This window comes from Lactuca sativa, chromosome 8 (assembly GCF_002870075.4).
Source record: "Lactuca sativa cultivar Salinas chromosome 8, Lsat_Salinas_v11, whole genome shotgun sequence".
NCBI lineage: Eukaryota > Viridiplantae > Streptophyta > Magnoliopsida > Asterales > Asteraceae > Lactuca > Lactuca sativa.
This window is the reverse complement of record NC_056630.2, coordinates 98814991-98887079: the sequence shown is the minus strand read 5'-3', so window position 1 is coordinate 98887079 and position 72089 is coordinate 98814991. Positions and strand designations below refer to the sequence as shown.

The 72089-nt window shown below is 36.8% G+C and overlaps 3 protein-coding genes across 6 annotated transcripts; 1 reads left to right on the top strand and 2 right to left on the bottom strand.

The window, feature by feature from the left end:
• Positions 1-40631: 40631 nt before the first annotated feature.
• On the top strand, positions 40632-42472 carry LOC111906930 (cytochrome P450 CYP94D108). The gene has a single exon (XM_023902716.3). It carries the CDS (start codon positions 40644-40646, stop codon positions 42207-42209), a length of 1566 nt encoding a protein of 521 aa, XP_023758484.1. The 5' UTR covers positions 40632-40643; the 3' UTR covers positions 42210-42472.
• A 7715-nt stretch (positions 42473-50187) lies between these two features.
• On the bottom strand, positions 50188-52098 carry LOC111906931 (uncharacterized). The gene is made up of 3 exons (XM_023902718.2): positions 51942-52098; positions 50780-51234; positions 50188-50669 (listed from the first exon to the last, which is right to left on the bottom strand). The coding sequence occupies exons 2-3, from the start codon at positions 51210-51212 to the stop codon at positions 50362-50364; spliced, it is 741 nt and encodes a 246-aa protein (XP_023758486.1). The 5' UTR covers positions 51213-51234; positions 51942-52098; the 3' UTR covers positions 50188-50361.
• Positions 52099-52423: 325 nt separating this feature from the next.
• Positions 52424-57407, bottom strand: LOC111906932 (autophagy-related protein 11). Of its 4 annotated transcripts, none has more exons than XM_023902719.3 (6): positions 57252-57407; positions 55616-56690; positions 53622-55056; positions 53316-53533; positions 53013-53226; positions 52424-52926 (listed from the first exon to the last, which is right to left on the bottom strand). In XM_023902719.3, the coding sequence occupies exons 2-6, from the start codon at positions 56572-56574 to the stop codon at positions 52594-52596; spliced, it is 3159 nt and encodes a 1052-aa protein (XP_023758487.1). In that variant the 5' UTR covers positions 56575-56690; positions 57252-57407; the 3' UTR covers positions 52424-52593. The 4 variants fall into 4 exon arrangements, with proteins under 4 accessions (XP_023758487.1, XP_023758489.1, XP_042753435.1 ...); XM_023902721.3 differs by lacking the exon at positions 57252-57407 and adding an exon at positions 57086-57218; XM_042897501.2 differs by lacking the exon at positions 57252-57407 and adding an exon at positions 56974-57092.
• Positions 57408-72089: the final 14682 nt, after the last annotated feature.

Sequence of the window (72089 nt, the reverse complement as noted above, 5' to 3'; positions counted from 1 at the left end):
TAAAATATTTAATTTCCTTATATGATAATTAATTAATTATTTTAATTATTTTGGTAATTATCTTTCAAAGAAATCTTGAATAAAATCAAATATAGATAATTAGGACATTAATTGTTAATTGGAATTATTAGTTATTTGATCCTCCATGTTTTAAATGTTTAAAACTTGCCCTCAAGTGTTGAAATTTATATTTGTGATTAAATGTTTTGATTTAGACAACTTAAATTTCAAACCCTAGATTTTAAAAGGTTTAAAATACAACCCTATACTAATATGATATTACTAGAATAAGATATATATATATATATATATATATATATATATATATATATATATATACACACACACACACACACACACACACATATATATATATATATATATATATATATATATATATATGTGTGTGTGTGTATAACTAAATGCTAGTCTTACTATTAGTAGGCCTCATTCACGAAGTCGATCTATAAGGTGGGTATAAGGTTGCGGCCTATAAAATGGCGCTTAATGGGTGTACACTCACACCCACCGCTTGCTTGATTGGTGGAGGGTCGTTAGCCGAACGAGTAGGATAGGGTACGTTTAAGTTGGCGACTCGACAAGTCCATATCCTGGTCTCGGCGAGTCTGCCAGTCTGGAAGAAACCCTAATTTCAAAGGGTTGCACCCTATTTAAACATCGTTTTGTGCCTCATAACGGCCCCCATTGCGTCCAGAACACCCCCTCTCGAAGCCCTAACCCTTCTTTTATTAATTTGAGTGATTTTGGTGCAATTCCTTGAAGTTTTGGAGAGAAGAAGAAGGTAGATCAAGAGGAGAGGAAGAAGATCCAGAATCTTTGTGCCATTTCAGAGCTTCTAGAGGTATTAGACTCGAAACCCTCTTTGTTCCTTCATTATTATCTCATTAAGAGCTTATGATAGTCATTTTAAGGCCTCTTCTAGTCTTTATATTTTAGTAATGAGCTTATAGTGTTAAGGGACTTCAGATCTAGGCATGATTGGGCTCTAGGAGCTCGGATCTACTTCCTTTATGGAGCCATATTGCATGAAAGACCTAGATCTACTCTTTTAGTGCATTTTGAGCCCTAAAACCTTCACTGGTGTTTATTTACACGTAAAGTTGGAAACTTTACGTGATAATCAAGCCCTAAGAACCCAGATCCATGAATGGAATGCACTGGATTCAAGCAAAATCGAGTATATAGTAATTGCATGCATGCGACTCGGCGAGTCGTTCTTCGGACTCGGCGAGTCGAGTCACGAGTCCCTAATTTTTCCTCTTTTGAGTTATGCCGAGTGGGATCAGTGAGCTATAAGTGGACTCAGTGAATCAGAAGCCAAACTCAGTAATGGAGGGACTCGGCGAGTCAATGCCTTGACTCGGCGAGTCCAAGGCAACCTTCTTGCCTCAAGAACAGACTCGACGAGTTGTTCATACAACTCGGCGAGTCACAGACCAGAGTGTTCATCGGATGAAGATGAACTCGACGTGTTGTTCATACAACTCGGCGAGTCGAATGAAGGACTATTGGATATCTGTATGGAAGGAGAACTCGTCGAGTCATGCCTAACTCGACGAGTAGGGACGGGAGTGAGGACAATCGACTGGATAAGGACTCGACGAGTTAGCGAGCCAACTTGGCAAGTCGGGTCAACTAGAAGTTGACTTTGACTTTGACTTTTGACTTGGTTAGGGGTAAAATGGTCATTTTACCCTTAGGGCGGTTAGCAGTGTTTGATTGAGTGTTTTGTGGGAATTGAAGCTGGAGGATTTCCGGAGCAGTAGCAGACAGACAGACAGTTCCCACGCAGATCAGCAGCTACTTCGAGGTGAGTTACCTTCCAGTAGCGGTGGGTCTACGACCACAATGCTGGCCCACCAGTAGGAGTTGTATGTTAGATGATTGTCTTCATGATATCATCTAGGTTTGCTACTTCCTGATATGTTGTATGCTAGCATGATATACAATAGTAGTAGAGATCGGTTGTCAGGACCGAAGGGTAGGTCAGGCACCCCAGATTTGTCTGATAGTACGTGATTATATGTTTATATGTTGGCTTGATGTGATATATGAGATAGTGGTAGCAGGAGGGGAATAGTCCCCAAGTTCGGTTGTTAGGACCAATGGGTAGGTCAGCACCCCAGAATGGCTTGACATGGGTAGGTCCGCACCCCAGAATGGCTTGACACGGGTAGGACGGCACCCCAGAATGGCCGCACGGGTATGTCGGCACCCCAGAATGGTCGTACCGGGTGAGTCGGGCACCCCAGAATTGCCTGGCAGTATGTATGTCATGTGATTGTTTGGTATGTGGTACGTTGGGGGAACTCACTAAGCTTTGTGCTTACGGTTTATAGTTTTGGTTTCAGGTACCTCTTTGGCGAAGGGGAAGGAGCTGGCACGGTAGCGGCACATCATACACACATCTTGTTTTCCGCACTATGATATTGTTCTGGGATTTGTACTCTGTCACTATGGTTGATTTCATATTTTGGCTTTCAGACACATAACATGTTTTAAGAAATGATAGGATCGAATGTTGTTTATTTTCAAATGTTTCGTAAAGTGTTTAATTTAAAATGAAATTTTTGGCCCGTATTTTGAGGTGTTACAAGTTTGTATCACAGCCCTGGTTTGAGGGATTCGGACACACCCTTGGGGGTGTCTGGACTCAAATCGAGGGACTAAAAGATTTTAAAAAAGGAAAATGTTTTCTACAAGTTAAGTTAAAAGTTTTGAAGAAGAACAAAGTGTGTGATGTGCGCGACCGGCCGAGCTCAAGTAAGTATTCCCCAAAGTACCCATACAATGTTATATTATGTTTATCAGATTCAGTAGCACAGCATGCTATAATAGGACTAAGGATCTAGGAATGATGCCTTATGTGCCTGCTTTATGTGCTTCAACTTATGAGAATTGCATGCTAGTATTGAGTAGACAACAGTAGGATAGCGTAATTAGGTTATACATGGTAGTATGAGCTTAACATTATATGCTAGTTTAGCTTCTCATTTTGAGGACAGATTTGCTTGAGTAGTTTTCCCCCCGTCCGAGTGTTGCTTGCTTTGCACTATGTGGGACTCTGCGTGATGGAAGTTAGCCATTAGGTGAATACGTCACATTACATGTGATCAGGGTTGAATAATCTCAGAGTACCAGATTTGGTCCTATTGCGCAGCTCTTGTTTGAGTCTAACCGTTGTAGGGATGGGTATGTTACTCGAAGGATTATTTGAGCCTCATCACATGTAGTAGTATTCAGGTGATGGCTAACTGGCATTACAAGGAGGCCTTCAGTGGCTGAGGACCGGTTTGGGTGGAGTTAGAGATTTTCCCTAGGGCAAGCCTAGAATGGGAATAGCAGAGGTTCAGTAGCAAAAAAGGGACCTGGTGGAGTCAAGGTTGTCCTTGAGGAAGTACGGATAGATGTGGAAAGTAGTATGGGCCCGTACTACTAAAAGAAAAGGATCCGTACCCGAATTAAGGAAGGCTGAGGCAAGACCAGGGAACTTGTAATAGATGTGATCCCTTAGAGATATCAGTATCACTAATGGTTGCCTGTGTATAGTGCAAAATGGTGGTACTACGTCAGAGGTCAGCAGGTGGCAGTTCTGGAGAGGGATCGGGTTCGGGATCAGGTTCCGAGCCAGTAGATGAGAGGCTACGTGATTTCATTGCACCAGAGATCACCAGAGGCATCCTTAAGTCGACCCCCATCATTTTCGGGTCGATCAAGGAAGGGATAGTCGAGCTGATGGAGGACCGCCTCAGGGCGTTCAAGAGCGATATGGCATCTAGCCAGTCAGGGTCTCGAACACTGTCCTTTAAGGACTTCAGGGGCAGTGGTGCGCTGGATTTTTACAGGGCGAAGGACCCCATAGCTGCCAGGCGATGGATTGCAGACATTGAGTCTGCACAGTTGACAAGCTTCTGCCCTGAGGGGTCGAAGGTGAGGTATGCAGCAGGGTGTTTACGAGACCGAGCTAGAGATTGGTTGGGGTCCGTCGGTGACTCGTTGGGAGCCTCGGCTGTTAAGGCTATGACCTGGTCGGACTTTGTGACCAGGTTCAAGGCAGAGTTTGCGCCGGCTATTGAGCTTCAGCAGCTGGCTAGGGAGTTCCTAGATATAAGGCAGACGACGGAGATTGTGGCGGAAATCACCGCCAAGTTCTGGGAGAGGGCGTTTTTGGTGCCCCAGTACACGGGTGATGAGGATATGAGGAGGACCCGCTGTCATGACATGCTACGAGCTGATATTCGGGAGCATGTCAGTTTTTTAGCTTGCCCTACCGTGGACTCTATGATTGTCAGGGCAAGGGAGAGGGAGATAGATCTGGAGCACATCCATAAGAGGAAGGCAGGGGAGGGGCAGGTTACGGGAGGGGCTTCGGGGAAGAAGCCCAAGGGACCAGGCCGAAAGGCCATTCGGGACCTAGCCGCTATAGGAAATGCGGCAGGCCACATGAGGGGTCATGCAGATTGGGATCTTCGGGCTGCTATAAGTGCGGCAAGGCGGGGCACTGAACTCCGCGCCTTATCCCTCTTCTACTCGACGAGTTGGTCCTTCAACTCGCCGAGTCCAAGGCCAAATGCAAAATATTAAAAGATTTAATAAAAAATACACGTACCAAGAACCAGGTGCTACACCAGGACTGATTTGATTTGTTCCATCAGTCAGTCCTCATAAATTGGAAATCGGGAAACAACAAATTGATAGAGAGAATAATTAATAATCCTTGTCTCAGTCCATATGATATCTAGAATGGAGGAATATATGATCCCTTATCTAATGGACAAGTCATTGACAAAGGTCAGAGTTCATCGACAAGGTTGGAGTTCGACAACAGCTTTTGAGAGCTACGATTGCCAGTTAGGTTTGAAGTCATACATAATAATAGTTTTAGACTTATCCAAGTGGGAGACTGTTGGATTAGTGTCTAAGTCCATAACTATAATTGGTAAGACTTGACTCAACTCGGCATGGTCCATTTGGGTTGCATGGCATCGGGACAATTGGATAGACCGTTTGTAAGAAGAGGACATTTGTGACATATTAATATATTATAAGTTCTAATATATTAATATAAAATTATGTTATTTAATTAGTATTGATGAAGAATAAATTTGGACTTAATTTATTGATCAAAAGAGACTAATTAAATATATGGGGATTGATTGTGTAAATCATTCTTTCTTATATATGTGGGCTTATGTCCAAGATTCCTTATGTTGGGTTTAACCCATGTGGTGGTCCATGGATACTCCATGGAGGTTAAAACCCATGGAGCAAAAGGAATGGGTAAATTCATGGGTTACATGGTGTAACCCTAATGTGCACACTATATAAGGACCCATTTAGCTCAAGCAATTGACACAAGTAATACACATATGAGGGCTAGTCAGTTTGAGCTTGGATTGTCTTCTTCTCATGGTTATTCCAAGTGTTCATGATGTTGTGTGAACCATTTGAGGTGTCACACTTGGGGCACTAGGCTCTCAAGCTTCATGGAGTCAAGCAACAACAACAAGATATGTATTCTATTTATTTTATTACCCAAGTATATGATATTTGTATGCTAGTATAGGGTAATATCTTGGAAACTTCATATTTGCATGTATAATAGAGAAAACATAGATCCAAGGTATTTAGGGTTGTATGTGCACCATAGGATGTTGTAGTATACTAAAACCCAACATGATGGAGGCTGAGGGTGGGAATCCGGATCGTGGTGACGAAAAATCCCTAAATCGCAACATTACAAAGCATAGGACTTATACCTGGCATCCGGATGTTAGATTTAAGGAATCCGGAAAATGGGTTGCGATGCAACACTAATTGTTATATTTGTATTATCTTTTTTTAGTAAAACGCGAAAGAATAGTTCGTTTTGTGCTCACTGAATGGCTGCGTATATTTAGTATTATGTTTTAATTTAATATAATGTTTTATTTTACTACTATGTTTTATTTCATTTTTAAGTTTTGATTTAATGTTATTTCTTAATTTTATTTTAAATAATTTAATGTAATGTTTTAATTTAATGTTTTTTAAACTTCATATTTATTTTGATGTTATGTTTTAATTTAATGTTATTTTTTAGTTTTATTTTAAATAATAAATTCACATGGAAAACAATCCTTTGAAATGAAAAAAATTTGAAGAGGTATAGTAAATTCTTTGTGGAGTTTATGTGACAGAAAAAACAAGATGATAGCTTTCCATCATTCCTTACGGTATGAGATTTGGGAAAGGAAACCTCTAATAAGGAAAACAAGTTCACCATTTTGTGTGACAAGGAATTCAGTTAAGTGAAGTCCAAATTAGATGGTCTACTAACCTAGAGTATAATTATCTATGCAAGATTAAGGTTTTAGTTTAGTTTAACGTATTTTTAAGTTTGTCAAAATATTTATGTTGGGGTATGAAGTCTTGTCCAAGATGGAGCACTTAGATCATAATGGAGCAATTGGGTTCATGGAGCATTTGACAAAGGAATGGATCGTCTGAGAAAGGAATGGATCGTCTGACAAAGGAACTGATCAAGTGTCAAAGGAACGGATCATGCAGAAAGGGGTTTGGAGCACCTAGAAGAGGTTTGGAGCACTCGGGAGTGATATAGAGCAACAAAGGGATCTTGTTGTGCCATATGTTAAAGGAATGGCCCAAGAAGGATGCTTTAGCTCCATGACATTCCTTTTTGCGCCATAATGCTCCCTCTTGCGCCATGAGGATCCTTCTTGTGCCATGAGGTATGCTCTTGCACCATGCATGGATTTGTTGACCAATGCATGTTCCTGTTGCACCATGGAGGTGTTGTTGCTCCAATCTTGATGTTCTTGTGCCATAATTGAATCCACTTGTGCCATCCATATTCCTGTTACGCCATGATGGTGCAAGATGGACCATTTTTGTCCTTGATGAGCCAAGTATGCTATGAAGTCCTCTATGATGCTAAAGATGTAAGAATGTTACAGAAGAAATTAGATGGCAAAATATGATTGGTTGTCACCATTTGTGGGCCTATGGGCCAATAGGCTGGGCCCATATGGGTTTTAGGTTTGATCCATCAAGTATAAATAGGCTCATACCCCCATCATTGTAAATTGCTAGATTTCAATGAGAGCTTAAAGTGAGATACGATTTTAAGTGCTTATAATAGTTCCAGAAAGTTAAATCCTCTCTCTCTCTCTCTCTCTCTCTCTCGTTCTCTCATGGACGTAGGTCATCTTGACCGAACCACGTTAAATATTGTGTTCCTTTTATTTACGTTTTCAGAAGTTTTGCTAGTTCACCGAAGTTTGTTTTGATATTTGTTTGAAGTGCTTAACTTGTTTGTTGTCACCCAACAAAATGGTATCAGAGATATGGCTAAAGAAGGGAGAGTTAAGATCGACAAGTTCAATGGAAATGATTTCGGTTTTTTAGAAGATGCAACTTGAAGACTACCTCTACCAGAAGATTTTACATGAACCTTTGACAGAAGATAAGTCGTTCCTTATGAAACAGGGGGATTGGGAGTTGTTAGTGTTGGATTAGGTGCCTAAGCCCATAACTATAATTGGTATATACTTGAATTAATAAGCAACACATTCCTTTTGGGTTGCATTCACTCTTCCAACTTAACAAGATGACTTTTGGAGAGAAGTTGAATTTATTTTTTGGAATAATAAATTGATATGAATGGTTTATTAATATGTTATGACAATAATATGTTAATTAGAAACCATGTTATTTAATTAATATTTAATCAAAAATTAATTTGGAAATAATTTTGGGATTAAAGGAACTAGTTAAAAGTAGAGGGGTTGTTTTGCAATTATTTGATAGTTGTGAAATAGGGCTCTTGGACTCCTTAGATAGGAGGGGATGAAAAATTATAGGGAGGCCCTATAAGTTTTCGTCCAAGGCTTTTAGAAGACGAGTCCATGGTATGCTTAGACCTTAAGAAGGAAATTAGGATTTCCACTTACAAACCTTGTCTTTCGGACTAAGCAACCACAAGTATATAAAGAGCCTAACCCTTGGGATTTTTGGTGACTTGCTCCTAACCCCAGCATAGCCGAAATTGTGGTGTTATCTCCTCCTCTCTCCTCTCATCCTCTTCCAAAGAGTGTTTGTAAGCCATTAGAGGTCTCACACTTGAGGCACTTGCTTTCAAGAGTTCAAGATCCACAAGGATTAATTGTTATTACTACATAACAATTGAGGTATGTATCTAAACCCTAGTATTATGATAATTTTGATTGTTATAGATATTAGGGTTTCTCTTTTGTATTCAAGTTTTCATGTTCAACTCGTGAAAACCTAGATCCAAAGAAAATAGGGTTGCATGAACACATAGGATTTGTAGTTATGCTCAAAACTCATCACTGGTATCAGAGTCAGGTTGTTTTTTAGTTGAATTTGATGCAATTGTGAATTGTTCAAAGGAGAAAGGAGCAGAATCGTCATTCTATTCATAGAACTCGACGAGTTCATATTGGAAGTTGACGAGTTGGCATCAACTCAACGAGTGCACTGCCAAGACTCAACGAGTTGAGCTGTCAGATCCCAGATTTTTTGCTTTGACAAATCATTCATGGATTGATTAGGATAATTACCTTAAATTCGTTTTAATGGCTTAAAATTGGAAATTTTAATCAGTAATCGTGTATCCTTATCATGAATCCATGATTGGGTTAGATTTTTAGATAAAGATAAAATTAATTGTTAATTTGATTATTAAAAATTTAAACTAGTATTTTTGAAAAGTTTTAAGAATACACCCTTTGGTTTTATAATTTAAAATTTAATTAAATAGTTTAATTTTGAAATCTTAAATTTTAGAACCTTGGTATTTTAAAAGTTTAAAATACACCCTTATATATATATATATATATATATATATATATATATATATATATATATATATATATATATATATATATATAAACACACACACACACATATATATATATATATATATATATATATATATATTGTAAGATTAAAAGTTAATATTTATATATATGTATAAGAAAAGGTTAGTCTTACCGTTAGTTGGACTCATTCACGAAGTTGGTCTATAAAGGGGGTTTAAGGAAGCGGCCTATAAAATGACCGACATTGGGTATCTACTCTTACCCACGATTTTCTTGACTAGTAAAGGGTCGTTAGCCGAACGGGTCTGATAGAAAACTTAACTCTCATTAATAAGTATAATGAAATATATAAAGTAACTAAATGTTTCTATAAAATTCTCAATCTTGATTACTTTAGGAAAATGTGAATTTTATGCTAATCCATGAAATTGCACATTGCACTTTATAAAAGTCATTAGTGGAGCGTGTGTGGTTAACCGGCATAATAATATGTACTAATAAAGGGTGACAATGAGTAGCTCGTAAATTATCATTGATTAATGGAGTGTGTGTGGTTAACCGGCACATTAATTAGGTGATAAATGACATCGAGAGTACCAAGCTAATTTTCATGGTTCTTCACACCTTGTTTGTGATCCTCGATATCCCAGTCACAAATGGAAAGGGCATAATCAAGATTAAACATGCCATTGAATAGTTCAATGAATCTCCAAAATTTCTAGGAATTTCATTTAAAACCTAATTCGTCTAAATTTTGTTTTTCATGGTGAAATTAGTAAATCGTCAATTACCTACCTTTAAATAATTTGCAATTGGATTACGGCATCCCTCTTTTGAATTGTGAATTATTTAGTTAGATCCTAGCCTTAATATTTCATTTGGGTGTTATATTAAGGATTTTCTTATCTAATCAAAATTTTGTCTTTCTTCTTTTGTAGATGTCAACTTCCAATAACGCTTCTGGCTCCACCACCAGCAATTCCTCGAACACCTTCTTGCTCTTGAGCATTTATGCCAATGCCACATTCGATGGCCCCAAATTTAATGATTGGATGTGCAACATTAGGATGGCCTTGCGATTCGAGGACAAGGAATATGTCCTCGATAAAGAGCTGAACGAGATAGATGAATCTAAAGCTACTCCTGAAGAAATACCTGAGTATATGGCCCCCTGCAAAGACGCGACCAAAGTGTCATGTATCATGGTGGCAACTATGACTCCTAAGCTACAACGGTTTTATGAGGACTATTGGCCTTATGAGATGTGTAAGGACTTGATGGATAAGTACCATCAAAGATCATGTCAAGAAAGGTATAAGATAGTCAAGTCACTCATAACCACCAAGATGAAGGACGGAGAGTCCATCACGACCCACCTGCAACGCATGTAGCACTATGTGGATTGTTTACTGAAACTTAATGTGAATTTCAATGAAGAAGTGGCTATCGATATACTCTTGCACTCATTAACTAGTTGTTATGATCAGTTCAAAATGACTTATCATCTGAACAAAGAGGAAATCATGTTGAGTCAGCTTCAAGGCTTGCTAAGACCGTTGATAGTGGATTGAAGACAAAGGGTATTGACTCCACTCATACTGCTACTACTCCCACCTTAGCCATTGGTCAAGGGAAGAGGAAGAAGAGGAAAGCTCCCTTAAAACAAAACTAGAAGGAAAAGTCTCAAGCTGGTTCGTCTAGAAATGGCCCTAAAGGAAAATCTAGTTTTGAAGCTCCCCCTGCCTCTGATCCTAAAGAGGCTACCTGCTTCTACTGCCATGACAAAGGGAATTGGAAGCGAAGTTTCCCCAAGTACTTGCAAGATATAAAGGATGGAAAGATCAAGCCAACCTCGGCAGGTATTTAAACGATTCAATCTAAAAACTCATCGCATTCTAATTCTTGGGTCCTTGATACAGTATGTCATTTTCATATTTTTTCTTACTTGCATTGGCTAAGAAGAAGTGAGGATGTGGAGCATGGGAAGATGAACCTAATTATGGGAAATAGGAAATCGTTTCATGTTACCAAGATTGGTATTTACTCTTTAGTGCTTAGTAGTAGGTTAAGTTTAGATTTAAATAATTGTTGCTACTAGTAAAAAATGACAAGGAATATTATTTCATTTCATGGTTTGTACAGACAAGGTTTTAAATATTCTTTCAATAATGAGAATGGTTCTATTAATGCTTATTATAGTGGTGTATTTTATTTTGAAGCATTACGTTGAGATGGTGTATATGAAACTGTGATGGTTGTAGATAATTTAGGAAATAGTGTGATACGAATTGATGCGTCTAATGGTTTAGACAAGGCATGCTTGTGGCATTGTCGTCTTGTACATGTCAACAAGAAACGCATTTCCCAACTCCAAAAGGATGGAGTGTTGGAATCATTTAACTTAAGTTCAGATGATACATTCGAGTCTTGTTTAATTGGAAAGACGACTAAATCACCTTTCACTAGTTCTTGTGAAAGAGGTGAAAGGTTGTTGGATCTCATACACACATATGTGTATAGGCCCTTTAGATCCACCATAAGGGATGCAAATCGATTCTATGTGACTTTTACTGATGATTATAACAGATATTGATATATATCTACCTAATCAAGCATAAGTAAGAGACCTATGAAAAGTTTAGAGAATTCAAACATGAAGTCGAAAATCAATTGGGCAGGAAGATCAAGATGCTCAGATCCGATAGGGGTGGTGAGTATCTTAGCATCAAGTTCCACAACTACCTCAAGGAATGTGGAATTGTTTCACAATTGACACATCCTAGGACACCGCAACTTAATGGCGTGACTGAGAGGCGTAATCGAACCTTGTTGGACATGGTTCGTTCCATGATGAGTCGAGCTTCACTACCGATATCATTTTAGGGGTATGCCTTAGAGACTGATGTCCATATTCTTAATCTAGTCCCGCATAAGGAGGTTGCCAAAACACCTCACAAAATGTGGACAGGGAAGGTTCACTCGTTGGCACATATCAAGGTTTGGGTTTGTGAAGCTTTCGTTAGACGAGAGACTCATGACAAGATTGAACCTCGAAGTGAGCGATGTATTTTCATTAGCTATCCACATAAGTCCTTTGGATACTTGTTCTATGGACCTAGTGAGAACGTGGTCTTCGTAGTACCAAGGGGAGTCTTTCGTGAGAGAGAGCTCATATGCAAAGAGGATAGTAGGAGCACAAAACAATCTTGAAGAGATTTAAGATTCAAGCGATGAATGAACCTCTAACACTAGTGCTCAACCCGAGGAAGAGATTCTTGTTGAACAAATTGACGAGTCGTTACCTCTTAGGCATTCGACTTGAGTTACAAAGACACAAAAGTTTTATGGTTTCCATATTACTACAGATGGTGATACGTTTATCAGTGATATTACATTGGTAAATTTGGACGAGCCTTCTAACTACAAGGAAGCCATGGCAGGTCTGGAGTCTGCTAAATCGAAAGAGGCAATGGACAGCGAGATCTAGTCCATGTATGACAACCAAGTTTGGAATTTGGTTGACAATGTACCAGGTCGTAAGACAGGTGGGTGCAAATGGATCTTCAAGAAGAAGACCGACATGGATGGAAAGGTATACACTTTCAAGGCTCAACTAGTTGTGAAGGGCTTTACTCAAACCCTAGGGGTTGAATATGATGAGACCTTCTCACCAGTGGCTAAGATTAAATCTATTAGGATTATATTGGTCATAGCTGCGTTTCATGATTATGAAATCTGGCAGATGGATGTCAAAACCGCTTTTCTTAATGGAAAGTTGGTTGAGGATGTTTACATGAGTTAGCTAGAGGGTTTTATGGATGCTAAGTACCCTAATAGAGTGTGTAAGCTTGAGAAATCAATCTATGGATTGAAACAAGCGTCTCGTAGATGGATTCTTTGCTTCGATGAGAAAGTCAAAGAGTTTGGTTTCTGTAGAAGTGTGGATGAGTCCTGTATATATGTCAAAGCTAGTGGGAGTATAGTCACTTTCTTGGTATTGTATGTTGATGACATACTACTTATAGGAAACGATGTTCCAACTCTACAGGAGGTTAAGTCTTGGCTTGGAAAGTGTTTCGCTATGAAGGATCTGGGAGAGGCTACCTATAGTCTGGGAATAAGGATTTTGAGAAATAGGAGTAGAAGACTAATTGGACATAGTTAAAGTACTTATTTGGATAAGGTACTAAAACGTTTTAGCATGGAAAATTCAAAGAAGGGAGAGTTACCTATCCAGAGTAATACCAAGCTAAGTAAGACTCAGAGTCTGAGTACCGATGCAGAGATAGTAGAGATGAGTCAAGTTCCATATGCTTTCGCCGTTGGCTCGATCATGTACGCTATGACATGTACTCGCCCTGACGTGGCTGCTTTGAGCTTTGTTAGTCGATATCTGGGAAATTTGGGTAAAGCTCATTGGATAGTGATTAAGAACATTCTTAAGTATCTGTGAAGAACGAAGTATTGGGTTCTTATGCTTGGTGGCAGTGATGACTTAAGAGTTGTTGGTTATAGTGACGCCGGTTTTCAGATCGATAGAGACAACTTCCGTTCTCAGTCAGGTTGGGTGTTTACCCTCAATGGAGGAGCAGTAACTTGGAAAAGTTCCAAGCAAGAGACCATAGTTGATTCAACATGTGAATCAGAGTATATAGCTACAAGTGAAGCGTCAAAGGAGGCCATATGGTTAAAGAACTTCATTGGAGACCTTGGAGTTGTGCCAGCCATTAAGGAGCTGATGGAGATTTTCTGCGATATTGAAGGAGCGGTTGCCTTGACCAATGAGCCAACAGATCATGGAAGATCTAGAAATATCAATACAAAATATCATTTTATCAGACATCGAGTAGAAAAAGGAGACCTCATCGTTAAGAGGGTATCATCAGAAGAGAATCTTGTTGATCCCCTCACAAAGGGTCTAAGTAGGATTAAGCACGTTCAACATGCAAGGAGCATTGGTCTGAAGGATGGTATTAATTTTAGTGATTAGATAGATATTTAGAAACTTGTAACAAATAAATGTAATTGATATTTGATGATTGAATAAACGGAGATTTATTTATGAGTATTGTTTACTATCTTTTGTCAGTTGTTTATCTTTGTGTTACAACTTTGCATTTTTTACTTCCCGAATAATTGGATTATTCAAAACATCCATAGTCGATCATACTTCGGAAGCAAGTAGTGAATTAAGACTGTCATGAATTGTCTTGTAGATTGTCTAGTGTTTAGACATAGCAATGGTTTGTTGCAACGTTCATGAGTACTTTTGAAATGGGGATTTAAGTATTGGATTAAACCCATGCTCATAGAATTACTTCATGGAATTTATCAAGGGTAATTATGACACAATAATATCGTATAATCTTTAAAATGAGATATATGAGTTGTTGTTTACGAGTTGGTTGTGCATTGATAATGCATAAACGCATCAGTAACTTGATGTTATAAAATGTATTTTTGTGTACGATTTAATGAGTAAATAGTACAAGCATATAAGTCAAAGTTTATCTGTTCCTTTTTCCCTAAAGGGAAAAGCGATATCATGGCCCCTCGAGGATTTGGTGTTAACTTATGTGTCTGGCCCGGTCAGGACTGAATTGATGTGTTAAATTATGTTCTCTATAATTACAAATCAAAAATCGGGACACAAACTATTGGACAATGAGAATGATTTTGTTCTATTTCATTTCCCACATGATATCTTGCAAATGGTGGATTATATGATCCTTTATCTTAGGACACATAACTGACTAGGTCAGAGTTCGATAACGGCTTTTGACAGCTACCATGTGTTGCTCGGTTTTTCAAGATATACTTGCAATTATAGTTATCCGACTTATCCAAGTGGGAGACTATTAAATTAGGTGTCTAAGCCCATAACTATAATTGGTATATACTTGAATTGATAAGCAACACAGTCCTTTTGGGTTGCCTTCACTCTCGCAACATGACAGGATGAATTTTGGAGAGAAGTTGAATTTATTATTTGGAATAATAAATTGATATGTTATGAAAATAATGTGCTAATTAGAAATCGTGTTAATTAATTAATATTTAATCAGAAATTAATTTGGAATTAATTTTGGGATTAAAGGAATTAATTAAAAGTACATGGATTGTTTTGCAATTAATTGATAGTTGTGAAATAGGGCTCTTGGACTCCTTAGATAGGAGTGGATGAAAAATTATAGGGAGGCCCTATAAGTTTTTGTCCAATGCTTCTAAAAGAGCAGTCCATGGGATGCTTAGACCTTAAGCAGGAAATTAGGATTTCCACCTACAAACCCTATCTTTGGGACTAAGCAACCACGAGTATATAACGAGCCTAACCCTTGGGATTGTTGGTGGCTTGCTTCTAACCCCAGCATAGCCGAAATTGTGGTGTTATCTCCTCCTCTTTCCTCTCATCCTCTTGCAAAGAGTGTTTGTAAGCCATTAGACGTGGCACACTTGAGGCACTTGCTTTCAAGAGTTCAAGATCTACAAGGATTAATTGTTATTACTACATAACAATTGAGGTGTGTATCTAAACCCTAGTATTATGATAATTTTGAGTGTTATAGATATTAGGGTTTCTCTTTCGTATTCAAGTGTGCATGTTCAACTAGTGAAAACCTAGATCCAAAGTTTATAGGGTTTAATGAACACATAAGATTTGTAGCTATGCCCAAAACCCATCAGTTACATCAACATGCAATTGGTGTGGTGCGTTTATCATTGGAAAAGAACGTTGCTTACAACATTGTCAATGAGAATACAACTTATGGGTTGATCAAAACGCTATCTAACATGTACAAGAACCTTCGGTAGCAAATAAGGCTCATATGAGTCGACAATTGGTAAATCTTAAGATGAAGGAAGATGGCTCAGTGACTGATCATTTCAATGAATTTAATTCAATCCTGTCAAGGTTGACATCGGTTGAGATTAAATTTGAAGATGAAGTCCAAGCATTGCTACTATTATCATCATTAAGCAAAAGTTGGTCAGGAACAGCGACAACAGTCAGTAGCTTCGAAGGCATACGCGACTTAATCCTTGGTGAGGATGTGCGCAAAAAAAAGTGTTGGAGAATCCTCTAACAGTCATCTTAGTACTGAGGAAAGAGGAAGGAAGTCCAACAGAGGGATTGGGGTTAAAGGAAGAGAGGTGTATCAAAAAACAAGACGGATATCACATGTTAGAACTGCAAAGATAAAGTCCATTTCTGGAATCAATGTACAAAGCCTCTTCCAGAAAAAGGCAAGAATGAGATGAACATTGCATCAGACTCTAAAGGAGATGCTCTTATCTGTGCAGTTGAAAACTCAGTTGAATCTTGGATCATGGATTCTAGTGTGTCATTCCATGCTAGTCATTCCAAAGGTGTAATGCAGAATTTTAGACAGTACTAAGGGAAGGTCAGACTGGTAGACAACAAGAACCTTGATATTACAGGTGTTGGGGATGTGGTCCTCTAGACTACTTAGGGTACAAGGTGGACTTTCAAGAATGTCAAGTTCATTCCAAACTTGAAAAGAATGTTGATATCAGTGAGGCAACTTGATGATGAAGGTCACCATGTCACTTTTGGCGAACATTAGTGGAAGGTGACAAAGGGAAACTTGGTGGTTGCTAGAGGTCAGAAGCAGGGTACACTTTACATGGTGGAAGTTTCTAATGATGAGACACATGTTATTGAAGAATTTGGGGCATCCACTATATGGCACCGAAGACTTGGGCATATGAGTGAAAAATGAATGAAGATGTTGGCCTCCAAAGGAAGAATTCCATATCCGAAGAACATAACAGTGGATTTCTGTGAGCCATGTGCTCTTGGAAAATAGAAGAGAGTTACTTTCACGAAGATGGGACATCCACCCAAGACATGGAAATTGGAGCTTATTCATTCAGATGTTTATGGCCATACTTCAGTTGTTTCATTGGGAGGATCTCGGTATTATGTTACTTTCATTAATGATTGCACTAGAAAAGTTTGGGTCTATTTCTTGAAGCAGAAGTATGAAGTTTTTAGTGCTTTCAATAAATAGAAATCAATTGTGTAAAATGAAACTAACTTCAAAATCAAGTGTTTCGGATTCGATAATGGGGGCGAATACAGTAGCAAAGAATTTGTTGTTTTATGTGTTGAACATGGAATCGGGATGCAGAAGACCATTCTAGTAACACCTCAGTAGAATGGAGTAGCTGATAGGATGAACATAACATTGAATGAAAGGGCGAAGAACATGAAATTGCATGGAGGTTTACCCAAGATGTTTTGGGCAGACATGGTCAACATAGTTGCATACCTAATCAATGGAGGACCCTCAGTTCCCATAGGGTTCAAGATTCCAGAAGAATAATGGAAAGGTCGTGAGGTTTCATTCAAACACTTGAAGGTATTCGGTTGTATCTCCTATGTAAAAGTCAAAGACTCTGAGAGAGACAAGCTAGAGGCAAAGCTCAAGGAAGTGCACCTTTATAGGCTATAATTTAGACGGCATGGGATACCGCTTCAGGGATAACGAGCCTAAAATTTTTATTAGAATTCGGGATGTAGTGTTCAATGAGAATGTGTTATACAAGGATGAACTTGATAGGGACTCAAGTAGTAACAAACAACCAGAAAAAGAAGAGCAAGTTGAGTTAGAAGAAACTTTGGAAGACGACATTATAAAACCTATCAGTACTCTAGAGATAGGTGAAAGTTCAGGAAGTAGTGGGAGCTCTGATGAAACTGGAGATAGTGCGATCATAGATGATAGTAGTTTAGAAAATGAAGGTATAGAAACTGAAACTCCTACCGTCCGTAGATCCACTAGAGTACGGAGGCCTCCAGTCAGGTATTCTCCATCGGCAAACTTCTTGTAGCTGACAAGGAATGGCGAGCCTGAGTCTTATCTAGAAGCCTTGAGGATGAAATAATCCACACAGTGGAAGAAGGTTATGGAAGAAGAATTGAGGTCGCTTGACAAGAATCACACTTGGTCCTTAGTTAAGCTCCCAGTAGGAAAGAAAGCACTGCAAAACAAGTGGGTGTTTCGGGTTAAGGATGATATTGATGGTACCAAGAGATACAAGGCAAGATTGGTAGTCAAGGATTTCCAACAGAATATGGGGGTTGATTATAATGAGATCTTTTCTCTAGTTGTGAAGATGACAACAATCAGAATGGTTTTCGGAATTATGGCCTCTGAAGATCTCCATCTAGAGAAACTAGATGTGAAAATAGATTTCTCCATGATGACCTTTAAGAAGAAATCTACATGGCACAACCAGAAGGTTTTCCCTCAGTTGGAAAGGAAAATCTGGTGTACACACTAAAGAAAAGTCTATATGATTTGAAGCAGGCTCCAAGGTAGTGGTACTTGAAGTTTGATAGCTTCATGTAGAGGAATGGGTACAGCAGATATGAGATGGATCATTTCTATTATTTGAAGAAATTCAAGTCCTCTTATATTAAACTATTGTTATATGTTGATGACATATTGATTACTGGATCTGACATGCAGGAGATCAACAAGCTAAAGAAGCTGCTAGCTAGTGAGTTCAAGATGAAGGACCAAGGGGCTGCTAAACAAATATTAGGCATGAGCATAGCCAGGGACAGAGTTACCAGTACACCAAAACTTTCACAAGCCAAGTATATCAAGAAAGTTTTAGAAAAATTCAACTTGACATATGCGAAAGCCAGAAGTACACCATTGGGGACTCAATAAGACTTACCAAGAAGTAATTCCCAAAAATAGAAGAAGACAGAGAATACATGCCTAAAGTTCCCTATACATCTGTTGTTGGTAGTTTAAGGTATGCAATGGTTTGCACTAGACCAGACATTGCTCATGCAGTGGGAGTTGTGAGCAGATTCATGTCAAATACAAGAAGACAACATTAGGAAGGAGTGAAATGGTTTCTATGCTACTTAAAAGGAACAGCTGAGTGTTCCTTGTGTTTTAGAAGAAAAATAGTAGTTTTAGAAGGTTTCGGTGATGCAGACTTAGGTGGATGTGTAGATTTAGGCAAGAGCGCAACGGGTTATGTGTTCATTAGAGATACAGACATCATCTGGATGTCAAGGTTACAAAATAGTGTTGCTCTTTCAACCATAGAAGCAGAATATATGGCTCTTGTAGAAGCTGCCAAAGAGCTCATATGGTTGAAGAATTTCTTTTCAGAACTTGGAATGTAGCAAGAGGATTGTGTACTGCATTGTGACAACCAAAGTGCAATTCACTTAGCAAAGAATCCAATCTTTCATAGTAGAACAAAACACATTCAGATGAGGTACCATTTTGTTTGAGAGTTAATCAATGAAGGAACTCTAAACTTGAAGAAAATACTTGGAACCAAGAATCCAACTGATATGTTCACTAAGTTGGTTACACTGAGAAATTGAAGCTTTGCATGGCTTCAACTGGCCTTTCAAAAGTTTGAAGAAAAGGGATTACTAGAGAGAGGGAGTACTTTGAGGAATGGTGAAATTTGAATGGCAGATGAAGTTGTTCAAGCCTTCAAGTGGGAGATTGTTGGGGTATGAAGTCTTGTCTAACATGGAGCACTTAGATCATAATGGAGAACTTGGGGTTCATGGAGCATGTGACAAAGGAATGGATAATCTGAGAAAGGAATGGATTGTCTGACAAAGAAACTGATCAAGAGCCAAAGGAACGGATCATACAGAAGGGGGTTTCGAGCACCTGGAAGAGGTTTGGAACACTTAGGAGTGATATGGAGCAACAAAGGGATCTTTTTGAGCAATATGTTAAAGGAATGGGACAAGAAGGATGCTCTTGCGCCATGATGTTAGGTGTATTTTGTGCACCTTTTTTGCACAACTTTTAGTCCCTTTTATGCAATTATTTAGCTTAGTTATATTTCATTATTCTTGCATTATTATCATATTCATGTTAGTCTCTAGAACGACCTTATTTTCACACTTTCATGTCTCTTTCAGGTAAACTGGAGGTTGGAGCGCGCTTTTGGAGGTGCCAGAGGGCATTGGTGAAGATTGCGGGATGATCGGGCGTAGAACGGAAGAATTGAGAAAATCAAGTTTGGATTCGGAGTCAGAGGGCTACACGGGGCGTGTTGGGTTTGGCCTAGAAATCGAACACGGGGAGTGTTTGACCATTCCAGGCATTTTGACTTCACTGAACACAACCCATGTTAATTTAGCCTATTTGGACACGGGGCGTGTTGGTCGAGATGAACACTTTTGAGCATCGTACATTGGAGTTGGAATCGAGGATTCATGGCTATGTTTTTAGTCAACACGAACCGTGTTGATTTACTCTATTTTAACACGGGCCGTGTCCGACTTAAAAACTGCCTTTTGGCAGTTTTTTCCATTTTTCATATGTCGAGAATTGGTTCATTCTGGAGGGTATCAGAGCATAGAAAAGCACTTTGGGAGAGGGGAATTCGATGGTTTTAGCAAGGATTTGTCCTTTAATCATTTGGAAACATTTAAATTCTTCTTTGTAAGCACTTTAGCACTTAATTTCATCTTTTAAAATTGTTAATCTTGTTCTAGCCATGTGTGGCTAGAACCCTAACTTCTCCAATTTCATGTTTTGACTTTTTGGTTGTGAATCAAATCATATGACTTGATGTTTATGTTTAATTTCTATCTAGTGAAACTGATTTTACTTCAATCGAATGTTTGATTCTAATAATGATTCTTATTGGCCATTTGAATTAGGGTTAGGTCATTCATATTCATTTCGCAAAATCAGAAATTGTTTTGTGAATTGAACTAAGTTACAAGCATTAAATTGATTTCTTATGAATGAATTTAGTTTAAATCTTTTCACACATTCTTACGCTCCAGAGCTTGTGAGGAGTATTGGGCGTTGTTGAGAACATTCATAATAAGCTTAATGCAATCTTTTAATCTACTTCTAAGAGCTTGTTTAGATTACGTTAGTAAGGTTAGGATTAATCAAAGAGCTTGTTTTGATTGATTAATGTGGTGAATGGAAAGTTTTAGAGCTAGTTAACACTTTCAAGTACCAACTTAGATAGAATGAAACAAATGTCTTGTCATCTTTGATTCACATTGCTGGATTATCATACATGGAGTTGGAGTCCTTACAAAATCTGAATTTAATTCATTCGTTTAGTTGTGTACTCGTGTTTTAAATTTGTTTGCTACATCATTACACTCAAACCCCCCTCCCTTATTTAATCTTTTGTGAACAAATACCTTACGCAAAGAGGTATATACTAATTATCTCGTGTCTCTGTGGATCGGCCCTACTTGCCTTGTACTATCTTTTAGTGCAATATAGTGGGATTATTTTGGAGTATATCGTACCCATATTATTTGTTGGGTCTGATACACCTAACACATGACGTTCCTTCTTGCGCCATAATTCTCCCTCTTGCACCATGAGGGGTTCCTCTTGAACCATGAGGTATGATCTTGTGTCATGCATGGATTTGTTGTGTCATGCATATTCCTGTTGCACCATGGTGGTGGTGTTGCTCCAATCTTGATGCTCTTGTGCCACACTTGAAGCCACTTACGTCATCCATATTCCTGTTGCGCCATGATGGTGCAAGATGGACCATCTTGGTCCTTGATGAGCCAAGTATGCTATGAAGTCCTCTATGATGCTCAAGATGGAAGAATGTTCTAGAAGATGTTGCATGGCAGAATATGATTGTTTTTCACCATTCATGGGCCTATGGTCAATGGGCTAGGCCCATTAGAGTTTTAGGTTTGATCCCTCAAGTATAAATTGCTAGATTTCTATGCGAGCTTAAAGTGAGATACAATTTTGAGTGCTTGTAATAGTTCCAGAAAGTTAATAATATTCTCTCTCTCTCTCTCTATATATATATATATATATATATATATATATATATATATATATATATATATATATATATATATCGTTCTTCTGTGGACATATGTCATCTTGACCGAACCACTTTAAATATTGTGTTCCTTTTATTTACGTTGTTCAGAAATTCTGTGAGTTAACCGAAGTTTGTTTTGATATTTGTCTGAAGTCTTTAACTTGTTTTGTTGTCACCCAACAATTTGGAAAAGAATGTATAGAATCATATAATTCTTTTTACTGTTATCAAACCATACAAGTTTGTCTATCACAAAAAAGTGCTCATAATCTCATACATATATAACAATATAGAGGGTTAATGAATTATAAAGATAATCTACTTTACCATGTGTACACGTTTAGTCACTTATGTTTTTATAGATATATGACCATTAAACTTGTTTATAGTGTTCAAAAGATATCATTGTGCCAGGGTATTGTAGGTTTTTTGACCACATATAATTTTTCTAGCAAATTTATTTTTTTGGTAAAACATGATTTTTCTAACGAAGACTATGAATTTTTCGGTGAATATGAAACACATACCCAAAATTTTGGGCATGAACACATTTGTTGTAACATCCTGTTTCAAGAAGTTTCTTCTTTCAGATTTTGGACAATAAATGGATCAAATAAAGGCTTTGGGTTTCAAGGGAATAGGGTTTAGACCCAAGTGGATGTTGATAAAATTGGTTATGAGATCCAATCCCTTGGTTTGTGTTGGTGATTTGTTTCACTAATGTGATTTAAGTGTAATGGGATTACTTTTGTTGACCAAAAGTGATCTTGATAAATATTAAATAAGTAAGGAAGGTGTGGAGTGCACACTTGTTTAAGTTTGATCAAGATTAAAAGTAGACTGTCATTTAGGGGCAAAGTCCCTGAATGAATGGGGGTCCGGGGGCAGCGCCCCTGGAAGTATTGAAAATGCATCAGAAATCCAAATTTAGAATATTTGACCCATTTTTGACTTGGTATTAATTCTTATAGAAAACCCGGATTTATGACAGTTTGTTGACTATTGCCAAATTGTTTTATGACAGTTTTGACAGTTTTCAAACAAAGAAGGTATTTAACCGATTTTGGTCAGTTTTTTCTGGTACTTACGAAAATTCATATACTCATTCTCTGTTCTTTTCTCTTCTGAGTCTTATCCAATCAAAGATTAGGGAGTACCACCCAATAATTTAATTTGATAGTGAAATCACAATTCTCAGAATTTCCAAGGCTATTTTATCCTTAGTATCTTACAAAAATCAAATTATTATGTGATCATGGCAAGTGGTGATTCTATGAAGGAAATGACAAGTAAGTTTGAAAAACTGAACAAGTTTGAAGGGCAAGATTTTCGTAGATGGCAGAAGAAGATGAAGTTTCTCCTTACCACTCTGAAAGTAGTGTATGTTCTGAGTACACCCATGCCAGTCTTACCAGAATATGTTGAAGATGAACCTTTGGAGGCAACAAGAAGAAGATCAAAGTGGGAAAATGCTGACTATATATGTCGTGGTCATATTCTCAATGGTATGTCTGACTCTCTTTTTGATATTTATCAAAATTTCGAATCTGCAAAAGAACTGTGGGACTCTCTTGAATCCAAGTACATGGCTGAAGATGCTTCTAGTAAGAAGTTTCTTGTTAGTAACTTTATGGGTTACAAGATGATTGACTCCAGGCCTGTTATGGAACAATTCCATGAAATGTTGAGGATTCTGGGACAGTTTGCTCAACACAATTTAAAAATGGATGAAGCCATTTTTGTGGCTGTGATAATTGACAAACTGCCCCCTTCCTGGAAGGATTTTAAACACAATCTGAAACATAACAAAGAGGAATTGACTTTGACTCAACTTGGAAGCCATTTAAGGATTGAAGAGTCCATAAGGACTCAAGACCTTGATAACAATCCTAAAGGCAAAAACCAAGTTGGTTCCTCTTCTGTGAACATGGTGGAAGGAGAAAGTTCAAAGAATCCCAAGAAGTCTAATGGAAAAGGAAGTTTAAAGGAAAGGATGACAAGTCTTCCAACAAGAAGGCTAAGTTGGTTTGTTGGAATTGTAACAAACCGGGTCACTTCAAGAAAGATTGTCGTCTTTGCAAAGTGAACAAGGATGGTGCTGGACCAAGTGGATCCAAGGATCCAAAAAAGCAACAAGGTTAGATTTCTGTTTTCATGCAGAATCCTAAATATATTCAGAATTATATTTATGTGATTTCTGAAGCATTTTATGTGCAGGATGATAAAGTTGCATGGTGGGTTGATTCGGGAGCAACAAGTCATGTTTGCAAAGATCTATATTGGTTCAAGAACTTTCAACCAATTGAAGATGGATCTGTTGTGAAGATGGGAAATGTTGCAACTGAACCAATCAAGGGCATAGGATCTGTTTTACTTACTTTTACTTCTGGGAAATGTTTGTGTTTGAACAATGTTTTATATGTTCCAGGGATTCGTAAGAATCTCGTGTCTGAAATTGTATTAAATAATTGTGGTTACAAACAAGTGTTAGAAAGTGACAAGTATATCTTGTCAAGACATGGTTCTTTTATGGGATTTGGATATATATGTAATGGAATGATTAGGCTTAATATTAATTATCCTTCTAGTGATAATTCTATTTGCATGGCTTCTAGTAGTAGTAACAATAATTTTCATAAATATGAATTATGGCATGCTAGATTAGGACACATTCATTACAAGAGATTAAAAGATATGTCTAAAATGAGTTTAATTCCTACTTTTGATATACAAAATAATGAAAAATGTAAAACATGCATGCTAACTAAAATCACTAGACAACCTTTCAAAGATGTTGTTAGGGAAAGCAAGGTGTTGGATCCTATACATAGTGATTTATATGATTTCCATGCAACACCTTCCCTTGGAAACAAGAAGTATGTTGTTACTTTTATTGATGATGCATCTAGATATTGTTATATATATTTGCTACATTCTAAGGATGAAGCACTTGATAAATTTAAAATTTATAAACAACAAGTTGAGCTTCATAAAAATGAATTAATAAAAGTATTGCATACTGATAGAGGTGGTGACTATTATGATCCAAATTATTTTGAATCAACTGGAATAATACATCAAACCACAGCTCCATATACACCACAATAAAATGGTGTAGCTGAAAGGAAGAATAGGACTTTGAAAGAAATGGTTAATTCCATGTTGTCATATTCTGGTTTAAGTGAAGGGTTTTGGGGTGAAGCAATGTTAACTGCATGTTACATCTTGAATAGAACTCCAAATAAAAGGAGTAAGAATACTCCTTATAAACTTTGGTGTAAAAAGGTACCAAATTTAAGTTATCTCAAAGTTTGGGGTTATAGAGCAGTTGTAAGGCTCACTGAACCCAAAAGGAAAACATTGGGTGAGAGAGGTATAGATTGTATCTTTATTGGATATGCTGAGCATTCCAAAGCATATAGATTCTATGTTTTAGAATCTAATGACTCTGTGTCTGTAAACATAGTGATAGAGTCAAGAGATGCTATCTTTGATGAAGAAAGATTTACATCTATACCTAGACCAAGGGATATGATTCATCAATCTTCCAGCAAGAGTACTACTCAAGCTGAAGATGTTTCTGGTGGTGCAAGCTCTGTACCTGAACCTAGGAAAAGCACCAAAGCTAAAAAAGCTAAGTCTTTTGGATCTGATTTTCAACTATATTTAGTTGAAGGAACAAGGAATGAGACTATTTCTCAACATAAATATTGTTTTAATATTGAAGAGGATCCAAAGACTTTCAGTGAAGCTATGGCTTCTAGGGATGTTCATTTCTGGAAAGAGGCAATTCATGATGAGATTGATTCTATCATGCATAACAATACTTGGGTTTTGGCTGATTTACCTCCTGGTTGCAAGGCATTAGGATGTAAATGGATCCTCAAAAAAATGAAGGTGGACGGCACAATTGATAAGTATAAATCCAGATTAATTATCCAAGGCTTTAGACAAAAGGAAGGAATTGATTTCTTTGATACTTATGCTCCTGTTGCCAGAATTCCTACTATTAGATTATCATTAGCTCTTGCAACTATACATAATCTTGTGATTCACCAAATGGATGTGAAAACTGCATTTTTGAATGGTGACTTGGATGAGGAAATATACATGAAACAACCTGAAGGGTTTGTGATGCCTGGAAATGAACACAAAGTGTGCAAGTTGAAGAAATCATTATATGGTTTGAAACAAGCACCAAAACAATGGCATCAAAAGTTTGATGATGTTGTCTTGTCTAATGGTTTTGCATTAAACCAAGCTGACAAGTGTGTATATAGCAAATTTGATACTTCTGGTAAAGGAGTCATGATTTGTTTATATGTAGATGATATGTTGATTTTTGGTACTGATTTAGAAGAAGTTGATAAAACCAAGAAATTCTTATCATCTAGTTTTGATATGAAAGACATGGGGGAGGCTGAGGTAATTCTTGGTATAAGAATTAGAAAAGGAAACAATGGGATTTCAATTTCTCAATCACATTATATTGAGAAGATATTGAAAAAGTTTAACTTTGAGAATTGTTCTCCTGTTAGCACTCCTATAGATCCTAGTCTTAAGCTTCTACCTAATAAAGGATCTCGAGTGTCTCAACTTGAATACTCAAGGTGTCACACCCCGAAAACCAAAGGCGGAAACATTTCCGGAGTTGACTCCACGTTGAGTATCAAATCCAATGCACATAGTAAAGCATTAATCACAAAACATTACATTACATAATATTGTTTACATCTGTTTAAAAGAAAAGTTGTACAAGTGTTTTACATATGTAATATGAACAAAAGTAAAGACGAGCCTTCGGGACGCTCCGTCTTCTCCAAAAGGTTGCGGTGTACCTGTCTAACGCTGACCTGAGAATACAAGCAATTTGAAAATCAGCATAAAGCAGGTGAGTTCATAAGCGGTTTAGTTTTGAGAAGAACGAGTTTCCTTTACTTTCTGAAATAGTTATTGTTCAAGAAAAATCTCATATTTTCTTATAAAATGGTTTAGTTATCTTTTGTTACAATTTCAAAAACGGTTTGTTGTGTTATTCCAGGAAAATCCCATATTTTCCTTATAGTTTTAGTTATTCGTTTGTTACTTTATTCGCTTATGTTTTGTTATGCTATCCAGGAAAATCCCATATTTTCCTATGTGTTGAATTGGCTATTTGATTCTAAGTTCGTTACTAGTTGTTATGTTATCCCAGGAAAATCCCATATTTTCCTATGTGTTGAGTTGTTTGGTTCTTAGGTTTGATTTCAAAGTATTAATACTTACCATATGTGTAGTATTAGTTAAGTATTCTAAACTCCTAGATATACTACATTCGTATGACTATAACCTACAAACTTAGTTGTATTTTTGTATATTTGGATTCACCAGAAACGTACATTACAGTATTTTCGATTATTCTAGTGGATTCCAAAAGAGTACATTATTTGTATTTTCGTATCTTTGTCGACATTCTGAGGCGGATGTAATCGAAACTCAGAAGAGGTCCAGAGGCGTACTTTCGTATTTGGAACTCTGGTGATGTTCAAGGTGTACACTAGCTGTATATTCGAAGTCTTGCTGTCATCCAAAGGCGTTATTTCGCATTCGTAGTCCTAAGCCTATTCGTATTCGTTTTATCCTGTTAATTATATTCGTTATTCGTATTCATACTTAGTTATATTCGTATTCGCATTCGTTCTATCCTATTAGTTATATTCGTTATTCGTATTCGTACTTAGTTATATTCGTATTCGCATTCGTTCTATCCTATTAGTTATATTCGTTATTCGTACTTAGTTATAATTAGTATGATTTCTTTTACAAAAGACAATATAATTACAATATTTAAAAGAAATCTGTATTTAACCTGCAGTTCAAAACATCAGTTATCACAATCAAGACATTTAGTAAATAAACCATTCAATTGAAAATCATTTTAAGTACAAAATATATTTGTACTTTTGCTTGTATTCCCCCCCTGAAAAATAGTGAAAACAGTGAAAAACACGGAAAAAGGGTAGGGGTATGAACTCACCGGACGCAGAAATGTGTCGATTTCGGATGCTAAACGTCGAATCGAGGTCTGATAACACGTAAGGTTCCTAAGTAACATGAAATGGAATACAAATTTATCTAATTAGATTCATAAAATCTAATTAGATATGAAGTCACACTCCAACAAACGAAAACGCCCCAAAACGGGTGTTTGGAGTGACCCGGGTGACATCTACGGACGGGAATTGAAGCAAGGGACTTGGGATTTGAGTTTACTCCCCAAGAGTAAACTTCCTAATTGAGTTTACGGCCTATATACCACTCACACATGAGTTCACAGCCGTGAACTCATGTTGGTAAGATTTATGGTGCTTAATGGGTCACAAATGGATATTAACACTTGGAAATGCTTGGAATAATTTTACCTAAGGATTGGAATGAATTAAAATCACCAAATACAAAACTTAAGGGAGTTTACGGCCTTGGCATGGGGCCTATGGCCGTAAACTCTCATATTTCCTTGAATAAGTGTTTTTAAGGTCCCAAAATTAATCACATGTGATTCTAAAAATCCCTACAAGCCTAGAAATGAATTTGGGGCACCAATTGACACACTTTTAGGGGTTTACAGCCATGGGGCATGTTCTATGGCCGTAAACTCTCATATGTGAGGTTTTGATGTGTTTAAAGCCCTTAAACTATTTTTGGTTGGTCCTATGATTTATTCCAAGGCTTTTGGTGGTATTGGATGGCTTTCTAACACCTTAGAAGTGAGTTTACACCCATGTTTGAGGAGTTTACGGACCAAGCACATGCCTTGGCCGTAAACTCATATAAACCTCTCAAAATTCATGTCTAAGGTGTTCTAGGTTCATTTCCAATTTTCTAAAAGTCATATCTAAGTCTTGTTTGAGCCATGGAAGGGTTTAAGGGCTTAAAAACCCTCTAAATTAGTGTTTACGGCCTAGACACCTTCCAGGTCCGTAAACTCTTAAACAAGGCTCTAAATCATGTTTCAAGGCATTCTAAGCTCATTCCATAAAGTCATCTAGCCATATCTAAAGTCTAATTGTGGTTTGGAAGGGTTTTGTTGCTCCAAAAACCCCATTTATATGAGTTTACGGCCTAGGATAGTTCTAGGGCCGTAAACACATGATAATGGTCCTAATCCATAGATTATACTCGAATTTGAAGGCTAAATAGGTTGTATAGCATGCTAGGGAAGTTACCTCAAAGATTTGAAGCCTTAAACTTGAGATTTGGACCTTTAATTCTAGTTTGAGGAGAGTGGTTGGGGTGATAGTTGTAGAATGAAGCAAAAGCTTCAAAATGAAGTCTTAGAACACTTTAAATAGTGTTCGGGTTTTGGACACGATGAAATTCTACCCGATACCGGCTTTAGACGGGGCTTTTGGTCGCACCCGGCCAATTTGCCGTAACCCGATATGGTTGATTCTTGAAATGTTCCGATCATTAATATGAGGCGTTAGAATGAGTTCTAAGGGTATTTGGACACTCATTAAGTCATAACATAAAATATACAATAATGACTTAATAAAATGCCGAAATCGAAAATGAAACCGGAAACGGCGATTGGATAATCGGAACGAGTCGCAAGAAGGGTTACAATTAGGGATATGAATTTCGGGTTGTTACATTATCCCCCCCGTTAGAGGGAATTTCGTCCCGAAATTCAAAGATTCGAACACAGATCACGAAGTGAAAAGAGATACGAGGATGAATCTGCTGCTTCGGGTCTTCGCTTGACGTTTTAGTGAACCCTCACAATCGGGACGCGTCTTGATTTCGTTGGGTAGATACTTCTCAAAGACCGATGCATGAAGTATCAGATGGATGCTACTAGGTTCCGAGAGTAATCGAAGTCTGAAGGTTACGGAATTGATTCCACAAGGGTTGCGAAGAGTCTACTGAATCACTAGGAAAGTATTTCGCTTTTCCAAAGCATTAGGTCGATACTAGACTTGGCTAGACGTTCGGAAGGAAATTTCGGAAGTTTTCAGGAAAGGCATCGGGGAAGGAGCTGCAGGATTTTCGCTTTCCGAATGTCACATAGTCGAGGAATGCATGGAAAACTTTCTAAACTTTCTAAGTACTGCAAGTTAAGGAGGTTGAAATTTTATTTCTTAATAGTTCTTTGAAAAATTCCATTTGCAGGTGTAAGAACAAAAGAACTACCTATATAAGCATGACGTTTAGCTGCTTCAAGAAGTTGGGACTTGACTTTGATATGCTTATTGAAGGAAGGTACACAAGCTAGTGAAATATAGTGTCAAGCTAGAACTTAGAGAATGTAAACTGTTGTGTATATTATCTTCATGTATTCACTTAGAATAGAAAGGGTTCAATTCTTAGTGACACCCTGATATTCGAATATTTGGAATGAATAATATACTAATGTGAAATTCAATCGTCACGATATTTCATTTATGCATCAGTTTGTTGTTATGTTTTTGTTTTAAATTAATCAAGATTACACTTAAATGGGGGAGGTTTGTTGGTGATTTGTTTCACTAATGTGATTTAAGTGTAATGGGATTACTTTTGTTGACCAAAAGTGATCTTGATAAATATTAAACAAGTAAAGGAAGGTGTGGAGTGCACACTTGTTTAAGTTTATTCAAGATTAAAAGTAGATTGTTATTTAGGGGCGAAGCCCCTGAACGAACGGGGGTCCGGGGGCAGCGCCCCTGGAAGCGGGGTCCAAGGGGCGGCAGCCCCTAGCAGGGTCCAAGGGCCAAACAGTTTGGGTTATATTGTTGTATTGAAAATGCATCAGAAATCCAAATTTAGAATATTTGACCCGTTTTTGACTTGGTATTAATTCTTATAGAAAAACCGGATTTATGACGGTTTGTTGACTGTTGCCAAACTGTTTTATGACAGTTTTGACAGCTTTCAGACAAAGAAGGTATTTAACCGATTTTGGTCAGTTTTTTCTGGTACTTACAAAAATTCATATACTCATTCTCTGTTCTTTTCTCTTCTGAGTCTTATCCAATCAAAGATTAGGGAGTACCACCCAATACTTTGATTTGATATTTTATCCTTATTATCTTACAGTTTGTGTTTTGGAGTTAAAGGGTAAAATGGGAAAAATGATGTTTTGGACTTCTTTAAAGAATTAAGGATTTTAGTTCGATATGTTTTAAGTCAAAGGTAATTAGATATAATTATGGGGCTCTTCAATACTTTTTCGTGCATATAAAGAACGCCGAGAACAGAGTTGAAATGAAGAGGTTACGACTGTTTGAAGTTAAAGTGGAAATTGGGGGTTTTGTCCTACGCAAGGCGTATGAAAGTTACACAGGGTGTAACATCCTAAAAATTAGAGTAAAATTTTTATTTTTCAAAACCAACCCAAATATCATAATTGTTTACAAAACATTGTTTCAAAAGTATAAGTCATAACTCATAAATAAGAGTATCCCAAAATCCAATAACATAAAATCCGAAGGAATGTGCACGATAAAGTCTTTGCTTACCCTCGATCCTCTGAAGTACCTGAAACAACAAACAGAAAATGTAAGACAAAGCTTATTGAGTTCCCCCGAGTACAACCACACAACATAACAAACAACAACATGCATACATGAGCCTTCAACATGACTGGAGTGCCTCGTGGACTTATTTACTATCTGGATCGCTCTTAGGGCCTTCAGCCTAACTGGACTATCTCACAGGCCTTCAATATATCTGGGATGCCCTAGGTTTCTTGGCCTTCAGCACCAGCTAGTTCGCCTCAACCCATCAAACCATATCACGTCGACATATACAATATCAATCAATAATCAACAAAAACAGGTAGTCCTACAGATCTACCAGTCTAATCACATAACCAGTGAATACATATATCAACATAACAGCACACAATAGAACACGGTATCAAATCCAATGGGTCGGCCTTGGTGCCTTCCACCCATAAGTACAGTGAGGAAAACTCACCTCTCAGTCTAAAAAGATTATTGAACAGGATACAACTTCGAATATTAGCTCTACCGATCACCTATTCATCGGAACAAGTCTAACTTAACTTATAACCAAAATACCCAAAATACCCTTAGGTCAAACTTGGTCAAATCCTATTCAAAGTCAAAAAGTCAAACCTAGTCAACACATCTGAGTACGCCCAACGTACTCAGCTTGTACGCTTAGCATACACAAGCTTGACCAGAAAACGGGTTGGTTGACTTACGTACGCCCTGTACGCAATGGTTTCCTTTCCTTTCTTATTAAGAGCTTAATCCTTAAGCTCTTTTTCCTAAATTCCAGATCTAGTCCTAAACTAACTTCCTTAACCATAAAGTCTCCAACTTTATGGTCTTGGATGGATATTAAGTGCCCAATAACAAAACCTTAGCTTCTTAACTCATTAAGACATTGAAACTCATGCATGGAAGGAAACTACAAAAATAAAAAAATGCCCTTTTTGGTTACGACCAACATACCTGGGGTTAGGCCCAACGTACATGGTGACGCCCCAAAACTACAAAAATGCCCTTTTTGGTCCAATTTGCCACAATTCTCATATCAAGGTCTAGAATGCAATTAAATCTCATACTTAGGGTTAAATATAGAAATACATCAATATCAAGATGTTACAATTCTCCCCTACTTGAACTAGACTTCGTCATCGAAATCCGCAGTTGTGAACAACTCAGGGTAAAGTTACCGCATCTCTGCCTCAGGCTCCCAGGTCCATTCGAAATCTTTTTGATGTTGCCACTGGACTTTAACCAAAGACAACACCTTGTTACACAAGGCCTTCGTCTTCCGATCCAAAACTACCACTAGTATCTCCACATAATTGATGTGATCATCAACCTAAGTATCCTTTAAAGGAACAACCACTGAACCATCAGCCACACACTTCCGAAGCTGAGAACACATGGAAGGCACTGTGAATCTGATTGAGCTCCTTAGAAAAATCTAGCATGTAAGCCACCTTGTCAACCCTACAAATCACCCGAAATGGCCCAATATACTGGGACCCCAACTTACCTCTCTTCCTGAAGCATATTACACCATTCCAAGGTAATACCTTCAACAAAGCCATGTCGCTAACCTGGAACTCCAACTCAGATCGATGCTTGTCGGAATAACTCTTTTGCCGACTCTGAGTTGCATGTAGTCTCTGTCTAATTTGCTGAATAAGCTCTATTGTCTAAAGGACCACCTCAATCCTTCCCATGACTCTGTGACCAACCTCTCCCCTACAGATTGGGGTGCACCAATACTGGAATGGAAGCTATTGTTGTAGGAAAACTCAGGTAGGGGAAGGTAGGAGTCCCAACTCCCACCGAAATCTATGACACAAGCTCTCAACATGTCCTCAGGTGTCTGAATGGTCCACTCACTCTGACCGTCAGTATCCGGATGATAAGCAATGCTAAGATGGAACCTCGTACCTAGTTCCTCATGGAACTTCTGCCAGAAACGAGATGTGAACCGAACATCTCGATCAGATACAATGGAGACTGGAACACCATGTCGAGCAACAATATCGCGTACATATAAATCGGCCAATTTCTCGGCCAAAGAACTCTCTTGATTGGCTAGAAAGTGGGTGCTCTTGGTCAGACGATCCACTATAACTCATATCGCGTCGAATCCACTAGCCTTCCGAGTTAACTTGGTGATGAAATCCATGGTAATATATTTTCATTTCCACATGGGAACCTTCAATGGCTACAACTTGTCATGCAGCATCTGGTGCTCGGCCTTGGCTACCCGACAGATCAAACACCCCTCCACATACCAAGATATCTCTCTCTTCATGCACAACCACAAGTAGCTAAGCCTCAAATCCCGATACATCTTGGTGGCTCCACGGTGTATCGAAAATATGGACTTGTGCGCCTCCTCCAGCACAATCTGCTTGATCCCACCAAAATCTGGCACCCAAACCCATCCATACCGGCTCAATAATCCATGACTGTCAGTAGAAAACCTGCCAATCTCACCCCTAAGCCCTCTTGTTTCCAATTCTCCTTCTTGACCCCCTCAGCCTGAGCCTTCCTAAGAAAATCCAACAATAGTGAATCAATCTAAACCGTCATACATGGGCAGAATCTCGCAACGACCATATTCGATTTCCCTGGATGATACAGAATCTCGCAGTCATAATCCTTGACTATGTCAAGCGACCTACGTTGTCTCATATGCAGATTCGATTGATCCATAAGATATGTCAAACTCTTGTGATCCATAGTACACTGGAACCTATATAGATTATGTATTTAATAAAGACAAAACTGCAAAAATGGTCCCTGTGGTATGCATTTTTTTGGGGTTTTAGTCCAAACCATGACTTTTTTGGCTTTGTGGTCCTTTTAAACTAGTTTGTATGTAAAAATGGCCCCTCCGAAAATTGAAATGACTAAATTGCCCTCATGATATATTTTTTTATGTTTTTTCTATTTAATTTAATGTTTTATTTATAATAAAATAGGGCCCACACCCCACTCACTCACTCTCTCTCTATCTCTCTCACACACACATTCTCTCTCTCTCTCTCTCACACACACACTCTCTCTCTATCTATCTCTCTCATACACACACACACACACTCTCTCTCTCTCTCTCACACACACACACACTCTCTCTCTCTCTTTTTCTCTCTCTCTCTAACTTTGAAACCTGCACATTCACCACGCCTCCTCCTTTATTCCCACGATCGATCATAGATCAAAAGGCAAATAATGTCGAGCTACCCTTTTTGTTATTAATCTATCATACAGAAAAAGAAACAATAGCAGAGAGAAGCAAAGAAATCTGGTTATTGCTAAGTGAACTGATCAGAAACGATAGTATACAAGAACTGATCAGAAAAGAAGTTGTTGATGGTCAAGCAATTGAAATTTTTGTCACGAACTTATTTCAGAATATGAAGCTTCTACATCACATAGGTTAGGTTAATTTATCTGCATAACTCGATAACCAAAGCTCTCCTTCCTCGCTTTGAAACCTGCAACTCAACCCTCTCCTTCAGCTACCACATGTTATGTGAGGAAGACGGTGCCCCCACCTGCAGATGAAAACTCTGATCTAGTTCTGATATGGTTTCTCCTTCATCGAATCGTCATCTTCTTCGTTTGTTGGCCATCATCTAATAAAAAAACACACACACATACATACTGAGATCAATTCGATTTCAACAACAAACGTAGCAGAAGGCATCACCGATTTAACTTTATGCCAACCACAAACCACTTTCTCCGCTATATTCTTCAAACTCGCTGCAAGAGAAATCAAAGGCAGATAAACAAATGCATCTCAACAAACAACCCCTGTTTCGCTAATGATTTCCAATATGCCATTTAATCTCACAGATTCTTTCAAACTCTCACGCATTAAAAACCTAAAATTGTCTTCAATGTCACGCTAAGTATTTATGGATTTCAAAATCGTACCTCTTAGGGCTAAAATGGCTCAACGGGGGCCGCTTGGGTAGAGCGATTGTGACAACCGTCAACTTTCGGTCAAGTCAAAGTCAACTAAAAGTCAACAAGTCAAACCGGTCAACCCAATTGGCCGTGAGTACTAGAGTTTACGTTATATAACTTCTAAACAACTCTCTATTCTAATGAGAGATCATAAATCGAAAAGTGCGTTCACCTAAATCTCCTTAACCTGAAACGGTGGTACGTAGAAAGCCAAACCGATACAACAATGTTACATACTCATCGGGAGTATGCAAGATCCCTAATCAAGGCTTAGCGGGGTTTAAGGACCTTGCAGTGCGTAGCCGAACACTCAAAAAGGTCACCAGTGAAACCTCTCCCACATATCTCTAAGTATGTGAAACCTCTCCCACATATCTCTAAGTATGTGAAATCTCTCCCAAATCTCTCTAAGTATGTGAAATCTCTCCCACATATCTCTTTGTATGTGAAATCTCTCCAAGTATGTCAAATCTCTCCCAAATCTCTCCAAGTATGTCAAATCTCTCCCAAATCTCTCTAAGAATGTGAAATCTCTCCCACATATCTCTTTGTATGTGAAATCTCTCCAAGTATGTCAAATCTCTCCCAAATCTCTCTAAGTGTGTGAAATCTCTCCCACATATCTCTTTGTATGTGAAATCTCTCCAAGTATGTCAAATCTCTCCCAAATCTCTCTAAGTATGTGAAATCTCTCCCACATATCTCTTTGTATGTGAAATCTCTCCAAGTATGTCAAATCTCTCCCAAATCTCTCCAAGTATGTCAAATCTCTCCCAAATCTCTCTAAGAATGTGAAATCTCTCCCACATATCTCTTTGTATGTGAAATCTCTCCAAGTGTGTCAAATCTCTCCCAAATCTCTCTAAGTATGTGAAATCTCCCTCACGTATCTCTTCGTATGCGAAATCTCTCCAAGTACGTCAAATCTCTCCCAAATCTCTCTGAGAACGAGGAATCTCTCTCAAATCTCTCTCGAAAATCTCTCCCAACTTTCTATAATCACTCGGGGCATCCCGACCCTCGAATTTGGCGAAAATAGCCCAAGAACGGAAGTCTACGCGAAAAACGGACTTAAGGAAACGAACCCTCTGAACCGAAAGTACTATTCATGAACCGAACCGAAAGCACTATTCATGAGGGTCCGAACCGAAAGTACTGTTCATGTGCTGGACCGAAGTTACTGTTCATCCGAACCGAATCCGACCATGAAGGAGATCCGAACCGAAGGCTGCTAAGAAGAAAGGTCCGAACCGAACCTCGGGTAGAAGGGAGATCCGAACCGAAGGTACTGTTCACTACTGTTCACTACAGTTCCTTCGGTTCTAGCCACCCTTCGGGCCGAACTCTACCTTCGCGTCGGATAGCCTGCCTCGGACCGAACCCGCTTTCGCTTCTCGCCTTCACTTCGGACCGAGCCTCGGACCAGCTTCGCCTCGTTTCTTCCCTCCGGCTCGCGCCTTCGCTTCCGAGACTAGCCACCCGCGTCCGAACCCAAGCGCCGCCTGACCAGACTTCGGCCTAGGGACCGAGCCTCGGCCTAGGTCCGAAGAAACTTGCTGGAAATTGCATTTTTCGCCCGTTTTTGCATATTTTTGCGTTTTAAACCCATTTTTAATTATTTTAACATGGGATTTTCACCCAAAACTTTATTTTTAAATATAAGGCCCCTAAATTAATGATTTAATCACATTTTAAGGATAAAATCTTATTAAAAAGGAGTTGGTAAAGTACAAAAAGAAGAGTGTTGACTTTACCTTATTTTATGACACAAGCAACCCCATACCCACTCCATGATCAACCCACACTCCTCCCCATCATACCTTGTACTTTTTACCTCCCTCACAAGCCATCCCCATGCCTTTGAGAGCTGGATAATCATCCTCTCTCCTCATTTTCTTTCATTTGTTCTCATTACACAAGAAGATCAAACTCCTTTCTCTCTCACTTTCTCTCTCTAGAAACCCGAGATTCAAGGGCTGATCTTGAGAGTTTCCTCCATCTTTGGTAAGCATAATCCATTTCCTTTATGATTACATCAATTATTTCCACTCAAATCATGGATATCTTACACAAACTCCATTATATTTGTGTTAGAGCTTCGAATCTTCAACGGTTCTTCTAGTGTTCTTGGGTTGAACACTTCTCTTCTTCAACACTTATCTACTAAAATCACACAAGGTGAGTTCATACCCCTACATTTTCACGTTTTCTCAAGTTTTTAGGGGGGGGGAATACAAGTTAAAATGCTTAGAACATAACTACATTTTTCTAACAGCTTTTATCAGAAAAGTTTCACTCCATTCACGGACTGTTTTGGACATCTTAAATATTTTTGTTTTCAAAACTGTTTTAGGTGCATGTAGTTCCACTTCTTAGCTTTAAAATGACTACTTGCACATCTCCATACGATTTTTCTACAATTTATGGTGATTTTTACAAAACCGCCTATCATTTCAAACTTCAATCCGGACCAGTCTGTGATTATGGACTTTTTCACCCAAGTTAGGGATCATTAAAAATTATAATAAAAATTATGAACAAACTAGACTCATTTTCCAAACTCTCAGAAGTTACAGAACCTGATTTGGACATTTTATGATTTTTCTACAATTTTTCCAATATCAGTTACAGAAAAGGTTATTAACAGAAAAACACAATAAATTTCATTTCACCTTGTAACATGTCGAGCAAGGTATACATCGTTAGTTGATTTTGTGTAGTTGCAATATATGATAAATTTTGTATTCCTACATAGACATACATCAGAAAACACATGGATTTACATCTTCACAAGTATGACAAATATATATATATATATATATATATATATATATATATATATATATATATATATATATATATATATATATATATATATATAAATACGATATTACGAGGCTATATTCATTAAAATATAAACATTGATAAATTATGACAAGCAAGGCCTATGCTCATTCCCACGAAATCAATCGTTAAACTATAATAGGTATAGTTTAGGGTCATTCATATAACAAACACAATATTAAAGGTCTTACACTTACAAAAGAGTTATTGCCGCTATGGACGATTAAGATAAACTATAATAAGTATAGTTAAGCCATTATACCCCCACAAACGAACTCGACAGTTATAATTGGTATAGTTATGGTAAATACACATTACAAACAAAGTAATAAACTATAATAGGTATAGTTTATGTTTCATCTACTCTAGGAACTTAATTACAAGAAAGGAATTCACCATCACTTTGATAAGCTATTCATATGCATAGTTCAGGTTCACTAATCTCTATTACTCCCTGGTGAACTATGATATGTATAGGTTACACTCACCATCACTATCACTTTGATAAGCTATTCATAAGCATAGTTCAGGTTCACTAATCTCTATTACTCCCCGGTGAACTATGATATGTATAGGTTACACTCACCATCACCATCATTTTGATAAGCTATTCATATGCATAGTTCAGGTTCACTAATCTCTATTACTCCCCGGTGAACTATGATATGTATAGGTTACACTCACCATCACCATCACTTTGATAAGCTATTCATATGCATAGTTCAGGTTCACTAATCTCTATTACTCCCCGGTGAACTATGATATGTATAGGTTACACTCACCATCACCATCACTTTGATAAGCTATTCATATGCATAGTTCAGGTTCACTAATCTCTATTACTCCCCGGTGAACTATGATATGTATAGGTTACACTCACCATCACCATCACTTTGATGAGCTATTCATATGCATAGTTCAGGTTCACTAATCTCTATTACTCCCCGGTGAACTATGATATGTATAGGTTATATTCACAATAGATTTTCGTATGGTTAGACTTCAACTCTAATCGTTGAGCGTATATGCTTGAGTCATACAAGAATTTAGTCTGGATTGGCTTGGAATTGGTGGTGCCCGCCTCATCTCCTGTTCCTTGTTTGGTTGTGGACCTAGGGCGGACCCATTACATTCGACGTTTTATCTAACCTAAATCTTATATAACTTATATAGGCTGGACAATTATAGGGGAAATCTACGGGTAAATCTAGAATTCATCATCGCATCGTATAGGATTACTCTGTTTACACTTAATTAAGAAAATATTGGATTTTCTGGAATTCAAACTTCATCGATTTTAAGAAGGAAAATGGTTTCTACTCCAAACAAAACTCTTATGAACTCACCAACTTAATTGTTGACACTCTTTTTCAAAACTACTTGTATTCTCAGGAAATCAGTGAAACAGGAAAATTTCAGCACTTTGAGGATGGGACGATAAACCGTCAACAATTTATTTTTGTCATCATATTGTAATTGATTTTGAAACATGTAAACATACACTTTGATGTAACTCTTTCAATTATATTTATGATGGTTGTATTTACTTTGAGCACTATTATACACGTTGTTGTGATACTGTACATGAAGTCCTCCACCCCTGGACGTTTCCGCCATCCTTGGTTTGGGGGTGTGACAGTGATACCATTCGAGAATTGCACCATAGATTGATCTGTTATGTTCATCAATTAGGGTTTAGGAGACTTTGTATATGAAGGGGATGAACCATTTTGTGCACATCGTTGGAAACGAGTTTTAATCGGCTGATAACTAGTTTAGGTGCTTGTTCGGGAGGTGGGCCTGGAGAGAGAGAGAGAGAGAGAGAGAGAGAGAGAGATTTCTTAATTTTTTAATCATAAAAATAGATTAAAAATGAAATAAAAATGAAAAAGAAATACCTCAAGGGTATTTTAGTCTTTTAAGTTTTCCGAGGGACCAAAACTACAAGCAAACTACCTCAAAATGACCACCAATCCAAAAAAATCGTGGTTTGGACTAAAACCCCAAAAAAAATGCATACCACGGGGAGCATTTTTGCAATTTAGTCTTTAATAAATACTTATTTTTTAAAAATAGGTATTTCGTATACAAAAAGTTTTTATATAGAAAATATAAGATTTTTTATTCAAAAATATGTTTTTTTTTTGTATAAATATGATTATTTTTAAAGAAAAAGCATATTCGATAATTTTTTTGTAGAAAAGAAGTTGTAAAAAAAACTAAAGTTATGATGAATTCATAAAAAAATTCATAAATCTAGGCAAAAAAGGTAAATTTTTGACCAAATTAATAATAAAATTTAAAATTTTTGTCAAAAGTGTAAATTTTTTACCAAATTTCTAATAAAATTTGAGATTTGGACAAAAAGTGTAATTTTTGAAAGTTTGATGGTCTTTTGATCGGATAAAAGATTAAATTGAATATAATTATCGATTTGAGGATTTAATTGAATAAAAAAAATATAATAAATAAATCGATTATTAAATCAATATTTAAGAACTTAAACTAGGTATATAAAATATAGAAAAATAATAATAATAATAACGATTCAATGCACAATAACCTAATATAAATCTAATAAACATTCAAAAATCTAAAGTTAAATCCGCCATTCAGATCGGCTTCAAAAGTAAAAAGTATATAACGAATGGAGCTCCTTCGTACTCCAATCGTAAACATGGATATTATCTCTCTCCAATCCCTGATTCTAGTCTTCCCGATATTTTTGTTCATCTACTATTTCTTCTTTCTTCACCCAACAAAATCCAAATCCACCACTCAAATCGGCTTCAAAAATTACCCATTACTAGGAACCCTCCCGGAATTTTTCGTAAATCGCCACCGTTTTCTTGAATGGAGCACCCAAGTCCTCTCCCAGTGTCCAACCAACACCGCCGTCTTCAGCCGTCCTGGAAAAATCAATGGCGTGCTAACAGCCAACCCTGCAAATGTCGAACACATGCTCAAAACCAACTTTGACAACTACCCAAAAGGAACCAAGTTCATGTCACTCCTTGAAGACTTTCTCGGCCGCGGTATCTTCAACTCCGACGGCGAAGCGTGGAGGGCACAGCGTAAAACCGCCAGTTACGAGTTCAACACTCGCTCCCTTCGGAATTTCGTGATGGAAACAGCCGCCGTTGAGTTACATACCCGATTCGTTCCGGTTCTTGAACGAGCTGCGGATGTGAACAAAGTTATTGATCTTCAAGACCTTCTTGAGAGGTACTCTTTCGATAACATATGTAAGGTGGCATTCAACGTGGACCCCGGTTGTCTCGCCGGCGACGGAACTTCTGGTAGTGAATTCATGAAAGCTTTTGAAGAAGCTGCGACGCTTAGTTCCGGGAGATTCATGTATATTCTTCCAGGTTTATACAAAATCAAGAAACTGTTGAATTTTGGTTCGGAATTTAAGTTGCAAAAATCAATAGCCACCGTTCATAAATTCGCCGACGATATCATAAAGTCGAGAATGGAGGAAAGGAAAGAAGAAACCGACGAGGATTTGTTGTCCCGCTTCATGGGTAACTCGGAATACTCACCGGAGTTTCTCCGGGACATTGTCATAAGCTTCATATTAGCAGGTCGTGATACGACGTCGTCAGCTCTCACATGGCTCTTTTGGATTTTATCTTCACATCCCAAAGTAGAGCAAAAAATACTCGACGAATTGAAAGCTATCCGGCTTAGCTCAGGCGAAAGTCGCCAGGATTTTTACAGTTTTGACGATCTCCGGCAGATGCATTACCTGCATGCGACAATCTCTGAGGGATTACGGCTGTTCCCGCCGGTGCCTGTGGACACAAAGTCTTCCCTTAAAAACGATATCATGCCAGATGGGACGTTTGTCGCAGAAGGATGGTTCGTTACATATAACACATACGCAATGGGAAGGATGAAGAGTGTTTGGGGGGAGGATTGCTGTGAGTTTAGGCCGGAGCGGTGGCTGGAGGAGGAGGAGAACGGCGGAGGAATAATGGTGTATAGACCTGAAAATCCGTTTAAATTTCCTGTGTTTCATGCCGGACCGAGAATCTGTTTAGGGAAAGAAATGGCGTATACTCAAATGAAGTTGGTGGCTGCGACGATCATTGAGAGGTTTCAGGTGGAGGTGGTGAAAGTGGTGGAGGAGAAGAATCCGCCGGAGCATGTATTGTCGTTAACGATGAGGATGAAAGATGGGTTAAAGGTGAGAATCAAGAAAAGATGAAGGGGGTAAATGGGCGATACGAGTGGGTGTTGACTGTTGAGTGGATGATAATATGATATTGTGGTATACAAAAACTTCATACACGTTATGTATAAATTACTCTCTATATCTGTCACTAATACTAGTTAAGTTTCTCTTCGTAATTCACTAATATGTGTAAGTGTAACTACCATTTCTAGGTTATTTACATACATATACACGTATACTGTAATTAATACAAGAAGTTTATTAATAGAAAATGATTGAATGTCACATATCATAAATACGACAATAGGAGAATGTGTTAGATATTTAAAGGCTTCAAGAAAAAGATATTTATGACGAACTACATGTTTGAAGTAATCATAATAGAATGAACTAGCTGGTTTTCATTTTGAAGAGAGAAAAGGAGAATGTGTTGGATATTTAAAGGGCTTCAAGAAAAAGATATTTAAAGGTTTGAAGTAATCATATTTCTTTTGAGTAAATTACACAAATGATCCCTATGGTTTAGGGTAATTTACGTGTTTAATTCCTAATTTACTTTTTTAACTCGGAATGTCTCTTCTGTGTGTTTTTGTTACGCGTTTGATCTCTGTCTTACCTAAAAAGACTATTTTGCCTTTGATTTTTTAATTTATTTAAATAAACACACCTTAACCTCACCCCTCTCACCTTACCTTAGCTAGCCCACCATTATTTCCTATTTAAATAATAGTCTTTTTAGGTAAGATAGTAACCAAGTGCGTAACAAAAACAAACAGTATGGATCAAGCACATAACAAAAACAAATAGTAGGGACCTTTCGAGTTAAAAAAATAAGTTAGGGACCAAGTATGCAAATTACCCCAAACCATAGAGACCATTCGTGTAATATACTTTTTTTAAGAGAGAAAAGAAAGCGATTTATACACATACTTGTTGATTTCTACGAAATAATGATATGTTTTTTTGCATGGTTGTCAAAATCGCAATCCTGATCGTAGGATCGTACGATCGTATGATCCTTGGTATGAAAAACGATTCGGATTGTAAAATGATCGTATTTAGGGTAGGATCGTAGGATCGAGATCCGATGCGATCCTACCTTCCCTTGATTTTTTTTTTCTTTTTGCTTTTGCAAATGAATTTTTTTACCATTTTATGTCTTTTACCCTTCATCAATTTAGCATTTATCATTTTGTATTGTGGTTTATAATTAATATTTTGAAGTTTTTATAACTTTTAAACGGAAAATTGAATGTTTGAAATATTTTACATGATTAAAAATTATAAATTAAAATTATATTTTATTTTGTAGGATTTTAGGATCTTGATCCCGATGTTACGATCCCGATCTTGCAAACCCAAAAACAATACTAGATAGGATCCGATTTTGACAACCTTGTTTTTTTGTAGTAATATTATATAATCTTTTAAAACATAATTTTTTATATATAAATAAAAAATGTTGCTTTCCAAAAAAAAGTATGAAGTATACTGAACAAGATTGATGTGTTCAAAGCTATATTGAAAATAAATCATTAGTTTTTTAATGTTTCAAAGTGACATGAGGTGACAAGTGACAACCATATTCGATTATTATTGTCCCGACAAATAAATTCCAATCACCAATGGCCAAATCACATGCATACAAGCTCATTGGATCCAATTCATGAGTTATTTGTTGAATCAAGGCAGAGTCGATACATCACTTGCTTTTGTCTTGCAATTTTATGAAAACAACTTAGCTGGGATGAGTGGAATAGCTCTTCTTTTTTTTATAATGGTTCTTCTTGATATGTAATTGTTGATTTGTAAACTCTGTTTGACCTTGTTCTTTTTCTGCCCTTGCTCTGCTCCTTGCACATATCAATATATGGCCGTTTAAAAAAAAAAAAAAAAAAAAAACTAGTGCGACTTGGTGAATCTCACTATGTTATCTTTTTTTTTCCCCCGCTTTTTGAACTGCTAACGTACAATTTTTTCTAATCCTAATTTTAAATTTACATTTTTTCTTATTGAACCTTCAACATTGATTAGTATGTAAATGAATGTTTTCTTAAAAGTGGTTTTTATTATGGGGTTTCGTTTAAATTTTGGTTCCTTAGCTTTGTTAGCTTCTAGTTAGGACACTATCAGGTTAACATTTTACCTTTATTTTATAATTTTTTAAGATTAATTTATATTATTATTATTATTATTATTATTATTATTATTATTATTATTATAAACCCAACCTCAACCCACCAATTCACCTTCATCATATGCGCACAACCTTATCTTCTCCCCCTTCCTCTTTAGGAGAGTGTCTTTGTCTAATCTTTGGCTTCTCCGGTATCCATCCACATCGTCCCATTTGTTACATTATACAAATCACCAACCTTCACAACATCCTCCAAATACATTCAGTGAAGGCCTTTGATTATTATAAGGGTTAACCCATTTTTTGTTCTCTAACTTCAAGTTTTGGCGACAAACATGGGTTGTATGTTTCATGTAGCAACCCAATAAGCATTGGTTTCCATTTCTAAATGTTATAGCAAATTTGGAAGTGCAACGTAGATATCTAAAATCCCAATTATTTGCTTCCCAATGCTTATTACCCGTATTTGATAAAAATTGACTAACAACATGTAACATTTGGATTCATTGAGGTATTTAAAACTAATGTATTTTGGATTTTGGCCGGTACCACGTCGTGGTGAAGGCATCCCACGACGTGGTGATGGCCGATGTATCGCGAGTTTTAAACAGCCGCCACGGTGTGACGGTCTATGGCCACAGCGTGACAGTTGTTTAATGAGAAACCCTAATATTCGGGGTTTGCACCCTATTTAAGGGAATGTGATGACTAGGGTTGCTCACCCTTAACCTCCATCACACTCACTTAGCCTCTAAGCAAACCCTAATCTTCATTTTTGCTCTCTATGCTACTTGTGTTGATTTTGAGGAATTAGAAGAAGAAGAATGTGACTTCTAGTACTGGATTCAGCAAGCAACTCTTCTCACCATCTTATTGTGCATCTTCTGGACTCTTGTAAGTCCCCAAGTTCCAAGCTTTTTGGTTTGTTGTGCATAGATCTAGGTTTCTATGTCTTAATCTTCATGTCTTTGGTTATTGAGTGGTGAGATCTCATAAAGTTTGCAACTTTATGAATCTCATAAAGTTTGCAACTTTATGAATCTCCATGTCATTTTGGGCCTTTGATACTTTGGATCTGGAGTAATATTGAGTTTTAGTATCATGCATGGAAGATTTGGCCAAAAACTCTCATTTTGACCTAATAGAGTCCAAGACATGCATTAGACATGCATTAGACATGCATGTCGAGAAAGTAAGGATTTTTATGTTGTTATTTGATGTTAGAAACGTTCTGGAAATGGGGATCTAGTAGTCTTCAAGAGAAAGTGCTTAATAGGCTAAGCCAAGTTATGTTTTTGCCCTATTTAGATCTAGAAATGGGATCTCTATCCCTTAGAGAGTCTAATAGGATAAAGTTGGAAACTTTATCCAGTTGGATCGTAGAATGGACCAGATCTAGGCTTTGGAGGTCTTAAGATCAAGGAAATCGACTTAATCTATTAAGTTGTTAGGAGCCCAATGCCCACGACGTGGCCTAGGTCTTCGCGACATGGCGGCTGGTCTGAGACTCGCCTGTTTTGTCATTTTGTGGTCGCGGCGTGGTCAAGGATGGCCACAGTGTGACGACCCTTTGTAGTTGACCTTGACTTTGACCAAGTTTGACTTAAGGGTATTATGGGTATTTTGAGTTGTATTTGAGATTGATCACTATTTGATGAATAGGTGACGGGTAGAGCTGATATTCGAAGCAGAGACTTATTCAACAATTTGTTTAGACAAAGAGGTGAGTTTTCTCCTCATTGTACTTGTAGGTTGAAGGCACCAATGCCAGCCCACCAGGTTATGTATCCTGATATATAAGATGATATTATGCTAGTTATATGATAGATTAGTAAATCTATATGATTACCTGTATTTGTTATATATGTGTTTATGTTTATCTGTTGTATATGTCGATATATTGTGGATGGGTTGAGGTGGTTCTGCTTTGTGTTGAAGGCCAAGATACTCGAGGCGGTCCGGATAGGCTGTAAGCCTTGCAAGGTGGTCCAGGGGCCGAAGGCCCGTAGAGCGGTCCAGATAGGCTGTAGGACCTACGAGGCGGTCCAGTCAAGCTGAAGGCTCATATTTACATGTTATTGTTTGTTATGTTGTGTGATGGTACTTTGGGGGAACTATAACATCCGGTCTTAGTTACGCATTTAAATTCAAGCCAAACTTCATATTTTACCCTTGGACTCGGCGAGTTGGAGCCCCAACTCGCCGAGTAGGATCGACTCCGCGTGGGGGACTAAGTGACCTACTCGACGATTCAGAAGACCGACTCGGCGAGTAGGGCCTCCATTCCAGCCTCCATCACCTCCAGAGCATTAATCTCGAAACCCTAATCCTCCATAAGCAAATTTGAGCTTTCTTGGTTATTTTGAGTGTTATTTGGTGTATCTTGAAGCTAGTGAAAGAAGTGAAAGATAGAAGACTCAAGGGAGAAGGAGTAAATCCAGGAACTACACCCCATTCGCCATCTTTTCTGGTAATCAAGCTTCTAACTTGATTTTCTTTCTCTTAGATCTATTTGCCCCCATATTAAGAAGATTTTGGCTCAAAAACCTTGGTCCTTGGTGTTGGGACATCCCAAGTGGTTCATATCTCAGATCTAGGTCCTAGGAAGGGTTGCATGGCATAAAGGTGAAACATTATGACCATGAGAACCCCCAAGCATCTTGTAGACCTCATTTTGGGTCTTTTGAGCTTAAGGACCCATGCAGGGACGTAAAGCTCTTAACTTTACATATTATATCAACCCTTAGAGGCCAGATATACCCCTTGGATGAGATGAGCTCAACAGAAATCGAGTTTATGGTCAGGGACTTTAGGGGACTCGGCAAGTCGTTCTTGGGACTTGGCGAGTCAGGGATTGGTTCCCCAACCCTTGCTGTTTCTGAGGAATCTGGTTGAGTCTAGAAGGGGGACTCAACAAAATGGACGTGATTAAGGACCTGGAAATCATCGGACTCGGCGAGTGTAGGAGCAACTCGGCGAGGCCAAGGCAATCTTCCAACCCATGAAGACGGACTCGGCGAGTTGTTCTTATAACTCGGTGAGTCATAGATTGGACACGTTCATATGATGAAGATGAACTCGGCGAGTCGGTTGAAGATAGTCCTGATGTTATGGTTGAAGGAGAACTTGTCGAGTTCTATCTAGACTCGACGAGTAGAGTCGAGGATGGAGTCATTTCGTAAGGATAGGGACTCGACGAGTCAAGTCAACTAGAGGTTGACTTTGACTAGGACGTTGACTTTGGCTAGGGGTAAAATGATCATTTTACCCTAAGAGTTGTTATCAGTTTTTGACTAAGTGTCCTTATGGAATTCATAGACGGGGAGTCAACGGAACAGCAGACAGGGATTTCTCATTCGGATTTTAGTAGACAGTCAGCTTTACGAGGTGAGTTTTCCTCCAGTAGGAACGGGTCTAAGGCACCAACGTCGGCCCGTTTAAGTAGTTATAGTATGACGGGGTTAGCCCGATGCAGTTCATATGTTTCCGGACTTCGGTCCAATGTCAGGGCAGTCCCGAGAAGTAGTTACGTATGCGTGATGTCTTTGTGATTCATGCATGTTATATGTTGTATGTTATATGTTATGTGTTATGTGTATCGGGCATCGGCCCGATGCAGGGGCAAACCCGATGTATGTTAGTTTATATGCTATCAGTTATGTGTTCCGGGGCAAGCCCAATGTATGCTAGTTTGAATGATATATGTTATATGTTCCGGGCTTCAGTCCGATGTCGGGGCAAGCCCGATGCAGATTATGTGATTTTATTATCTGTTTATGATATATGTCATGATGTGTATGCGTTGGGGCAAGCCCGATGCCGGGGTGAGCTTGATGCCCGATGCGGTCGAATGTCGGGGTGAGCCCGATGCCGGGCAGGAGTCCGATGTCAGGTAAGCCAATGTCAGGATTCGTCCCGATGCAGTTGGGAGTAGTCCCAGAGTATTGTTATTTTGATATGTTAATTGTATGGTATGTGGTAGTTTGGGGAGCTCACTAAGCTTCGTGCTTACAGTTTCAGTTTTGGTTTCAGGTACTTCCGGTAGCAAAGGGAAGAGCTCGGGATGATCGCATGACACACACCACAGTCTTCAGCCTGGGAGTTTACTCTAATATTTTGATATGATATTTGACATAAGATTTGATATGTGATAGATATTATGAGATTTTGAAACACATGGTTTATGATTTTATACTTTGGCAATGATATTAATGGTTTTGATAATGCTTTAAAAACGAAATTTTTGGGTTGTATTTTTTGGATGTTTCAGGAACTTACTGAGCTTTGGCTTACCGTTCTAGGTACTTCAGAGGATCATGGGAAAGCGAAGACATGATCGTGCATATCTTCATGTTTTTATGATATTGGATCTTGGGATACTTTGAATATGATTATACTTTTGAAACAATGGTTTTTGTAAACAGTTTATGGTTAATGGGTTGTTTTTGAAATATTTAAATTTCTATAATTTTTGGGATGTTACACAATACTTACTACATGGGCAATATTAGGACTTGTGCACAACATAGAATACAACAAACTTCCAACAGTTTAGACATATGGAACTTGATACATCTATTTAATATCATTCTTGGAAGAGGATAAATCTATATCTAGTAAAAGGTGAACTAACCGACGTAGCTTTATCCATATTGAATTCGTAAAACAACTTCTCAATGTATTGATTTTGTGACATGTGCAACTTTTTGGAAGCTATATATTATTGAGTGTTATGAATGCCAAGAATACGTTTTGCTAACCCTAGCTCGTTCGTAACCAAAGATTTGCTTAATTTTCTTTGTGATATGATATTTATCTATGCATTCTTGCCAAAAATTAACATGTTATTAACATATATCAATAAAATGATCAAGTCGTTATCACCAAGTCACCAATCCTGTATAAGAAACAACATCGATTTAAAGTAGTCTTTTGGTAGTCTTTCTCCCTATGACTGGCTCAAATTTCTTATACCACTATCTTAGTGATTGCTTAAACTTGCAGAGAATTTCTAAAGTCTAGACACATAATATCCTTGCCCTTAACATGAAAACCTTTAGGTTGCTCCATGTATATATCATGATTTGAGTCACCATAAAGGAAAAGTCTTTAACATTCATTTGCTCAACCACAAGATCAAGGCTAGCAGTTAAACCAAGAATCACACACATCTTTATGGTTGAGAAAAAATATTATCAAAATCAATACTCTTTTTTTAACTAAACTCTTTTGACCGTCAATCTAGCTTTGTGCTCAGAACATATTCTCTCCAACCTTCAATTCGTAGACCCATTTGTTGCCTAACACCCTAAACTAGTGTCATTTTATGTACTTTAATACGACAATAAATACTATACAACTTTTTGTTGGTCCCCATTAAATGTAACTACTGATAATAATATTAACGGTAAGGAGGGATTAAATACAATATTCAAGGTCTAACAATAACTATTAGAAAATCTTAGAGCTTAGCATACAAAATTTGTTGCAGAACACCTTGTAGGAAAACTTTTGAATATATTCCCAAAAAATACAACTCCTTCACACGCATCCTTGTTTAACATCCTTACAAGTATGATTATATGTAATAGAAAAATATAAAGATCATGGTAATGGGTGTGATGTCTATGCTGCACTCCCTTAATCAAGTCACGAAAAATAGTTTTTAATGCCTTCATACTCGAGTGACAATTAAGTAGTCCTAGGTTTCATATTTCCATACATTATATTTCCATATTTATACCCTAAACTTAATATTTCCATACATTTTAATCTTCTATATATGGTACAAAATCTTGCATGTACCCTAGCCATATATATTCACACATCGCATATATAACAAAACAAATCAAACACCCCCAAAAGGCCAAAACAAAATAAAACATCCAAAACCACATTTAAGTCTTCAAAATCTACAAACAAATCTATACGTGAAAAAATGGCACATTATCAATCAAACATGCCACTTGTAGTGTTTATATACTCTCTATCACCTACACTAAAAACAATTGGATCCCTTCACCAAGAAGAAAATGACTAACTTCTCCTTCAAGCTATCCTTGAACACAAAACACAAATGGGATCACCCGATTCTTCATCATGTGCTCCATTCTTCAAGCATTCAGTATGGAAAGCATGCCCACATCCCAAAATATCAACAATAGGAAGAAGAGGAGGTGCACGTTCATCAAAATAACCTAAATCAACACCACCATCATCATCGTCATCACCATATAAGGAATCTTCATTATATTCAGATTCTTCATCATCATCAGAATCAGATTCTAATGCAGAAGAAAGATCCTTGTTGCATAATACACAGATCTGTCCACAATGCCCACTTCCCAGTTCATAACCTATGATTTGAGAGCATAGTTTCAGTCAATCAACTGAACCCTAAACCCACATAAAATAAATTCCAATGATGTTTTAATAAAAAAAGAAAAAATGTATCTTTTGGACATACCTTCCCATCTGATATGATAAACTGGATCATGGAAGAATGGTTCCAATTGACTAGAAGAAGGTTGATTCTTGTCATGGTCAGCCATGGATGTAGTTAAAGGTTTTTTACTTCCAATATCTGTAATTGGGAATGGAGGAATTTTTGGATAAGTTCTTTTGAGTTCAGTTTCTGAAACTACCCTCCTCTGTATAACAGGTGAAGAATCTTTAGAACCATTCTTTTTTGGGGTTTTCTTATTTTGGGTAACCTTTGAAGCCTTTTTTCCTTCGGTTTTTTGAACTTTATTCCTCAGATTATAAGTTGGAGGACCCATTGAACCTTCAGGTTTTGGATCTTTACTCCTCAAATTGTAAACAGATCTCTTTTTACTTGTCTTTGAGTCATCCTTCCCACCATGCTTATCTCCACAAGACCCTTCTCCCAGTTTCTCCATGGTTGTAGTCCTGAAGAAAGCACTGCATGGATGTGCTATAGATGTTACAAATGAACTTATAGACACATATCAGATACTTATAGCAGCCCATTGAAATAAATAAACTAGAAATATAGTGTCATATTAATCAGCAACTATACCTAGCTATGGTTCATTTTTATCATTTTTCACAATTCTCCATCCTCATTATCAACATTTTCATTTCATTTCATATCAAGTAAAAAGGACCTAAAACCAAAATGTCGCAGAGTGACAAGAATTTGACCTTAAATTGGGTAACGATGATACACTTGATATAACAATGTGAGCAGAGATACATGGTATCCTGCACAAATTATATGGCAAATCCGAAGTGTAAGCTAATTCAAACTCCCATGCGCTCAGCACAATTAGGCATAAGTTTAGGTTCATTATCAATTGAGGTAAGGAGAACGTGTACCTAAATGTGCAATAAAGATTCGTTTGTTCTACTTCTGTGAAATGAAAGATGAAACGTGCAATAAAAGACGCTAAAAATTGCTGCAAACCCTAGCTAGAATTCTCGAGTTACGCGGTACAGACAGAACAGAATACGTCACTCTCTTTATAGTAAGTTACAATTGATCGTTTATCGTACAAGCAATTCAAAACCCGAAAACACGATGAGAACCATCGACAAATTCACAAACAAACAAACCCTAATTTTCCGATCCTAATTTAAAAATCCGCAGATAATGAATAACAACTCACCGGATAAATTAGAGAATCAAAACCAAATATCGATGTAGAAGGGTCAGGAAAGAAAACATCGGCGAATCAACAGATGGATTTTCGTAAAGTTGGGGAAGAAATTGATCGAGAAATTTCAAGACTGAGAGAGAAATGAAGAGGTTTCTAGGGCTTTGACGCTATTTATAGTTTTCCATCCTGTAGGCCCGGCCCGATATAATTTATTCATTTTCAAACAACAATCATTGGGCCCAACAACTTGTAAAGATTTTAATTTTCTTGTCTTTAAAAAGAAAACATTTATTCTTGTAATGACGCAACTTTTTTTTTTATTATGTTCTTTAGATTATTTCTATTTCCGACAAATGGCAATTTCATCATCTATTTAATACTAGTAATAAATTATACGTCAAAAACAGCTCTATTTTCATAAATATTTTGCGTTACTTTTGGCCTTTTAAAGATATAAAACATTATGTTACGAAACAAACGACATCAAAAGATAATATATACAAAGTTTTTTATATAAAGAGAGAATTTATATACAAATAAGTGGGAGAAAGCGATCAAACATAAAATTTCCATCAACAAGTCAAGTAGTATATATATATATATACACTTCCTCCCGCATCTTTCACATTTCTTCCATCATATCTCCACCGGACATCTTAGATCAGGAAGCAGCGGCAGGTGGCGGGGGAACGGCGGTTTCCGGCAACATCGCCACCGTGACAACAAAAAACTCACACCCAACTGCTAAACCATACGGGTTTCCATCACCACTATTAACCTCCTTCACAGTTTGTCTCTCAATATGCACAATCTGGCCCACAATATAGGCGGGCTGCTGGCGGCTGTTGTCGGCATACAAGGCGGCTGATTCTTGAGAAAGATAGTAATGATTACAGTTCCTGTTTATTGCTTTGTAGTAGCCGGATTTATCAAGCACAAATGCAGCAATTTCATGGAGCTCTAAACGCCCAAAAGATATCTTTTCCTTGTTAGCCTGGTTCAAAAAGTAAACCAAAGTTTTATTATTCGAGTTTATTACTATAAGTTAAAATATTGACAAGAAAAAAATTAAAACGTAACCTGTTTTTCGGATTGATGTTTGATGTATAAAGTGTTGACTAGTTCTTTCTTTTCTTCCAACTCTTTTGTAAGCTGTTCGTGAGATGCCTCGGCTTTTGTGAATTGATCAATAAGCTCGGCTCGATGTCGTGTTAAAATACCGACTTTTTTAGCGAGCACGTGAACACATTCGCGGAATTCAGCAGTACCATCATCCCCATTTTCGTTTGCAGAACTGAGAATTTTATATTAAAAGAAAAAAATAAAATAAATAGGGTTATATTTAAGCCAAACGGTTTAGATAAATGTGAAATTTTGACTTACGTGGCAAGAGATTGAGCTAAAGAATTGAGTGAGTCAGCAAAACCAGCTATGCCACCTGCTGAGACACATGTTTTAAGACGTTCGAAAAGGCTGCGAACTTTTAAGGTGGACCCACGCAATGCGTTATACTCGGATGCTCTTCTATCCGCTGCACAAAGATGAGTTTGAGCCTCTTCTCGTGCTTCATGAAGACAATTCTCTAAATGTGCACAATTCATCTGCAAAATTACCAAATTTTTTTTTTTTTTTTTTTTTTTTTAAACAAAGCATAAAATTTGGAATTAGGTTATATTATACCGACATTACCTGAGATTCATCTAGAAGCTTCCGGCTAATTTCCAAATCCCGACCAAGCTTTCCTACCTCCTCTATTGCAGCCTGAAGTTTAGCTTCGACTTCAGTCAACTCATTTGACTTTTCTTCTAGAAGATTCTGCAATTCCATCACACGATCCCTAATCTTGCCATGTTCATCTCCCTCACTTTTCGGAAGTTGTACCATGTTGTCAGCCGTCGAGCTTCCAACCAATGGCATCCCGACATCTGGCGCCTGTACCTCTTTCTCGTCTTTTTCATTCACATCACGATGTGGGTCCCGCATGGACGAATCCAAATGAGGATTCAAGATTCCCGATGAATTATAACCAAATGAACCCTCATCCATATGAGCTTCCCCATCACCTGAAATCTCAGATTTCCCGATTGAAAAGGAATCATTTTTATCGAGTTTATTTTCTTCTAATAAATACTCATCAGATAACCTTCCTTCCAATTCCTTTATCCGTTTTTCATACAACTCGAACTGAATTTGTTTCTCTTTTAAAATCGATTCCAATTGTTTCCCGTATTCATCTTTCAAACGTAACGCCTCAGCTGTCTTTTCCGCCCCATCTTTCAGTAAAATGTCCATTTTACCCTCGTCCCAACATTCAGCTTCTACATCCATGGGGTAAAAACAAAGCATGGCTATACAAGAAGCAAGTTCAGCTTTCAACTTTGCATTCTCAACTTCCATTTTACTTGTCCCCGAAATCCCAATAAAGTCCTCAGGTTCATCACACTCATCATTTCCATCCACAGAACTTTTAAAAGAAAACCCACCCAACTCCACAGGGGAAAAACGGTCCAAATCCGAAATATCAAGATCCAGTAAATTCCCATCAAACGGGGCTACATTCACATCACATGTACTTGGCATATCATACAACCCCATTAATGCTAAAACATCTCTCGGGATATATAAACTATGAATTTTAATAAATTCTTCACGTCTCCTAACTTCAGAATCCCGTTTATTTGCAAGCCTTTCTGCCAGCTGTCCAGCCATTCCCATATAAAGTTTCATTGATGCCTTTCTTCTTACAATTTCAGCAAGACACGCACGATATGCGGGCCCTATCCCACGAACAATTTTTAATTGCTCAAATTGAACATTTTGGCGATTTATTGCTTCATTGAAAACCGAAAATTTGTACCTAACATCTCTTATTGTGTACTGAATGTATGCAATTTTTTGCATGTATTCGTGTACGAAAGTATTCATTTCGGATTTTTTTTCTTTGCAAAATGCAAATAGATTTGAAATAGCGCGCTCACATGAATGCATTTTTGGAAGATGGTTTTTTTCATGGCCCTCGTACATGGGGCCCAATGCTGACACAGCATCGTGGGGTCGGAGGGAATTGGAGAGTTGACTGGTCAAACATTCATCTACGAGCTTCTTTACCATGGCGACATCTTTGCTGCATTAATTTGCATCCAATATCAAACATGAGAATGTTTTAATCGTAAAATGGAATGAAAACAAGAAATTGAATCTTTAAAACCAAAAGCGGACTTTTTGAGGGACAATTTTCAAAACCAAAAATTGGGTCCTTTTGAGGATGAATCTTTATAAAGAAAAGTTGATAACTTTTTGGGGGAAAAAGGAAATATATTTATTCTATTTGGTGTCCCTTTTGTTATTACTATTCCATGTAACAAACGTTTTGTTTCTAATATTCAAGGTATAATTACAAACAATGCAACAAAATCCACTTTAAGATGTCCGATAAAAATTGCAACATTTCCCTTTGGAGAAATTTTCATGTTGAATTTACGTATTTGCGAGTTCCTCATAATGCCATTAACTAAGTTCACCAAATACCCCTATGTTGTTATCATTGAAGGGTAGTTTAGGCATTTAACTAACATCAAAACTTTGTACAAAAAAACTAACACATAGATATCTTGAAAATTTGCCAAACTAAATATATATCTACATGTAACAAGTTACATAGTAGAAAATTAGAAATTACTGACCTCAAGGCTTGCATTATGCTTTTCTGCTCATTTATATATTGTCTATGCTCCTTGATAGTTCTTTCAAGATCTCTATTAATAATAGAAGCTTCACTAGAGAACAAAAGTTCAGTACTACCCTTTAGCTCTCTAAATTCTTGCTTAAAATCACCAACTTTAATCTCAAACTGCCTGTGAGAATTACCACAATCCTCCACCATTTTTCTCAAACTTTCTTCCTTAACAAAATCCGATAAACACCTGCGATTATCACTCTGTAAAGCAGGAAGAAGTTTGACATTCCTTAATCTCTCCAAATCCCTCCAAAAGTTCACCAACAGATTCGAATGTGACCTTTGCTGATGAGAATAACGTTTCACAAAATCATTGTAGTTATGGAGGATCATCTTATAAATATGGTCCAAATTACCCCTGGCAATTTCCAATGCCTTTTCTTGTACCCTTTGCTCCCTTGAAAGCCGCTCACAGGTTTCATATTTCAAAAGGGTACGTCGGTAAATTGCATCTCCTAGCTGATAATGGTACCTGAATTGTATTTCATATGAAGGTAATGCTTTTAGAGCAGGATCTGAAGCTTCATCTAATGGGTGAGGTTCATGGGAGGATGATGATGGTTTTGCAGGGTTTGGGTGGATATGATCAGGTGCTTCGAGGTGCACTGGTTGTGGTGGGGTTGAATTTGTACGCATTTTGGCTCTATTAAACAAGAACACTTCTCTATCATCTGAAGGGAGTTTGTATGCAGAAAGTGGTTGTTGGGGTTCTAATTTCATGTCTAGATATAAAAGAAGTTGATCGTTTAAGGGTATCCCTGAAAGTGATTCGAGGTACCTTTGAACAGCTTCAACAAGGGTATATTCGTCACAATTGAGATCAAAAGAATGGCCATTTTCGGCAATATGAACTATAAGCTTTCCCCTTTGTACAACCCCTTCCGAACCACCGCCAATTGAACTCATCTTCTCCGAATGATTTCCAAACTCAATCAGAAATCATGAATTAGGGAGTTGAAAAAGACGAATACGCCCTCACCGAATTGGATAACATCCAGCTATTGTTTTACCATGAATAAAATCTGCAAGGCGATTTAAGTTCAAATCTTAATTAAACCCTAAAAAATCAACACCCACCAATAAAATCCAGAAAAGTAATGTAAACTCCAAAAAGAGAAAAAATCCAACGAAGTTATTGTGAAAAATAAAAACCCTAATACTCACCAACCAGAAAGATTCTGTCAAAAGAACCCTAACTTTATGGAAATTAAAACTCAAACCTTCCAAATTGTAAAGAATCGGACTGATTTAGAAAAATAAACGAATACCCAGAAACAGAAAATGAAGAAATTGAATGAACTATACTTATATACACTAGGATTCCAACGATGAATTTAATGAAATAGCAGTGCGATAAATAGAGGGAATGCAATCGATAACGTGAAGCCAAGGAAGAAAACAGAACAAAAGGAATTACTTCGAATTTGGCCAAGAAAAAACAAGTCTATCACGAAACACTTTCTCTTTAATAATATCTTAAAATTGTATGAATAAAATAATGAAATTGTGTGATCGTTCTTCTTCTTGGGGAGAATATTATTATTAAATACGCAAGGGTGTCAATCAGTCAGATAGATAAGAACCTTCTCAGAAGAGTAACCCACAAGGCACAGCACATAGAAAAGAAAGAAAAAAGTTTGATCCTTTCTGTATCTTTATCTTTTCTGTTCTTCCTCCACACCCACAATAAAGTCTTGGAAGAACAGAAGATTTAATCAAGCAGCCTTGATGGTTTATATGCATATGCATATGTATGTGTATGTGTATGTGTATGTGTATGTGTCATATGTGTGTAAATGTCATAAATTCGACTATTTTTACTTTTACCCTTTGTGGTTTTCTTGTAACTATTTCGTCGTTTCCTATTGCGATGGGTTTTGGTTGATGATCATCCTTTTTCAATCATGGTTGTTAAAATTTTGTTTGGATTTGAAAATTGATGCCTTGTCTTTCAGAATATATGTCGTTGAGGTCCCTTGAAACTTTCATTTTCAGTTTTGTTTTACAATTTGTAAATTACAGAGTTAATTTTAATATTTTTATAGTTTACAATATAAGATAATGAAAATAAAATACTTTGTCTTGTGGTATGGAACTATTGATTGATTAAAGTTACAATGGAATAAAATGCTATTAAGAGATGGGAGAACATATATATATATATATATATATATATATATATATATATATATATATATATATATATATATATATATATATATATATATATATATATATATATATATATATATATATATATAGGGGAGAGTTCAATTGAGAAAAAAAAAATGTTGACAATGGGGGAATTATTCTCAGTCACTCATTTATTTTTGCCGCAAAAACATCCGTCGTATCAGCGAAAATGGGAAAAGAATAGACATGTGTTTTCCAAAAAAAACATATTTCCTTAAACAATGCTAATCATTACCTTAATATATACAAAAACATAGTCTTTTTCATTTTTTTTAATTTTTAAGAAGCTATTTTTATCGAAAAATTATTTTAAATATACCAAAATTCATGATTTTTTATTCTCTACAAATTGACATCCATATTGATATAGTTTTAAAATAAAATTAAAAAAAAATTATTTTCAGCTATCGTTATTCATAAGTGAATAAAAATGAATCAAGTTTTTTCTACGCTACATTCGTTATTCACTTATGAATAAAAACTATGATTAATTTTTTTTTTTACATTTTAAGTATCATTCATATATGAATATAGCATATACTAAACATAGTATATTCATATTTAAATATTAGACGATTCATTCACTTGTGAATATTACATTACATAGTATATTCACTTGTGAATACTAGATGGTATATTTATGAATATTAGATAATATTTTCATATCTGAATATTACATAGTATTACATGGTATATCACATATGAATGATACATAGTATTCACTTGTGAATATTAGATGATATATTCACCTATGCATATTACACAGTATATTCACATATGAATATTATAATGTGTTTTCACAAATATATATATATATATATATATATATATATATATATATATATATATATATATAATTTTTATATGTTATTCACATATGAATAACATACAAACTTGCATATTCGTTTTTTTTGTTTTAATAATCATATACTGATTCAAGCGAGCAAACATATTCATATATGAATATAACGTGGTAATTTAATTTATGCATTTCATCAAACAATTGGAGTGCATACAAGTTAACTATTTAAAAAATGTTAAAAACATCAAGTTATCAATTCCAAATCATCATATACTTCCGATTTCGACTTCAGATGCGACACCTATGTCTGATCGATTTCTCATTTTGATTTTGATTTCCGAAAATCCGATTGGGAACCTGTGAGTACCAATTCTGAGTCCTTCAATGTCGACCGTGACTGCGAGTCAAGAACTCCGATTCCAATTTCATGAACAGCGAAGAAATTCCGATTCCAACTGATTTCATTTGCGAATCTGAGAAATTCTAGTTCCAAACTTTAACAAATCGATGAAATTGATGAATTTGGGTTGCAAATTTGTCTTGAACGACGAACCTCCCATCTACGAATATTGATGATTGATTAACACTGGATGGCATTGATGATGGTTTAGTTGAAGAAATTTGGATAATTTTTGAAGGTTGGAGGAAAAATTTTGAGGATGAACGAACTGTTATCGAATTCTCTATAGTTACGTATTTGACATTGAAGGTTATTAACATATTTACAAGTTTGTCACCGTGTCTTTTTATGCTTAGATAAATGAGTGGTTGAGAATGATTCCTCCATTCTCAACTTTTTTTTATTTTCTCAATTGAACCCACCACTATATATATATATATATATATATATATATATATATATATATATATATATATATATATATATATATATATATATATAAAATGGTGTTTTTCATTCTTGATTTAGTTTAATCATATATTAGAATTATAAATTTATTTATTCATATAAATATAAATGAGTTGTACATTTTTACTAACATGCGATTTTGATCATTTTCTTGTTTTGTACCTTGAGTCACAAGTTTACAGCTTAACTACCGATCTTTAGTAACATTAAAGTTGATAATTATTCATTAAGTCAGATCTTATTAATTTAATGTTTGATTGAGTTAAATATTACTTTTTACCAAACCTAATAAGAGGGATATAGAGGTCATAAGAAAGAATTAGACCCTGTTATTTATGATATCAAACGGTTTAATTATGACTTAATGAACCACAACCTCTAGACCTAATAAAGAAATATCAAACAGTACAGCTTAATTAAGGATCTTTGGTGATGATTATTGATAAATTTGGCATTACTTATGCATCCATGTGTGTTACACACGTGACTAATTAAAAAGGAAATTAGATTTTTAATAACTAATTATCTGATTTCAGATATTGCTGGTTAAACAAAAAGGAAATATATGTGTTGACAATAGTCAAAAGCATTAAGAACTTTTTATGGCTTTTTAATGTTTTCTTTTGTGCAAACTTTTGTCGATTGCAACAAATGCTTCAGCAGAAACCAACTCTATGTATTTGACTCCTGAAATATAATGTTTAAAGGCAACATAATACAACTTATTTACGTTTGTTTTTTAAATTAAAGAGTAACAAGAAAAGAGAAAGATTATGAGGATGAAATGACTATTTTGTATCCTTAAATATGGCTACGTTTTAGCACGTAATGAGTTTAGCAAAATCTTTGATAGAATCAATTGTTTGAAAGGAATATATTTTGGTCAAACTATATTATAATGCAATTATTGAACTGCTCATAAGTTTAGGGACATTTTTGTACATTAACAAAGATATTTATTGCACAATTTTTTGTTAGTTTTAAGAATAGTGACATATCGTTGCAAATGACACATGATAGAATCGCGTGATACACAAATGACAAACCTAATAAATAGCTGACAGATGCATAAAGGGTTTATCTCTTAACAATTAACTATCTTATATTTAGATTTGACAAAATTACAAAAATGGTCCTTATGGTATGCAAATTTTTGGAGTTTTAGTCCAATCATTGAGTTTTTTGGATTCATGATCTTTTTGGAGTGCTTTGTATGTGAAAATAATCCCTCTAAACATTGAAATGACTATAATACCCTTGGGGTATTTATTTTTCATTTTTCTTTCATTTTTTTAAATTTAATATTTATTTATTTATTTTAACAATTAAAAAAATAATAGAGGGCCTCTTTCTCTCTCTCTCTCTCTCTCTCTCTCTCACTCTCACACGCACACACACACAACTCGTCGCGTCCCTTCAGCCCATTTCTCATTCAGACATTTTTAAGCTACCCCAAAGCTCCAAATTGCAGATCTAACTTCCTAGGGCATGGTTTCCACGTAAAGTTGCAAACTTTATGTACATGCATGGTCCTAAATCCCAAAACCAAGCTAAGGGAAAGTTTTAAACCAACGAGATAGGCCAAAGCTTGTTAAATTTGATAGCTTTATGACTATAGGGACTTAGAGGAGTCCAGATCTGAAGTTACAACTTCAGATCATGACCAATACCCAAAATGCTTCACAAATATACTAAAAATGGCCTTAAACTCAAGAAAAATAGGATCTAATGCTACATAGATCAAGGTAACAGCTTGTTACCTTCAAATGGATGCCCAAACGTTGTAGATGATGGATCTACAAGCTCCTTCCCGTTCCAAGTTTCTCAACCTTCAAACTTCTTCAACAAAATGCACCAAAAGCACTCTTTTAGTCTCGCAAGCACAAGGAAGCAACAAATAAGGGCTAGGGTTTATGGGTAATGAAGTGGTAAGGGAGGCCACAAGAGACAGATTAAGTCCTTTATATATGGTGCAAACCCTAAAAATTAGGGTTTCATTCTCCAGCTCCTACTCGTCGAGTCGGGGTCCTCCAACTCGTCGAGTAGACCTCATAAATCATGCAACTTGACCCGCTTCTACACGACGAGTTGGGGGCAACCAACTCGTCGAGTAGGTCTACGTATATGACTTTAAGCTTTTAAATTTTACACATGGGAGTTGGGTTGTTACAATCCTTATGTATCAACATCAACATGAGAGGTGATGACATGCTTGGAATTAAATGGGTTGAAAGCTTGAACTCAATGCAAGGTTGGCATGCGATTAACAGGACTATATATTGCTTTGTGAGTACATAACTATAGGTCTCTAGATCACTCAGTGACAATGGATTATGTATATAATAATTATACATCATAAGAATAGGGCTTTAGATAACAAATGTGAGTGTGTGCAGATACACGTTACTAGACCATTGCATATGATGTTGGTAATTTTATTTTCCATTTTAGTTCCTTATTGGACCATTTATCATTGAGTTAAGTTGGGATGATTAGATTAATTAAAATCTTAATGGGCCAACACTTTCCTTTGGCTTAGTGTATAACAAAATTGATTGACTAATATAAATATAGGTATTTAGAAGAGGTATTACAGATTTATGCATTGAAAAGTAACAATATCTATATATCTATTTATCTATATCTTTATCTTTATATATTTATAAATTCTATAAAAGATATCCAAATGAATGTGCTTCAAGTTAGGTCATATCCTTGCACCATATTCATTTGAAACCTACATAAACTTTAATTTTCGCCTAATTAATAACAACCACTAAGGAGTTTTCTAACTTATGATAGTTAAGGGCACCAAGGTTCTCAAAATCGGGATCCTACCTAGGATCGTTTTTGGGTTTGCAAGATCGGGATCGAGATCCTAAGACCCCACAAAATAAAATATAATTTTAATTTATAATATTTAATCATGAAAAATATTTCACACACTTAATTTTTCGTTCAAAAGTTAAAACAAAAAAAAAACTTCAAAATATTAGTTATAAGTCAATATAAAAAATGATAAATGGTAGATTGGTAAAGGGTAAAAGACATAAAGTGGTAAAAAAATTTCATTTGCAAAAAAAAGAAAAAAATCATGGGAAGGTAGGCTCAGATCGGATCTCAATCCGACCTACGATCTTACGATCCTACCTGCGATCCTACCCCAAATACGATCCTTTTACGATCCGGATCGTTTTTCATACTTAGGATCCTACAATCAGGATCGCGATATTGACAACCATAAATGGCACTAATGGCATATATATATATATATATATATATATATATATATATATATATATATATATATATATATATATATATATAGTATTTTATAACCCGTGAGAATCACGGTTATATAATTAGTTAAACTTTTATATTAAAAAATCAAAATTATTAATCTTTTATTCAAATAAATTAATACTTAAGAAATATTTTTTTAGTTATATAAAATTATAATTATTGATTTAAATAAATACGTGAAGTTATATCACCTTATAATCTGTATTAATTATACTTTAATTTTTAATCTAATATTACTAATTTAATATAATTAAAATGAAAAAAATTTAAATTGGTGAATTAATTACTAATTTAATGTAATTAAAATGAAAATTTTAAAATTTGAAATTGATAATTTGAAATTGATAATTAATAGGTTGACAAGTGGCATGATATATGACATATAATATTAATGAGGAGTTCTAATAATATGACACTTGTTAATAGGAGAATAAACTTATTCATTTATTAAAATAGGAAGAAAGATATATATATATATATATATATATATATATATAATTGTCTTTTTTAAACAAATTTCAAAAATGTTCCCTATGGTTTACTAAATGTCACGGATTCAGTCCCTTTATACTTGAAAAGATGAAAATGCCCTTACAAATTCAGTCTCTAACGGCTAAAGACTAACGGTGTAAATTTCAAAAATGGTCCCTGTGGTTTACTAAATGTCATGGATTCAATCCCTTTATACTTGAAAAGACGAAAATGCCCTTACAAATTCAGTCCCTAACGGCTGAATACTAACGGTATTAGTAAAAAGGGCCATCAGTGTAAACAAACATATATTATATAGCTGTGTAGCTCAATTTCAGCCAATCAATTTGAAAATTTGGATAAAGGGTATAAAGGTATATTCCGTTATTAATTAATCAATTAAATTAAAATTAGCGTCTATAATTTTGGTAGCTGACATTAGATTGAATCCTATATTTATGGTATTAATATGTTTTTCATGCTTCATCAAATTCATACGCCACCAGTTGGGTCATTGTTCATAGGCCCGACAATATTTATCTCCTCTCCTTATTTCATCACAACCAGAGTAGTAAAAGCATACCACGCCACCAATAAACCATTATATTTAAGAAATTTAGAATAATGGTTGTTAACAGGGCTTGGTAATAAAACAATTCCCTCTTGTGTGAAATTTCTAGGGTTCTAAAAAACCCTATGATGGAAAAAATCTCCTATAATTTGAAGCCCTATCACGATATTCTTCAAATTGCTCTCGTTGTCATTTTCTTCAATTCATCATTCCGTCTACTTTGATTTGTTCATCAGTAAAAAAAAATGAAATTCTTCCTCCGATAGAAAGTATGTAGAACAAAAGAACACCTTGCCACCATCAAAATCACTGAAACTGATATCACAGATGGATGACAGACAAGAACGGTCCCTTCCAAGTGTTAATTTGTAATGTTTCTGGTCACTTTCTATGGTACGTTTCATTCAATCCCTAATCTTAGTAACATATTCATCATCTTTTTATGATGCTTAATGATTAATATTACGTAAAGCGGCTAGGTACTTACAGTTTGATTGAAGGTGTATCGTGGATGGGTTTTAGGTTTATTTGGTTGTGGGTTTTGGTTTTAGTGTTAATTTCTTTTAAGTGTGTTTTTATGTTTCTTTAACAGTGTGAAATTCTTTTTGAGTGTGTTATTGATTTATGTATGATATATATTGTTCTTTAGTATTTTTTTTGTTAAACATCTAATTGTTTAAGTATAGGATGTCAACATCTGCAACAGTAGAATAAAAGAAGGATGGTCTAGATCAATGCTGTAAATTGTAGGAACAAGAGGATCAAAAGTTGTTGGGGTGTCACCTTGGTGGTGAACCAATGTGCTGCCATTTTGGTGTGAAAGCTAGCAAGGTGTTTGATGAGGAAAGGTACACTTCGTTACCTTATTTAATCAAATAATGTGTAACATTTTTCATGTACGATTAAACTACGAGGCTATGAATATAATATTGAAGGAAACAGGTGTTCTTTATTTCCAATTATCAACCATTATAGTATTATACATTCTTATGAGGAGGCTTTAAAATGATATTTTTTGTTTAAGACTTAAGGTAAATTTCTTTGTTGTTGTTTTATTCTTGACAGTGAAATGTATAATAAGATATTAGTTTCGTTTGGAGATTTGAACACAAACAAGCACACATAAAGAACGTTGTGGTTTTCTAGAATTTGGTGGTTGCGTTTCATGTACAAGAATGGGGATGGATGGTTTTATCGAATTTTTTTAAGGATGTACATTTAGAAAAAAAGATATTCTTTCAAGAATTGACTATGTATTCTTTCAAGAACAAGCATTTAGTAGAATCTTCATTATTTTTTATATAATTCTATCAAATTCTAAGAAATATTCAATGATTATAGTGTTTTTTGTAATATATATATATATATATATATATATATATATATATATATATATATATATATATATATATATATCTTATTTTTTAATAATTTTGTCAAGAATGAAATTTTATTCTACTAACAATGGGTTTAGATTTTAGTAGATCGTGTATTTTTGGTTGATCGTCCTTTAGAAATGACTTGTTTAAAAAAAATCATATTTTTTCGAAAATGAAAACACATTCTGTCAATAATATGTAATTTTTTAAAGAATATTATTTTTAGAATATTTGTGTTTTTTGCAAAATAAAAAAAAAGAGAAAAAAAAGTCAATTTTCTAAAAATATAGATTTGATTAGGTTTGTTGCATAAAATAAGGATATACAAAATGTCCATATTACCCATCAAATTTGAATTCTTAAAAAAATATTAATAATAAATGTAATTTTATTCTTACAAGAATGATTTTATTTTTCAATTATCCAATGACTAGGATTTAGTTACACAGTTACTGTAACATCCTAAAAATCATGACCAAAAATTTCTTTAAAAATATTACTAAATCATCGCATTAGATCATTTCAAACATACTGAAAAGGGTTATATGACAAATCAGAGTATTTTTCCAAAACACTTATTCATTTTATCAGAGTAAACATCTCAGGCTAAACTCCTTGGTGTGTGCCATGCGATCATCCTGATCTCTTCTTTCCGCTATCAGAAGTACCTGAAACCAAAATTGAAAACCGTAAGCATGAAGCTTAGTGAGTTCCCCAACCTACCACATACCATACATATCTACTGATCCAAACATGCCATATACAACCGTGAGCACATAATCACATGCTGGGCCCCCGCCCGCTACATCGGGCCTTGCCCGACATCGGGCCTCGCCTGGTATCAGGTCCCACCTGGCATCGAGCCCCGCTCGGTATACAGATATGTTTTCCTTAGGCTCCGCCTGTCTCTGGGCCCCCCTTCTTTTCCTTCTTAGCATCAATCACGAATTCTAGATACAATGTACATCCCTTGGCCAAACACTTTCTGGCTTTCATTAGGGAAATGATTCCAGAATTTACTCGGCGTTTGTCCCCGTACACCATAAATGACTCATTCCCCGGCAGGTTTACTCTTACTATCTTCTTCTTGCATAAAATCTCGGCATCATTGGCGCTAAGCCAATCCATTCCCAATACGATGTCGAAACCGTTAACTTCGATAGGTAATAATTCCTTGTGAAACTTATTCCCATTCAAGTCGATTAAGATGTTTTTCATACGATGGCTAACAGGTACAAACTTGCCACTAGTAACTTCGACTAATAAAGCATTATCTAGTCTATCAACAGGCAAAGCTAGTTTTCTACCAAATTCATGCGATATAAAGGAGTAGTTGGCTCCAAAATCAAACAAAATTTGAGCAGGAAATTCGTTTACGAGAAAGGTACCTGAAGCGACATCAGCTTCATCCTTCGCAGCTTCCAGTGTCATCTAAAAGGCTCTCGCCTTCGGCTTTGGGGGAATGTTGGGTTTTGCTGCCTCTTTCTTCTTCAGATAATCTTTCAAAATGTATCCCTCCTCGTTACAACCAAAGCACATCCTCTTGTTGGATGGACACTCGTTGGCATAATGCCCAGTTTTTCCACACTTTTAGCAAGTTACATCCTCACTACATTTCCCAAAGTGCTTCTTCTTGCACTTCTCGCACCATTTCGCTTCGCCTCCTTTCCCTCCAAACTTTTTCGAATCAGACTTCAAAGATTTTCTTTTCCTATTGGAACCTGAAGTTCCTTCAAACTTTATTTTCTTGCCAGCTTCAACCTTTCTGGCGGTTCTCCCCTTTATCATATCCTCAACAGACTTGGCAGCCCAAATAGCTGCCTCTAGAGTAGGTGCCTGACGAACTGGCACCGCGTACTCCCATGGGAGTCCTTTTGCGTATCGGTCAACCTTTGTCAGCTCATCTGGAACGATACGCAAGGCAAACTCCATTGTGTCGGTGAAGGCATTAGTGTAATCGTCGACTGACATGCTGTCTTTTTTCAATGTCAGAAACTTGTTCTCCAACTCTAGCAGATTTTGAGCTGAGCAGAACTTGCGCTTGAACTGCACCAAGAACTCTGCCCAGGCAGTTGCAGTGGCTCATTAGGGCTTAGGGTCTTCCCTAAAGTGTTCCACCAACGAACAGTTCCACCCATGAATTGACACACTGCGAACGTGGTCTGCAACTTGCCTCTGCATCCACAAGTCATAAAGGCCAATTCCATCTCCGAGATCCAATCCATGACTCCGATCGGATCCTCCTTTCTAGTGAAGGTCGATGCTTTGCAAGTTAGAAAGTCCTTGTACTTGCATCCCATTCCATCATTCCTTCCATCCTGATTGTTTTGCCTAACTATCGGTGGGTTGGCTTAACCAACAGTCCCACTGAAGTTTTCTCCCTCCGAGTGCCCAATATTCTCCTCGGGCTTTTCCACTTGAATTGACGGTTCTTCACGATTCTGCCTAAGCAGACGTCTTGTTTCTTCCATCTGACGATCCAACATCGTTTGAATCATCGTTTGTACACCAGCCATTGTTATCGACTCAGGTGCTGCTGCTACGACAGGTATTTTCTCAATCACTGGTGGCTGATTCCTGTTTTCATCAGCATTTCCAACTTCACTCCTCGTTCTCACCATTTTGATCTATACACCGAATAAGGTGAAATTAGATTCTCATTCACGATAGATATTCAAATCATCCTTATTACTCCGAAACGTTTACATGCTAGTTCTAATATCGTAGACGTACGTTTAGAATCCTACACACATAAGGTTTCCAGATCCGGTCGGCAACAGACCACAGATCCGAACAAATAATATCATATATGGCAAACATATAATCATTTAGCACATAAAATCATTTTAGGCAATTTTCCTAAAATAAACTAGTGTTCCTGTCTAAAATATAGCAGACACACATCTCACAATCTTCACTTAGCATCCTAACTTTAAGTCTAGAAATCCTACAAATTCCTAGTTGGCTTAAACTAATGCTCTTATACCAACTGTGACATCCCCAAAATCACGGCCAGAAAAGACCGGTTTAATTTATGCTTTTAAAATGATTTCAGAGTAATCATTTGATTAAAAGAGTTGCGGAATTTGTTCCCAAAACAAAATATGATAAAAATAAGATTTACCAAAGCATTTCTTAAAGAAATGTATTTTTCATTATATTACAATACTTGGAATGTCATGTTCCGATAAACAGACCGAAAACATAAACATTTCAATACAGACCTTACAAATGTTATTTACAACAACAGGTCTATTATCCAAAAATAACTTGACAAGTCATCCAACTTATGCTCTGGCGCCACTACCTGTAATACAAAGAAAACTGAGTGGGTCAGGCTTGGGAGCTTGGTGAGCATATAGGGTTTTCAACCCACAATAAGTAATTAAATTTATTTTCATTAACCAGCAATAACCCAATTACTCATTCCCGTTATTCTCACTTTATGTCCCTAAAACAACTGACACAAGGGACCTAGTCTAAGAATATTTCAACGGGGCGACAACACATGCATTCGGGGGTTTCCTAGCAATATATGTCAAATAAGGCAACCATGAGGGGGATGGAGTACAACGAATGAACACCCAACCTACAGGCGGCGAGCCTACTAGAGTTCCACAAGACTGTCTAGAAAAGTCTGTGGTCCTCATCTAAACTCCGCTAGATGACTGAATCAAAAACAACATCGAGGCCTCTCATCTGTTTATCACACATCAACTATCTACCCATGTTCTACCCAAGATATTAGTATATAAAAATATATACTTTTATACATAGTTTAAAACCTGTATATCATTCTTATTCAATACATATTCCAAACAACAGATGAGACACATACACATAACACGTATTTCATCGAGAATAAATCATATCTATGATATAAAAGAAAGTGAATATACATTCACACATATAACAACAAAATATACACATAACACGTATTTTGTATAAAATACTTCATAATTATGCGTTAGAAGAAAGTGACTACATACTCACCTGATCAAAAGATGATCAAACAACACTACGACTTGTAGGAGTAGTATTCTTCGGTAGATCTGGAAGATCTTCACAAAATCGGGCTCCTCGCGGGCAGAGCTTCGGCTCGAGAATTTTAATTCTCAGGATCTTCGGGGCTTCGAGACTTTCTTCAGAACTCGGGAATGATACCGGGGCTTCGGGATAATTCTGGCATGAAAAACGAGGCAAAACGGGAGAGAGAGAGAGAGAGAGAGAGAGAGAGAGAGAGAGAAAGAGAGAGAAGAGAAAAGGAGCAAAATGGTCGGCTGCCCTCGCATCCTTTATATAGGGGTAGAAGCTTCGCATTACGCTGGGAGTAATGCTCAACTACGCGGGGCATAGTGCTTCAGAAACGTCACTGCATACGTCATCGGAGCACTCGAGTGCGAGGCGGGTCACACTTCGGTGTACACTGGGCATACTGCTCTACGTTGGGCGTAGTTCGGATAGGATCAGCGACTCCTTCGGATAAGCTTTGGTATGCGTGCCGCGATCTTCAAAAATTTATAACTTTCGCATACGAGCTCCGTTTTCGATGTTATTTATATGCACGCGTAGGTGAGACTAAGATCTTCAACTTTCGTTTAGACTCCGTCGGCTAATTTTGACTTTATTTTTATTATTTTTTTAGTAGGCCGGGACAGGAAAACTCCGATATAAATTCACAACTTCTTCATCTGGCGTCCGTTTTCGTCTGTCTTTTTACCGTCGCACTACCATTGATGAGATATTCGATTCTCATTTAGATTGTTTCGGCTAAAAACCGCTCGATCTCAAATCGAGTATTCGGGCTGCATACGGCTAAGTCGAAACTTCGGAAAATCATAACTTCTTCATGCGAAGTCAGATTTGAACGATATTTTTATGGACACTCTCAGTTTAACGTATTCTACGAATTTCATTTAGATTGCTAAGGCTAAATATCGCACTATCGTAAATTCACTATTTACGCTTCCCGATATCGTGTCGGTTCCGTCGCGAAACTTCGACGGGTCATAACTTCTTCGTTATAACTCGGATTTAGGCGTTCTTTATATCCACGGAATCCTTGTTTTGACCACTACAACTTTATGTAAAGATAACGGGCTTATCTCACACTTTAATTTTGACGCTTATTTTTATCCTTTATTAATTATATCTTTATAATTAAGTAATAAGCACACAAATACACAGAATTCACATAAAATTCAAATATTTTATCTTTATTACTTCAAAAATAGTTACAAGGGTTAACCTAGACTATTACATCAACAATAATGCCTAGCCTGGGAACACGGGCGTTACAATTACCGATGGTCGCCCTACCAAGGCAGATGTTCCAGCAGTGAATAGCCGCACATTTCAGTTGACCACTGAGGAGGCTCGGGCAGCGCTAGACTTTGTGGCTGGTATGTGTATATTATTCTATGTTATTATTATTTGTATGACTTATGTGTACTTTATGCTGGTATAGGGACCTTTTGGTAAATGGTATGCCAACGCATTTTTTGTTTGATTCGGGTGCTACCCGATCGTTTGTGGCTCTTGCGCTTAGCAAGAAGTTCTGGGACGCGCCTGGAACTCTGGATTCCCCACTCGAGGTAGAGATTGCAGATGGCTACACCGTTAGTGCTGCGAGGGTGTATAAGGATTGTGTCCTGAATGTGCTTGGTGAGAGGTTTCGCGTCGACCTAGTCCCGATACTGTTGCGAGGGATGAAGGTGGTTGTCGTGATGGATTGGCTAGGGGCCAACAAGGCCATGATTGATTGCGAGCGCCAGTCAGTTAGGGTTCAAACCCCAAGTGAGGGAGAACTAGTTATACATGGTGAGAGGGTCTCGCAGGGGCCAACTCTCTGTCCGGATGTGTGGGCTATGAGATTACTGCAACAGGGATGTACGAGATTTTTGGCTTATATCTCAGATACGAGTGTTGAAACTGCGACGGATGTGGGCAGTGTTCCAGTTGTACAAGAATTTCGGGATGTCTTTCCCGAAGAGCTGCCAGGGGTGCCTCCGGATAGGCAGGTGGAGTTTCGCATAGATTTGGTGTCGGGTGCCGCCTCGATAGCAAAGGCACCATATCGGTTGGCACCATCCGAGATGTAGGAGTTACTTACGTAGCTTCAGGAGCTGCTAGACCGAGGGTTCATCCATCCGAGCAGTTCCCCATGAGGAGCACCGATCCTATGTAACACCCGGTTCCTAGTACGTATTTAAATTCAAGTAATTTTGTAATTTACCCTGGGACTCGGTGATTTGGAGGCCCAACTCGTCGAGTAGACTCGACATTATGTGGGGGTTTTAATGATCTACTCGACGAATCGGGAGACAGACTCGGTGAGTAGGAGCTGTCTGGACAAAACCCTAATGTTTAGGGTTTACACCCTATTTAAACACTTTATCTCGTCCCAAACCAGCCTCCATCACCCTCCCAACTCAGAGAAACCCTAAACCATTATTGAGTCTTCTTGAGCCTTTTAGTGCTTTTTGTGTGTGTTTGAAGTTGGAGAAGAAGAAGGTGTTGGATAAGATGTCTAAGCCTATAACTATTATTGGTATGTACTCGACCCGAGAGTAGCATGGTCCATTTGGATTGCATATCATCAGGACAATTTGTTAGGATGGACTCTTAAGAGAATGGTTATATATGATTTGTTAATATATTATAATTTATAATATATTAATATGAAATCATATGTTTTAGTTTGTATTGATCAAGAATTAATTTGGAATTAATTTAGTGATCAAAAGAGACTAATTAAATCTATGGGGACTAATTATGATAACTAGTTATATTTATATGTGTTGGGTTTATGATCCATGTTGGACCAAGTTTATG

What these genes read in the sequence shown, in the direction of transcription:
- LOC111906931 (XM_023902718.2), bottom strand. Translation starts at nt 51,212, where the DNA reads ATGGAGAAACTGGGAGAAGGGTCTTGTGGAGATAAGCATGGTGGGAAG. An exon ending in TTATCATATCAGATGGGAAG is followed by an intron (nt 50,670 to 50,779) that starts GTATGTCCAAAA and finishes CTCAAATCATAG; the next exon opens with GTTATGAACTGGGAAGTGGG.
- LOC111906932 (XM_023902719.3), bottom strand. Translation starts at nt 56,574, where the DNA reads ATGAGTTCAATTGGCGGTGGTTCGGAAGGGGTTGTACAAAGGGGAAAG. An exon ending in AGCTTCTAGATGAATCTCAG is followed by an intron (nt 53,534 to 53,621) that starts GTAATGTCGGTA and finishes GTAATTTTGCAG; the next exon opens with ATGAATTGTGCACATTTAGA. An exon ending in TTAGCTCAATCTCTTGCCAC is followed by an intron (nt 53,227 to 53,315) that starts GTAAGTCAAAAT and finishes TAAAATTCTCAG; the next exon opens with TTCTGCAAACGAAAATGGGG.
- LOC111906930 (XM_023902716.3), top strand. Translation starts at nt 40,644, where the DNA reads ATGGAGCTCCTTCGTACTCCAATCGTAAACATGGATATTATCTCTCTC.